Source organism: Oncorhynchus tshawytscha, linkage group LG25, assembly GCF_018296145.1.
Source record: "Oncorhynchus tshawytscha isolate Ot180627B linkage group LG25, Otsh_v2.0, whole genome shotgun sequence".
Taxonomy (NCBI): domain Eukaryota; kingdom Metazoa; phylum Chordata; class Actinopteri; order Salmoniformes; family Salmonidae; genus Oncorhynchus; species Oncorhynchus tshawytscha.
This window is the reverse complement of record NC_056453.1, coordinates 43,447,253-43,519,341: the sequence shown is the minus strand read 5'-3', so window position 1 is coordinate 43,519,341 and position 72,089 is coordinate 43,447,253. Positions and strand designations below refer to the sequence as shown.

General features: G+C 40.4%; 3 protein-coding genes across 3 annotated transcripts in view; all 3 read left to right on the top strand.

The window, feature by feature from the left end:
• Positions 1 to 33,769: 33,769 nt before the first annotated feature.
• Positions 33,770 to 41,649, top strand: LOC112224041 (RPE-retinal G protein-coupled receptor). The gene is made up of 7 exons (XM_024387327.2): positions 33,770 to 34,214; positions 34,685 to 34,844; positions 35,380 to 35,501; positions 35,606 to 35,759; positions 38,701 to 38,818; positions 39,262 to 39,375; positions 41,328 to 41,649. Exons 1-7 carry the CDS (start codon positions 34,139 to 34,141, stop codon positions 41,472 to 41,474), a joined length of 891 nt encoding a protein of 296 aa, XP_024243095.2. The 5' UTR covers positions 33,770 to 34,138; the 3' UTR covers positions 41,475 to 41,649.
• A 23,502-nt stretch (positions 41,650 to 65,151) lies between these two features.
• Positions 65,152 to 68,173, top strand: LOC112224040 (probable vesicular acetylcholine transporter-B). Its single transcript, XM_024387326.1, has one exon. It carries the CDS (start codon positions 65,772 to 65,774, stop codon positions 67,362 to 67,364), a length of 1,593 nt encoding a protein of 530 aa, XP_024243094.1. The 5' UTR covers positions 65,152 to 65,771; the 3' UTR covers positions 67,365 to 68,173.
• A 1,457-nt stretch (positions 68,174 to 69,630) lies between these two features.
• LOC121840769 (choline O-acetyltransferase-like) overlaps positions 69,631 to 72,089 on the top strand; it is a 41,967-nt gene continuing 39,508 nt past the window's right edge. Inside the window, exons 1-2 of the mRNA XM_042305855.1 lie at positions 69,631 to 69,768; positions 70,109 to 70,228. Of these exons, the coding sequence (XP_042161789.1) occupies positions 70,181 to 70,228 (48 nt within the window). The 5' untranslated portion in view covers positions 69,631 to 69,768; positions 70,109 to 70,180. The remainder of the gene's footprint in view (positions 69,769 to 70,108; positions 70,229 to 72,089) is intronic.

The window sequence follows — 72,089 nt, the reverse complement described above, 5'->3', positions numbered from 1 at the left end:
CAAACTACTGACCCTCCTGATACTTTATATCAAACTACTGACCCCTTCTGATACTTTATATCAAACTACTGACCCCTCCTCCTGACACTTTATATCAAACTACTGACCCCTCCTCTGATACTTTATATCAAACTAGTGACCCCTCCTCCTGATACTTTATATCAAACCACTGACCCCTTCTGATACTTTATATCAAACTACTGACCCCTCCTGATACTTTATATCAAACTACTGACCCCTCCTCATGGTTCTTTATATCAAACTACTGACCCTTCTGATACTTTATATCAAACTACTGACCCCTCCTCCTGATACTTTATATCAAACTACTGACCCTCATGTTGATACTTTATATCAAACTACTGACCCCTCCTGATACTTTATATCAAACTACAGACCCCCCCGATACTTTATATCAAACTAGTGACCCTCCTCCTGATACTTTATATCAAACTACTGACCCCTTCTGATACTTTATATCAAACTACTGACCCCTCCTCCTGATACTTTATATCAAACTACTGACCCCTCATCTTGATACTTTATATCAAACTAGTGACCCTCCTCCTGATACTTTATATCAAACTACTGACCCCTTCTGATACTTTATATCAAACTACTGACCCCTCCTCCTGATACTTTATATCAAACTACTGACCCTGATACTTTATATAAAACTACTGACCCCTCCTCCTGATACTTTATATCAAACTACTGACTCCTGATACTTTATATAAAACTACTGACCCCTCCTCTTGATACTTTATATCAAACTACTGACCCCTCCTGATACTTTATATCAAACTATTGACCCCTTCTGATACTTTATATCAAACTAAAGACCCCTCCTCCTGATACTTTATATCAAACTACTGACCCCTCCTGATACTTTATATCAAACTACTGACCCTCCTGATACTTTATATCAAACTACTGATCCCTCATTTTGATACTTTATATCAAACTACTGACCCTCCTCTGATACTTTATATCAAACTACTAACCCCTCATTTTGATACTTTATATCAAACTACTGACCCCTCCTCCTGATACTTTATATCAAACTACTGACCCCTCCTGATACTTTATATCAAACTACTGACCCTCCTGATACTTTATATCAAACTACTGACCCCTCATTTTGATACTTTATATCAAACTACTGACCCCTCCTCCTGATACTTTATATCAAACTACTGACCCCTTCTGATACTTTATATCAAACTGCACTGACCCCTCTGATACTTTATATCAAACTACTGACCCCTCCTGATACTTTATATCAAACTACTGACCCCCTTCTGATACTTTATATCAAACTACTGACCCTCCTCCTGATACTTTATATCAAACTACTGACCCCTCCTCTGATACTTTATATCAAACTACTGACCCCTCCTGATACTTTATATCAAACCACTGACCCCTTCTGATACTTTATATCAAACTACTGACCCTCCTGATACTTTATATCAAACTACTGATACTTTATATCAAACTACTGACCCCTTCTGATACTTTATATCAAACTACTGACCCCTCCTCCTGATACTTTATATCAAACGACTGACCCCTCATGTTGATACTTTATATCAAACTACTGACCCCTCCTGATACTTTATATCAAACTACAGACCCCCCCGGACACTTTATATCAAACTAGTGACCCTCCTCCTGATACTTTATATCAAACTACTGACCCCTTCTGATACTTATATCAAACTACTGACCCCTCCTCCTGACACTTTATATCAAACTACTGACCCCTCATCTTGATACTTTATATCAAACTAGTGACCCTCCTCCTGATACTTTATATCAAACTACTGACCCCTTCTGATACTTTATATCAGACTACTGACCCCTCCTCCTGATACTTTATATCAAACTACTGACTCCTGATACTTTATATAAAACTACTGACCCCTCCTACTGATACTTTATATCAAACTACTGACCCCTCCTCCTGGTACTTTATATCAAACTACTGACCCTCCTCTTGATACTTTATATCAAACTACTGACCCCTCCTGATACTTTATATCAAACTATTGACCCCTTCTGATACTTTATATCAAACTAAAGACCCCTCCTCCTGACTTTATATCAAACTACTGACCCCTCCTGATACTTTATATCAAACTACTGACCCCTCCTGATACTTTATATCAAACTACTGATCCCTCATTTTGATACTTTATATCAAACTACTGACCCTCCTCTTGATACTTTATATCAAACTACTGACCCCTCATTTTGATACTTTATATCAAACTACTGACCCTCCTCCTGATACTTTATATCAAACCACTGACCCCTTCTGATACTTTATATCAAACTACTGACCCCTCCTCCTGATACTTTATATCAAACGACTGACCCCTCATTTTGATACTTTATATCAAACTACTGACCCCTCCTCCTGATACTTTATATCAAACTACTGACCCCTTCTGATACTTTATATCAAACTACTGACCCCTCCTCCTGATACAAACCACTTTCTGATATCAAACTACTGACCCTCCTCTTGATACTTTATATCAAACTACTAACCCCTCATTTTGATACTTTATATCAAACTACTGACCCTCCTCCTGATACTTTATATCAAACCACTGACCCCTTCTGATACTTTATATCAAACTACTGACCCTCCTCCTGATACTTTATATCAAACTACTGACCCCTCATTTTGATACTTTATATCAAACTACTGACCCCTCCTGATACTTTATATCAAACTACAGACCCCCTCCCCGGACACTTTATATCAAACTAGTGACCCTCCTCCTGATACTTTATATCAAACTACTGACCCCTTCTGATACTTTACATCAAACTACTGACCCTCCTCCTGTAACTTTATATCAAACTACTGACCCTCCTCTTGATACTTTATATCAAACTAGTGACCCCCACTCCTGATACTTTATATCAGACTACTGACTCCTCCTCCTGATACTTTATATCAAACTACTGACCCATCCTGATACTTTATATCAAACTACTGACCCCTCCTCCTGGTACTTTATATCAAACTACTGACCCTCCTCTTGATACTTTATATCAAACTACTGACCCCTCCTCTTGATACTTTATATCAAACTACTGACCCCTCCTGATACTTTATATCAAACTATTGACCCCTTCTGATACTTTATATCAAACTAAAGACCCTCCTCCTGATACTTTATATCAAACTACTGACCCCTTCTGATACTTTATATCAAACTACTGACCCTCTTGATACTTTATATCAAACTACTGACCCCTCCTGATACTTTATATCAAACTACTGACCCCTTCTGATACTTTATATCAAACTACTGACCCTCCTCCTGACACTTTATATCAAACTACTGACCCTCCTCTTGATACTTTATATCAAACTAGTGACCCTCCTCCTGATACTTTATATCAAACTACTGACCCTCCTCCTGATACTTTATATCAAACTACTGACCCTCATTTTGATATCAAACTACTGACCCTCCTCCTGATACTTTATATCAAACTACTGACCCCTCCTGACACTTTATATCAAACTACAGACCCCCCCTCCCCAGACACTTTATATCAAACTAGTGACCCCTCCTCCTGATACTTTATATCAAACCACTGACCCCTTCTGATACTTTATATCAAACTACTGACACCTCCTCCTGACACTTTATATCAAACTACTGACCCCTCCTCTTGATACCTTATATAAAACTAGTGACCCCTCCTCCTGATACTTTATATCAAACTACTGACCCCTCATGTTGATACTTTATTTCAAACTACAGACCCCTAATCCTGATACTTTATATCAAACTACTGACCCCTCATTTTGATACTTTATATCAAACTAAACTTTATATCAAACTAGTGACCCCTCCTCCTGATACTTTATATCAAACTACTGACCCTAATTTTGATACTTTATATCAAACTACTGACCCTCCTCCTGATACTTTATATCAAACTACTGACCCCTCCTCCTGATACTTTATATCAAACTACTGACCCCTCCTGATACTTTATATCAAACTACTGACCCCCCTCCTGATACTTTATATCAAACTAGTGACCCTCCTCCTGATACTTTATATCAAACTACTGACCCCTTCTGATACTTTATATCAAACTACTGACCCCTCCTCCTGCCACTTTATATCAAACTACTGACCCTCTCTTGATACTTTATATCAAACTACTGACCCTCCTCCTGATACTTAATATCAAACTACTGACCCCTCCTCTTGATACTTTATATCAAACTACTGACCCCTCCTACTGATACTTTATATCAAACTACTGACCCCCCCTGACACTTTATATCAAACTACTGACCCCTCCTGATACTTTATATCAAACTACTGACCCCTCCTGATACTTTATATCAGACTACTGACTCCTCCTCCTGACACTTTATATCAAACTACTGACCCCTCCTCCTGATACTTTATATCAAACGACTGACTCCTCCTGATACTTTATATAAAACTACTGACCCCTCCTGATACTTTATATCAAACTACTGACCCCTCCTGACACTTTATATCAAACTACTGACCCTCCTGATACTTTATATCAAACTACTGACCCCTCCTCCTGATACTTTATATCAAACTACTGACCCCTCCTCCTGATACTTTATATCAAACTACTGACCCCTCCTCCTGATACTTTATATCAAACTACTGACCCCTCCTGATACTTTATATCAAACTACTGACCCTCCTACTGATACTTTATATCAAACTACTGACCCTCCTCCTGGTACTTTATATCAAACTACTGACCCCTCCTGATACTTTATATCAAACTACAGACCCCCGACACTTTATATCAAACTAGTGACCCTCCTCCTGATACTTTATATCAAACTACTGACCCCTTCTGATACTTTATATCAAACTACTGACCCTCCTCCTGCCACTTTATATCAAACTACTGACCCCTCCTCTTGATACTTTATATCAAACTACTGACCCCTCCTCCTGATACTTTATATCAAACTACTGACCCTCCTCCTGATACTTTATATCAAACTACTGACCCCTCCTCCTGATACTTTATATCAAACTAGTGACCCCTCCTCCTGATACTTTATATCAAACTACTGACCCCTCCTCCTGACACCTTATATCAAACTACTGACCCCTCCTGATACTTTATATCAAACTACTGACCCCTCCTCCTGATACTTTATATCAAACTACTGACCCTCCTCCTGATACTTTATATCAAACTACTGACCCCTCCTCCTGATACTTTATATCAAACTACTGACCCCTCCTCCTGATACTTTATATCAAACTACTGACCCCTCCTCTTGATACTTTATATCAAACTACTGACCCCTCCTGATACTTTATATCAAACTACTGACCCCTCCTCCTGATACTTTATATCAAACTACTGACCCCTCCTGATACTTTATATCAAACTACTGACCCCTCATTTTGATACTTTATATCAAACTACTGACCCCTCCTCCTGATACTTTATATCAAACTACTGACCCCTCATTTTGATACTTTATATCAAACGAATGACCCTCCTCCTGATACTTTATATCAAACTACTGACCCTTCTGATACTTTATATCAAACTACTGACCCCTCCTCCTGACACTTTATATCAAACTACTGACCCCTCCTGTTGATACTTTATATCAAACTAGTGACCTCCCCTCCTGATACTTTATATCAAACTACTGACCCTCCTGATACTTTATATAAAACTACTGACCCCTCCTACTGATACCTTATATCAAACTACTGACACCTCCTCCTGATACTTTATATCAAACTACTGACCCCTCCTCTTGATACTTTATATCAAACTACGGACCCCTCCTCCTGATACTTTATATCAAACTACTGACCCATTCAAATATCAAACTACTGACCCCGGACACTTCATATCAAACTAGTGACCCCTCCTGATACTTTATATCAAACTTCTGACCCCTTCTGATACTTTATATCAAACTACTGACCCCTCATTTTGATACTTTATATCAAACTACTGACCCCTCCTCCTGATACTTTATATCAAACTACTGACCCCTCCTCTTGATACTTTATATCAAACTAGTGACCCCTCCTCCTGATACTTTATATCAAACTACTGACCCTCATTTTGATACTTTATATCAGACTACTGACCCCTCCTCCTGATACTTTATATCAAACTACTGACCCCTCCTGATACTTTATATCAAACTACTGACCCCTCCTCCTGATACTTTATATCAAACTACTGACCCCTCATTTTGATACTTTATATCAAACTACTGACCCCTCCTCTTGATACTTTATATCAAACTAGTGACCCCTCCTCCTGATACTTTATATAAAACTACTGACCCCTCCTCCTGATACTTTATATCAAACTACTGACCCCTCATTTTGATACTTTATATCAAACTACTGACCCTCCTCCTGATACTTTATATCAAACTACTGACCCCTCCTGATACTTTATATCAAACTACAGACCCCCCTCCGGACACTTTATATCAAACTAGTGACCCCTCCTCCTGATACTTTATATCAAACCACTGACCCCTTCTGATACTTTATATCAAACTACTGACCCCTCCTCCTGATACTTTATATCAAACTACTGACCCCTCCTCCTGATACTTTATATCAAACCACTGACCCTTCTGATACTTTATATCAAACTACTGACCCCTCCTGATACTTTATATCAAACTACTGACCCCTTCTGATACTTTATATCAAACTACTGACCCCTCATTTTGATACTTTATATCAAACTACGGACCCCTCCTCCTGATACTTTATATCAAACTACTGACCCATTCCGATACTTTATATCAAACTACTGACCCCCCTGACACTTCATATCAAACTAGTGACCCCTCCTGATACTTTATATCAAACTTCTGACCCCTTCTGATACTTTATATCAAACCACTGACCCCTTCTGATACTTTATATCAAACTACTGACCCCTCCTGATACTTTATATCAAACTACTGACCCCTTCTGATACTTTATATCAAACTACTGACCCCTCCTCCTGACACTTTATATCAAACTACTGACCCCTCCTCTTGATACTTTATATCAAACTAGTGACCCTCCTCCTGATACTTTATATCAAACTACTGACCCTCCTCCTGATACTTTATATCAAACTACTGACCCCTCATTTTGATACTTTATATCAAACTACTGACCCCTCCTCCTGATACTTTATATCAAACTACTGACCCCTCCTGATACTTTATATCAAACTACAGACCCCCTCCCGGACACTTTATATCAAACTAGTGACCCTCCTCCTGATACTTTATATCAAACCACTGACCCTTTCTGATACTTTATATCAAACTACTGACCCTCCTCCTGATACTTTATATCAAACTACTGACCCTCCTCTCTGATACCTTATATAAAACTAGTGACCCCTCCTCCTGATACTTTATATCAAACTACTGACCCCTCATGTTGATACTTTATATAAACTACTGACCCCTCCTGATACTTTATATCAAACTACTGACCCCTCATCCTGATACTTTATATCAAACTACTGACCCCTCCTCTTGATACTTTATATCAAACTAGTGACCCTCCTCCTGATACTTTATATCAAACTACTGACCCCTAATTTTGATACTTGATATCAAACTACTGACCCCTCCTCCTGATACTTTATATCAAACTACTGACCCCTCCTCCTGATACTTTATATCAAACTACTGACCCCTCCTGATACTTTATATCAAACTACAGACCCCTCCCCGGACACTTTATATCAAACTAGTGACCCCTCCTCCTGATACTTTATATCAAGCTACTGACCCTTCTGATACTTTATATCAAACTACTGACCCTCCTCCTGCCACTTTATATCAAACTACTGACCCCTCCTCTTGATACTTTATATCAAACTACTGACCCCTCCTCCTGATACTTTATATCAAACTACTGTCCCTCCTCCTGATACTTTATATCAAACTACTGACCCCTCCTCCTGATACTTTATATCAAACTACTGACCCCTCCTCCTGATACTTTATATCAAACTACTGACCCCTCCTCCTGACACCTTATATCAAACTACTGACCCCTCCTGATACTTTATATCAAACTACTGACCCCTCCTCCTGACACTTTATATCAAACTACTGACCCTCCTCCTGATACTTTATATCAAACTACTGACCCCTCCTCCTGATACTTTATATCAAACTACTGACCCCTCCTGATACTTTATATCAAACTACTGACCCCTCCTCCTGATACTTTATATCAAACTACTGACCCCTCCTGATACTTTATATCAAACTACTGACCCCTCCTCCTGATACTTTATATCAAACTACTGACCCCTCCTCCTGATACTTTATATCAAACTACTGACCCTCATTTTGATACTTTATATCAAACTACTGACCCCTCCTGATACTTTATATCAAAATACTGACCCCTCCTGTTGATACTTTATATCAAAGTAGTGACCTCCTCCTATACTTCATATCAAACTACTGACCCCTTCTGATACTTTATATCAAACTACTGACCCCTCCTCCTGACACTTTATATCAAACTACTGACCCCTCCTGTTGATACTTTATATCAAAGTAGTGACCTCCTCCTGATACTTTATATCAAACTACTGACCCCTCCTGATACTTTATATAAAACTACTGACCCCTCCTACTGATACCTTATATCAAACTACTGACCCTCCTCCTGGTACTTTATATCAAACTACTGACCCTCCTCTTGATACTTTATATCAAACTACTGACCCCTCATTAATATACTTTATATCAAACTACGGACCCCTCCTCCTGATACTTTATATCAAACTACTGACCCCTTCCGATACTTTATATCAAACTACTGACCCCCCGGACACTTCATATCAAACTAGTGACCCCTCCTGATACTTTATATCAAACTTCTGACCCTTCTGATACTTTATATCAAACTACTGACCCCTCATTTTGATACTTTATATCAAACTACTGACCCCTCCTCTTGATACTTTATATCAAACTACTGACCCCTCCTCCTGATACTTTATATCAAACTACTGACCCCTCCTCTTGATACTTTATATCAAACTAGTGACCCCTCCTCCTGATACTTTATATCAAACTACTGACCCCTCATTTTGATACTTGATATCAAACTACTGACCCCTCCTCCTGATACTTTATATCAAACTACTGACCCCTCCTCCTGATACTTTATATCAAACTACTGACCCCTCCTGATACTTTATATCAAACTACAGACCCCCCTCTGACACTTTATATCAAACTAGTGACCCCTCCTCCTGATACTTTATATCAAGCTACTGACCCCTTCTGATACTTTATATCAAACTACTGACCCCTCCTCCTGCCACTTTATATCAAACTACTGACCCTCCTCTTGATACTTTATATCAAACTACTGACCCTCCTCCTGATACTTTATATCAAACTACTGACCCTCCTCCTGATACTTTATATCAAACTACTGACCCCTCATTTTGATACTTTATATCAAACTACTGACCCTCCTACTGATACTTTATATCAAAATACTGACCCCTCATTTTGATACTTTATATCAAACTAATGACCCCTCCTCCTGATACTTTGTATCAAACCTACTGACCCCTTCTGATACTTTATATCAAACTACTGACCCTCCTCCTGACACTTTATATCAAACTACTGACCCCTCCTCCTGACACTTTATATCAAACTACTGACCCCTCCTGTTGATACTTTATATCAAACTAGTGACCTCCCCTCCTGATACTTTATATAAAACTACTGACCCCTCCTACTGATACCTTATATCAAACTACTGACCCTCCTCCTGGTACTTTATATCAAACTACTGACCCCTCCTCTTGATACTTTATATCAAACTACTGACCCCTCATTAAGATACTTTATATCAAACTACGGACCCCTCCTCCTGATACTTTATATCAAACTACTGACCCCTTCCGATACTTTATATCAAACTACTGACCCCCCGGACACTTCATATCAAACTAGTGACCCCTCCTGATACTTTATATCAAACTTCTGACCCCTTCTGATACTTTATATCAAACTACTGACCCCTCATTTTGATACTTTATATCAAACTACTGACCCCTCCTCTTGATACTTTATATCAAACTACTGACCCCTTCTCCTGATACTTTATATCAAACTACTGACCCCTCCTCTTGATACTTTATATCAAACTAGTGACCCCTCCTCCTGATACTTTATATCAAACTACTGACCCCTCATTTTGATACTTGATATCAAACTACTGACCCCTCCTCCTGATACTTTATATCAAACTACTGACCCCTCCTGATACTTTATATCAAACTACAGACCCCCGGACACTTTATATCAAACTAGTGACCCCTCCTCCTGATACTTTATATCAAAACTACTGACCCCTTCTGATACTTTATATCAAACTACTGCCCCCTCCTCCTGCCACTTTATATCAAACTACTGACCCCTCCTCTTGATACTTTATATCAAACTACTGACCCTCCTCCTGATACTTTATATCAAACTACTGACCCCTCCTCCTGATACTTTATATCAAACTAATGACCCTCCTCCTGATACTTTATATCAAACTAGTGACCCCTCCTCCTGATACTTTATATCAAACTACTGACCCTCCTCCTGACACCTTATATCAAACTACTGACCCTCCTGATACTTTATATCAAACTACTGACCCTCCTCCTGACACTTTATATCAAACTACTGACCCCTCCTCCTGATACTTTATATCAAACTACTGACACCTCCTCCTGATAATTTATATCAAACTACTGACCCCTCCTGATACTTTATATCAAACTACTGACCCCTCCTCCTGATACTTTATATCAAACTACTGACCCATCCAGATACTTTATATCAAACTACTGACCCCTCCTCCTGATACTTTATATCAAACTACTGACCCCTCCTCCTGATACTTTATATCAAACTACTGACCCCTCATTTTGATACTTTATATCAAACTACTGACCCCTCCTACTGATACTTTATATCAAACTACTGACCCCTCATTTTGATACTTTATATCAAACTAATGACCCCTCCTCCTGATACTTTATATCAACCTACTGACCCCTTCTGATACTTTATATCAAACTACTGACCCTCCTCCTGACACTTTATATCAAACTACTGACCCCTCCTGTTGATACTTTATATCAAACTAGTGACCCCCACTCCTGATACTTTATATCAAACTACTGACCCCTTCTGATACTTTATATCAGACTACTGACCCCTCCTCCTGATACTTTATATCAAACTACTGACCCCTCCTGATACTTTATATAAAACTACTGACCCTCCTACTGATAATTATATCAAACTACTGACCCCCCTCTTGATACTTTATATCAAACTACTGACTCCTCATTTTGATACTTTATATCAAACTACTGACCCCTCCTCCTGATACTTTATATCAAACTACTGACCCCTTCCGATACTTTATATCAAACTACTGACCCCCCGGACACTTCATATCAAACTAGTGACCCCTCCTGATACTTTATATCAAACTTCTGACCCCTTCTGATACTTTATATCAAACTACTGACCCCTCATTTTGATACTTTATATCAAACTACTGACCCCTCCTCTTGATACTTTATATCAAACCACTGACCCCTCCTCCTGATACTTTATATCAAACTACTGACCCCCGGACACTTTATATCAAACTAGTGACCCCCTCCTGATACTTTATATCAAACTACTGACCCCTCCTGATACTTTATATAAAACTACTGGCCCCACCTACTGATACTTTATATCAAACTACTGACCCCTCCTGATACTTTATATCAAACTACTGACCCCTTCTGATACTATATATCAAACTAAAGACCCCTCCTCCTGATACTTTATATCAAACTACTGACCCCTCATGATACTTTATATCAAACTACTGACCCCTTCCGATACTTTATATCAAACTACTGACCCCCTCGGACACTTTATATCAAACTAGTGACCCTCCTCCTGATACTTTATATCAAACTAGTGACCCCTCCTGATACTTTATATCAAACTACTGACCCCTCCTGATACTTTATATAAAACTACTGACCCCTCCTACTGATACTTTATATCAAACTACTGACCCCTCCTCCTGGAACTTTATATCAAACTACTGACCCCTCCTCTTGATACTTTATATCAAACCACTGACCCCTCCTGATACTTTATATCAAACTACTGACCCTCCTCCTGACACTTTATATCAAACTACTGACCCCTCCTCCTGATACTTTATATAAACTACTGACCCTCCTACTGATACTTTATATCAAACTACTGACCCCTCCTCCTGAACTTTATATCAAACTACTGACCCCTCCTCTTGATACTTTATATCAAACCACTGACCCCTCCTGATACTTTATATCAAACTACTGACCCCTCCTCCTGACACTTTATATCAAACTACTGACCCCTCCTCCTGATACTTTATATCAAACTACTGACACCTCCTCCTGATACTTTATATCAAACTACTGACCCCTCCTCCTGATACTTTATATCAAACTACTGACCCTCCTGATACTTTATATCAAACTACTGACCCTCCTCCTGATACTTTATATCAAACTACTGACCCCTCCTCCTGATACTTTATATCAAACTACTGACCCCTCATTTTGATACTTTATATCAAACTACTGACCCCTCCTACTGATACTTTATATCAAACTACTGACCCCTCATTTTGATACTTTATATCAAACTAATGACCCCTCCTCCTGATACTTTATATCAACCTACTGACCCCTTCTGATACTTTATATCAAACTACTGACCCCTCCTCCTGACACTTTATATCAAACTACTGACCCCTCCTGTTGATACTTTATATCAAACTAGTGACCCCCCTCCTGATACTTTATATCAAACTACTGACCCCTTCTGATACTTTATATCAGACTACTGACCCCTCCTCCTGATACTTTATATCAAACTACTGACCCCTCCTGATACTTTATATAAAACTACTGACCCCTCCTACTGATAATTATATCAAACTACTGACCCTCCTCCTGGTACTTTATATCAAACTACTGACCCCTCCTCTTGATACTTTATATCAAACTACTGACTCCTCATTTTGATACTTTATATCAAACTACTGACCCCTCCTCCTGATACTTTATATCAAACTACTGACCCCTTCCGATACTTTATATCAAACTACTGACCCCCGGACACTTCATATCAAACTAGTGACCCCTCCTGATACTTTATATCAAACTTGACCCCTTCTGATACTTTATATCAAACTACTGACCCCTCCTCTTGATACTTTATATCAAACCACTGACCCCTCCTCCTGATACTTTATATCAAACTACTGACCCCCCTCCGGACACTTTATATCAAACTAGTGACCCCCTCCTGATACTTTATATCAAACTACTGACCCCTCCTGATACTTTATATAAAATTACTGACCCCTTCTGATACTATATATCAAACTAAAGACCCTCATCCTGATACTTTATATCAAACTACTGACCCCTCATGATACTTTATATCAAACTACTGACCCCTTCCGATACTTTATATCAAACTACTGACCCCCCCCGGACACGTTATATCAAACTAGTGACCCCTCCTCCTGATACTTTATATCAAACTAGTGACCCCCTCCTGATACTTTATATCAAACTACTGACCCCTCCTGATACTTTATATAAAACTACTGACCCCTCCTACTGATACTTTATATCAAACTACTGACCCTCCTCCTGGAACTTTATATCAAACTACTGACCCCTCCTCTTGATACTTTATATCAAACCACTGACCCCTCCTGATACTTTATATCAAACTACTGACCCCTTCTGATACTATATATCAAACTAAAGACCCCTCCTCCTGATACTTTATATCAAACTACTGACCCCTCATGATACTTTATATCAAACTACTGACCCCTTACGATACTTTATATCAAACTACTGACCCCTCCTCCTGGAACTTTATATCAAACTACTGACCCTCCTCTTGATACTTTATATCAAACCACTGACCCCTCCTGATACTTTATATCAAACTACTGACCCCTTCTGATACTTTATATCAAACTAAAGACCCCTCCTCCTGATAATTTATATCAAACTACTGACCCCTCCTGATACTTTATATCAAACTACTGACCCCTCCTGATACTTTATATCAAACTACTGACCCCTCATTTTGATACTTTATATCAAACTACTGACCCCTCCTCTTGATACTTTATATCAAACTACTGACCCCTCATTTTGATACTTTATATCAAACTACTGACCCCTCCTCTTGATACTATATATTAAACTACTGACCCCCCTCCCCCCGGACACTTTATATCAAACTAGTGACTCCTCCTGATACTTTATATCAAACTACTGACCCCTCCTGATACTTTATATAAAACTACTGACCCCTCCTACTGATACTTTATATCAAACTACTGACCCCTCCTCCTGGAACTTTATATCAAACTACTGACCCATCCTCCTGATACTTTATATCAAACTACTGACCCCTTCTGATACTTTATATCAAACTACTGACCCCTCCTGGTACTTTATATCAAACTACTGACCCCTCCTGATACTTTATATCAAACTACTGACCCCTTCTGATACTTTATATCAAACTACTGACCCCTCCTGGTACTTTATATCAAACTACTGACCCCTTCTGATACTTTATATCAAACTACTGACCCCTCCTCCTGATACTTTATATCAAACTACTGACCCCTCATTTTGATACTTTATATCAAACTACTGACCCCTCCTCTTGATACTATATATTAAACTACTGACCCCTCCCCCCGGACACTTTATATCAAACTAGTGACTCCTCCTGATACTTTATATCAAACTACTGACCCCTTCTGATATTTTATATCAAACTACTGACCCCTCCTCCTGACACTTTATATCAAACTACTGACCCTCCTCTTGATACTTTATATCAAACTAGTGACCCCTCCTCCTGATACTTTATATCAAACTACTGACCCCTCCTGATACTTAATATTAAACTACTGACCCCTCCTCCTGACACTTTATATCAAACGACTGACCCCTCATTTTGATACTTTATATCAAATGACTGACCCCTCATTTTGATACTTCATATCAAACTACTGACCCCTCCTGACACTTTATATCAAACTACTGACCCCTCCTGACACTTTATATCAAACTACTGACCCTCCTGACACTTTATATCAAACTACTGACCCTCCTCTTGATACTTTATATCAAACTAGTGACCCTCCTCCTGATACTTTATATCAAACTACTGACCCCTCATTTTGATACTTTATATCAAACTACTGACCCCTCCTCTTGATACTTTATATCAAACTAGTGACCCCTCCTCCTGATACTTTATATCAAACTACTGACCCCTCATTTTGATACTTGATATCAAACTACTGACCCCCTCCTCCTGATACTTTATATCAAACTACTGACCCCTCCTCCTGATACTTTATATCAAACTAGTGACCCCTCCTCCTGATACTTTATATCAAACTACTGACCCCTCATTTTGATACTTGATATCAAACTACTGACCCCTCCTCCTGATACTTTATATCAAACTACTGACCCCTCCTCCTGATACTTTATATCAAACTACTGACCCCTCCTGATACTTTATATCAAACTACAGACCCCCGGACACTTTATATCAAACTAGTGACCCCTCCTCCTGATACTTTATATCAAGCTACTGACCCCTTCTGATACTTTATATCAAACTACTGACCCCTCCTCCTGCCACTTTATATCAAACTACTGACCCCTCCTCTTGATACTTTATATCAAACTACTGACCCCTCCTCCTGATACTTTATATCAAACTACTGACCCCTCCTCCTGATACTTTATATCAAACTAATGACCCTTCTGATACTTTATATCAAACTACTGACCCCTCCTCCTGCCACTTTATATCAACCTACTGACCCCTTCTGATACTTTATATCAAACTACTGACCCTCCTCCTGACACTTTATATCAAACTACTGACCCCTCCTGTTGATACTTTATATCAAACTAGTGACCCCCACTCCTGATACTTTATATCAAACTACTGACCCTTCTGATACTTTATATCAGACTACTGACCCCTCCTCCTGATACTTTATATCAAACTACTGACCCCTCCTGATACTTTATATAAAACTACTGACCCTCCTACTGATAATTATATCAAACTACTGACCCCTCCTCTTGATACTTTATATCAAACTACTGACTCCTCATTTTGATACTTTATATCAAACTACTGACCCCTCCTCCTGATACTTTATATCAAACTACTGACCCCTTCCGATACTTTATATCAAACTACTGACCCCCGGACACTTCATATCAAACTAGTGACCCCTCCTGATACTTTATATCAAACTTCTGACCCCTTCTGATACTTTATATCAAACTAGTGACCCCTCCTCCTGATACTTTATATCAAACTACTGACCCTCATTTTGATACTTGATATCAAACTACTGACCCCTCCTCCTGATACTTTATATCAAACTACTGACCCTCCTCCTGATACTTTATATCAAACTAGTGACCCCTCCTCCTGATACTTTATATCAAACTACTGACCCCTCATTTTGATACTTGATATCAAACTACTGACCCCTCCTCCTGATACTTTATATCAAACTACTGACCCCTCCTCCTGATACTTTATATCAAACTACTGACCCCTCCTGATACTTTATATCAAACTACAGACCCCCGGACACTTTATATCAAACTAGTGACCCCTCCTCCTGATACTTTATATCAAACTACTGACCCCTTCTGATACTTTATATCAAACTACTGACCCCTCCTCCTGCCACTTTATATCAAACTACTGACCCCTCCTCTTGATACTTTATATCAAACTACTGACCCCTCCTCCTGATACTTTATATCAAACTACTGACCCCTCCTCCTGATACTTTATATCAAACTAATGACCCCTCCTCCTGATACTTTATATCAAACTAGTGACCCCTCCTCCTGATACTTTATATCAAACTACTGACCCCTCCTCCTGACACCTTATATCAAACTACTGACCCCTCCTGATACTTTATATCAAACTACTGACCCCTCCTCCTGACACTTTATATCAAACTACTGACCCCTCCTTCTGATACTTTATATCAAACTACTGACACCTCCTCCTGATAATTTATATCAAACTACTGACCCTCCTGATACCTTATATCAAACTACTGACCCCTCCTCCTGATACTTTATATAAAACTACTGACCCCTCCTGATACTTTATATCAAAATACTGACCCCTCCTCCTGATACTTTATATCAAACTACTGACCCCTCCTCCTGATACTTTATATCAAACTACTGACCCCTCATTTTGATACTTTATATCAAACTACTGACCCCTCCTACTGATACTTTATATCAAACTACTGACCCCTCATTTTGATACTTTATATCAAACTAATGACCCCTTCTGATACTTTATATCAAACTACTGACCCCTCCTGGTACTTTATATCAAACTACTGACCCCTTCTGATACTTTATATCAAACTACTGACCCCTCCTCCTGATACTTTATATCAAACCACTGACCCCTCCTGATACTTTATATCAAACTACTGACCCCTTCTGATACTTTATATCAAACTAAAGACCCCTCCTCCTGATAATTTATATCAAACTACTGACCCCTCATTTTGATACTTTATATCAAACTAATGACCCTTCTGATACTTTATATCAAACTACTGACCCCTCCTGGTACTTTATATCAAACTACTGACCCCTTCTGATACTTTATATCAAACTACTGACCCCTCCTCTTGATACTTTATATCAAACCACTGACCCCTCCTGATACTTTATATCAAACTACTGACCCCTTCTGATACTTTATATCAAACTAAAGACCCCTCCTCCTGATAATTTATATCAAACTACTGACCCCTCCTGATACTTTATATCAAACTACTGACCCCTCCTGATACTTTATATCAAACTACTGACCCCTCATTTTGATACTTTATATCAAACTACTGACCCTCCTCTTGATACTTTATATCAAACTACTGACCCCTCATTTTGAAACTTTATATCAAACTACTGACCCCTCCTCTTGATACTATATATTAAACTACTGACCCCCCCTGACACTTTATATCAAACTAGTGACTCCTCCTGATACTTTATATCAAACTACTGACCCCTCCTGATACTTTATATAAAACTACTGACCCTCCTACTGATACTTTATATCAAACTACTGACCCCTCCTCCTGGAACTTTATATCAAACTACTGACCCATCCTCCTGATACTTTATATCAAACTACTGACCCCTCCTGATACTTTATATCAAACTACTGACCCCTTCTGATACTTTATATCAAACTACTGACCCCTCCTGGTACTTTATATCAAACTACTGACCCCTTCTGATACTTTATATCAAACTACTGACCCCTCCTCCTGATACTTTATATCAAACTACTGACCCCTCATTTTGATACTTTATATCAAACTACTGACCCCTCCTCTTGATACTATATATTAAACTACTGACCCCTCCTTTTGATACACTTTATATCAAACTAGTGACTCCTCCTGATACTTTATATCAAACTACTGACCCCTTCTGATATTTTATATCAAACTACTGACCCCTCCTCCTGACACTTTATATCAAACTACTGACCCCTCCTCTTGATACTTTATATCAAACTAGTGACCCCTCCTCCTGATACTTTATATCAAACTACTGACCCCTCCTGATACTTAATATTAAACTACTGACCCCTCCTCCTGACACTTTATATCAAACGACTGACCCCTCATTTTGATACTTTATATCAAATGACTGACCCCTCATTTTGATACTTTATATCAAACTAATGACCCCTCCTCCTGATACTTTATATCAACCTACTGACCCCTTCTGATACTTTATATCAAACTACTGACCCCTCCTCCTGACACTTTATATCAAACTACTGACCCCTCCTGTTGATACTTTATATCAAACTAGTGACCCCCCTCCTGATACTTTATATCAAACTACTGACCCCTTCTGATACTTTATATCAGACTACTGACCCCTCCTCCTGATACTTTATATCAAACTACTGACCCCTCCTGATACTTTATATAAAACTACTGACCCCTCCTACTGATAATTATATCAAACTACTGACCCCTCCTCCTGGTACTTTATATCAAACTACTGACCCCTCCTCTTGATACTTTATATCAAACTACTGACTCCTCATTTTGATACTTTATATCAAACTACTGACCCCTCCTCCTGATACTTTATATCAAACTACTGACCCCTTCCGATACTTTATATCAAACTACTGACCCCCCGGACACTTCATATCAAACTAGTGACCCCTCCTGATACTTTATATCAAACTTCTGACCCCTTCTGATACTTTATATCAAACTACTGACCCCTCATTTTGATACTTTATATCAAACTACTGACCCCTCCTCTTGATACTTTATATCAAACCACTGACCCCTCCTCCTGATACTTTATATCAAACTACTGACCCCCGGACACTTTATATCAAACTAGTGACCCCCCTCCTGATACTTTATATCAAACTACTGACCCCTCCTGATACTTTATATAAAATTACTGACCCCTTCTGATACTATATATCAAACTAAAGACCCCTCCTCCTGATACTTTATATCAAACTACTGACCCCTCATGATACTTTATATCAAACTACTGACCCCTTCCGATACTTTATATCAAACTACTGACCCCCGGACACTTTATATCAAACTAGTGACCCCTCCTCCTGATACTTTATATCAAACTAGTGACCCCCCTCCTGATACTTTATATCAAACTACTGACCACTCCTGATACTTTATATAAAACTACTGACCCCTCCTACTGATACTTTATATCAAACTACTGACCCCTCCTCCTGGAACTTTATATCAAACTACTGACCCCTCCTCTTGATACTTTATATCAAACCACTGACCCCTCCTGATACTTTATATCAAACTACTGACCCCTTCTGATACTATATATCAAACTAAAGACCCCTCCTCCTGATACTTTATATCAAACTACTGACCCCTCATGATACTTTATATCAAACTACTGACCCCTTATACTTTATATCAAACTACTGACCCCTCCTGATACTTTATATCAAACTACTGACCCCTCATTTTGATACTTTATATCAAACTACTGACCCCTCCTCTTGATACTTTATATCAAACTACTGACCCCTCATTTTGATACTTTATATCAAACTACTGACCCCTCCTCTTGATACTATATATTAAACTACTGACCCCTCCGGACACTTTATATCAAACTAGTGACTCCTCCTGATACTTTATATCAAACTACTGACCCCTCCTGATACTTTATATAAAACTACTGACCCCTCCTACTGATACTTTATATCAAACTACTGACCCCTCCTCCTGGAACTTTATATCAAACTACTGACCCATCCTCCTGATACTTTATATCAAACTACTGACCCCTTCTGATACTTTATATCAAACTACTGACCCCTCCTGGTACTTTATATCAAACTACTGACCCCTCCTGATACTTTATATCAAACTACTGACCCCTTCTGATACTTTATATCAAACTACTGACCCCTCCTGGTACTTTATATCAAACTACTGACCCCTTCTGATACTTTATATCAAACTACTGACCCCTCCTCCTGATACTTTATATCAAACTACTGACCCCTCATTTTGATACTTTATATCAAACTACTGACCCCTCCTCTTGATACTATATATTAAACTACTGACCCCCCCCCGGACACTTTATATCAAACTAGTGACCCCTCCTCCTGATACTTTATATCAAACTACTGACCCCTCCTGATACTTAATATTAAACTACTGACCCCTCCTCCTGACACTTTATATCAAACGACTGACCCCTCATTTTGATACTTTATATCAAATGACTGACCCCTCATTTTGATACTTCATATCAAACTACTGACCCTCCTGACACTTTATATCAAACTACTGACCCCTCCTGACACTTTATATCAAACTACTGACCCTCCTGACACTTTATATCAAACTACTGACCCCTCCTCTTGATACTTTATATCAAACTAGTGACCCCTCCTCCTGATACTTTATATCAAACTACTGACCCCTCCTCCTGATAATTTATATCAAACTACTGACCCTCATTTTGATACTTTATATCAAACTACTGACCCCTCCTCCTGATACTTTATATCAAACTAGTGACCCCTCCTCCTGATACTTTATATCAAACTACTGACCCCTCATTTTGATACTTGATATCAAACTACTGACCCCTCCTCCTGATACTTTATATCAAACTACTGACCCCTCCTGATACTTTATATCAAACTACAGACCCCCGGACACTTTATATCAAACTAGTGACCCTCCTCCTGATACTTTATATCAAGCTACTGACCCCTTCTGATACTTTATATCAAACTACTGACCCCTCCTCCTGCCACTTTATATCAAACTACTGACCCCTCCTCTTGATACTTTATATCAAACTACTGACCCTCCTCCTGATACTTTATATCAAACTACTGACCCCTCCTCCTGATACTTTATATCAAACTAATGACCCTCCTCCTGATACTTTATATCAAACTAGTGACCCCTCCTCCACATACTTTATATCAAACTACTGCCCCTCCTCCTGACACCTTATATCAAACTACTGACCCCTCCTGATACTTTATATCAAACTACTGACCCCTCCTCCTGACACTTTATATCAAACTACTGACCCCTCCTCCTGATACTTTATATCAAACTACTGACACCTCCTCCTGATAATTTATATCAAACTACTGACCCCTCCTGATACTTTATATCAAACTACTGACCCCTCCTCCTGATACTTTATATCAAACTACTGACCCCTCCTGATACTTTATATCAAAATACTGACCCCTCCTCCTGATACTTTATATCAAACTACCTACCCCTCCTCCTGATACTTTATATCAAACTACTGACCCCTCATTTTGATACTTTATATCAAACTACTGACCCCTCCTACTGATACTTTATATCAAACTACTGACCCCTCATTTTGATACTTTATATCAAACTAATGACCCCTTCTGATACTTTATATCAAACTACTGACCCCTCCTGGTACTTTATATCAAACTACTGACCCCTTCTGATACTTTATATCAAACTACTGACCCCTCCTCCTGATACTTTATATCAAACTACTGACCCCTCATTTTGATACTTTATATCAAACTACTGACCCCTCCTCTTGATACTATATATTAAACTACTGACCCCCCCCGGACACTTTATATCAAACTAGTGACTCCTCCTGATACTTTATATCAAACTACTGACCCCTTCTGATACTTTATATCAAACTACTGACCCCTCCTCCTGATACTTTATATCAAACTACTGACCCCTCCTCTTGATACTTTATATCAAACTAGTGACCCCTCCTCCTGATACTTTATATCAAACTACTGACCCCTCCTGATACTTAATATTAAACTACTGACCCCTCCTCCTGACACTTTATATCAAACGACTGACCCCTCATTTTGATACTTTATATCAAATGACTGACCCCTCATTTTGATACTTCATATCAAACTACTGACCCCTCCTGACACTTTATATCAAACTACTGACCCCTCCTGACACTTTATATCAAACTACTGACCCTCCTGACACTTTATATCAAACTACTGACCCCTCCTCTTGATACTTTATATCAAACTAGTGACCCCTCCTCCTGATACTTTATATCAAACTACTGACCCCTTCTGATACTTTATATCAAACTACTGACCCTCCTCCTGCCACTTTATATCAAACTACTGACCCCTCCTCTTGATACTTTATATCAAACTACTGACCCCTCCTCCTGATACTTTATATCAAACTACTGACCCCTCCTCCTGATACTTTATATCAAACTAATGACCCCTCCTCCTGATACTTTATATCAAACTAGTGACCCCTCCTCCTGATACTTTATATCAAACTACTGACCCCTCCTCCTGACACCTTATATCAAACTACTGACCCCTCCTGATACTTTATATCAGACTACTGACTCCTCCTCCTGACACTTTATATCAAACTATTGACCCCTCCTCCTGATACTTTATATCAAACTACTGACTCCTCCTGATACTTTATATAAAACTACTGACCCCTCCTGATACTTTATATCAAACTACTGACCCCTCCTCCTGATACTTTATATCAAACTACTGACCCCTCCTGATACTTTATATCAAACTACTGACCCCTCCTCCTGATACTTTATATCAAACTACTGACCCCTCCTCCTGATACTTTATATCAAACTACTGACCCCTCATTTTGATACTTTATATCAAACTACTGACCCCTCCTACTGATACTTTATATCAAACTACTGACCCCTCATTTTGATACTTTATATCAAACTAATGACCCCTTCTGATACTTTATATCAAACTACTGACCCCTCCTGGTACTTTATATCAAACTACTGACCCCTTCTGATACTTTATATCAAACTACTGACCCCTCCTCCTGATACTTTATATCAAACTACTGACCCCTCATTTTGATACTTTATATCAAACTACTGACCCCTCCTCTTGATACTATATATTAAACTACTGACCCCCTCCCCCGGACACTTTATATCAAAGTAGTGACTCCTCCTGATACTTTATATCAAACTACTGACCCCTTCTGATACTTTATATCAAACTACTGACCCCTCCTCCTGATACTTTATATCAAACTACTGACCCCTCCTCTTGATACTTTATATCAAACTAGTGACCCCTCCTCCTGATACTTTATATCAAACTACTGACCCCTCCTGATACTTAATATTAAACTACTGACCCCTCCTCCTGACACTTTATATCAAACGACTGACCCCTCATTTTGATACTTTATATCAAATGATACATTTTGATACTTCATATCAAACTACTGACCCCTCCTGACACTTTATATCAAACTACTGACCCCTCCTGACACTTTATATCAAACTACTGACCCTCCTGACACTTTATATCAAACTACTGACCCCTCCTCTTGATACTTTATATCAAACTAGTGACCCCTCCTCCTGATACTTTATATCAAACTACTGACCCCTCCTCCTGATAATTTATATCAAACTAATGACCCCTTCTGATACTTTATATCAAACTACTGACCCCTCCTGGTACTTTATATCAAACTACTGACCCCTTCTGATACTTTATATCAAACTACTGACCCCTCATTTTGATACTTGATATCAAACTACTGACCCCTCCTCCTGATACTTTATATCAAACTACTGACCCCTCCTCCTGATACTTTATATCAAACTAGTGACCCCTCCTCCTGATACTTTATATCAAACTACTGACCCCTCATTTTGATACTTGATATCAAACTACTGACCCCTCCTCCTGATACTTTATATCAAACTACTGACCCCTCCTCCTGATACTTTATATCAAACTACTGACCCTTCCTGATACTTTATATCAAACTACAGACCCCCGGAGACTTTATATCAAACTAGTGACCCCTCCTCCTGATACTTTATATCAAGCTACTGACCCCTTCTGATACTTTATATCAAACTACTGACCCCTCCTCCTGCCACTTTATATCAAACTACTGACCCCTCATCTTGATACTTTATATCAAACTACTGACCCCTCCTCCTGATACTTTATATCAAACTAGTGACCCCTCCTCCTGATACTTTATATCAAACTACTGACCCTCATTTTGATACTTGATATCAAACTACTGACCCCTCCTCCTGATACTTTATATCAAACTACTGACCCCTCCTCCTGATACTTTATATCAAACTACTGACCCTTCCTGATACTTTATATCAAACTACAGACCACCCCCGGAGACTTTATATCAAACTAGTGACCCCTCCTCCTGATACTTTATATCAAGCTACTGACCCCTTCTGATACTTTATATCAAACTACTGACCCCTCCTCCTGCCACTTTATATCAAACTACTGACCCCTCATCTTGATACTTTATATCAAACTACTGACCCCTCCTGATACTTAATATTAAACTACTGACCCCTCCTCCTGACACTTTATATCAAACGACTGACCCCTCATTTTGATACTTTATATCAAATGACTGACCCTCATTTTGATACTTCATATCAAACTACTGACCCCTCCTGACACTTTATATCAAACTACTGACCCCTCCTGACACTTTATATCAAACTACTGACCCTCCTGACACTTTATATCAAACTACTGACCCCTCCTCTTGATACTTTATATCAAACTAGTGACCCCTCCTCCTGATACTTTATATCAAACTACTGACCCCTCCTCCTGATACTTTATATCAAACTACTGACCCCTCATTTTGATACTTTATATCAAACTACTGACCCCTCCTCCTGATACTTTATATCAAACTACTGACCCCTCCTCCTGATACTTTATATCAAACTACTGACACCTCCTCCTGATAATTTATATCAAACTACTGACCCTCCTGATACTTTATATCAAACTACTGACCCCTCCTCCTGATACTTTATATCAAACTACTGACCCCTCCTGATACTTTATATCAAACTACTGACCCCTCCTCCTGATACTTTATATCAAACTACTGACCCCTCCTCCTGATACTTTATATCAAACTACTGACCCCTCATTTTGATACTTTATATCAAACTACTGACCCCTCCTACTGATACTTTATATCAAACTACTGACCCCTCATTTTGATACTTTATATCAAACTAATGACCCCTTCTGATACTTTATATCAAACTACTGACCCCTCCTGGTACTTTATATCAAACTACTGACCCCTTCTGATACTTTATATCAAACTACTGACCCCTCCTCCTGATACTTTATATCAAACTACTGACCCCTCATTTTGATACTTTATATCAAACTACTGACCCCTCCTCTTGATACTATATATTAAACTACTGACCCCTCCCCCCGACACTTTATATCAAACTAGTGACTCCTCCTGATACTTTATATCAAACTACTGACCCCTTCTGATACTTTATATCAAACTACTGACCCCTCCTCCTGATACTTTATATCAAACTACTGACCCCTCCTCTTGATACTTTATATCAAACTAGTGACCCCTCCTCCTGATACTTTATATCAAACTACTGACCCCTCCTGATACTTAATATTAAACTACTGACCCCTCCTCCTGACACTTTATATCAAACTACTGACCCCTCATTTTGATACTTTATATCAAATGACTGACCCCTCATTTTGATACTTCATATCAAACTACTGACCCCTCCTGACACTTTATATCAAACTACTGACCCCTCCTGACACTTTATATCAAACTACTGACCCTCCTGACACTTTATATCAAACTACTGACCCCTCCTCTTGATACTTTATATCAAACTAGTGACCCCTCCTCCTGATACTTTATATCAAACTACTGACCCCTCCTCCTGATAATTTATATCAAACTAATGACCCCTTCTGATACTTTATATCAAACTACTGACCCCTCCTGGTACTTTATATCAAACTACTGACCCCTTCTGATACTTTATATCAAACTACTGACCCCTCATTTTGATACTTGATATCAAACTACTGACCCCTCCTCCTGATACTTTATATCAAACTACTGACCCCTCCTCCTGATACTTTATATCAAACTAGTGACCCCTCCTCCTGATACTTTATATCAAACTACTGACCCCTCATTTTGATACTTGATATCAAACTACTGACCCCTCCTCCTGATACTTTATATCAAACTACTGACCCCTCCTCCTGATACTTTATATCAAACTACTGACCCTTCCTGATACTTTATATCAAACTACAGACCCCTCCTGAGACTTTATATCAAACTAGTGACCCCTCCTCCTGATACTTTATATCAAGCTACTGACCCCTTCTGATACTTTATATCAAACTACTGACCCCTCCTGCCACTTTATATCAAACTACTGACCCCTCATCTTGATACTTTATATCAAACTACTGACCCCTCCTCCTGATACTTTATATCAAACTAGTGACCCCTCCTCCTGATACTTTATATCAAACTACTGACCCCTCATTTTGATACTTGATATCAAACTACTGACCCCTCCTCCTGATACTTTATATCAAACTACTGACCCCTCCTCCTGATACTTTATATCAAACTACTGACCCTTCCTGATACTTTATATCAAACTACAGACCCCCCGGAGACTTTATATCAAACTAGTGACCCCTCCTCCTGATACTTTATATCAAACTACTGACCCCTTCTGATACTTTATATCAAACTACTGACCCCTCCTCCTGCCACTTTATATCAAACTACTGACCCCTCATCTTGATACTTTATATCAAACTACTGACCCCTCCCTGATACTTAATATTAAACTACTGACCCCTCCTCCTGACACTTTATATCAAACTACTGACCCCTCATTTTGATACTTTATATCAAATGACTGACCCCTCATTTTGATACTTCATATCAAACTACTGACCCCTCCTGACACTTTATATCAAACTACTGACCCCTCCTGACACTTTATATCAAACTACTGACCCTCCTGACACTTTATATCAAACTACTGACCCCTCCTCTTGATACTTTATATCAAACTAGTGACCCCTCCTCCTGATACTTTATATCAAACTACTGACCCCTCCTCCTGATAATTTATATCAAACTACTGACCCCTCATTTTGATACTTTATATCAAACTACTGACCCCTCCTCTTGATACTTTATATCAAACTAGTGACCCCTCCTCCTGATACTTTATATCAAACTACTGACCCCTCATTTTGATACTTGATATCAAACTACTGACCCCTCCTCCTGATACTTTATATCAAACTACTGACCCCTCCTCCTGATACTTTATATCAAACTACTGACCCCTCCTCCTGATACTTTATATCAAACTACTGACCCCTCATTTTGATACTTGATATCAAACTACTGACCCCTCCTCCTGATACTTTATATCAAACTACTGACCCCTCCTGATACTTTATATCAAACTACTGACCCCTCCTGACACTTTATATCAAACTACTGACCCCTCCTGACACTTTATATCACACTACTGACCCCCCCTGATACTTTATTTCAAACTACTGACCCCTTCTGGTACTTTATATCAAACTACTGACCCCTCCTCTTGATACTTTATATCAAACTAGTGACCCCTCCTGATACTTTATATCAAACTACTGACCCCTCCTGATACTTTATGTCAAACTACTGACCCCCCTGATACTTTATATCAAACTACTGACCCCTCCTGATACTTTATATCAAACTACTGACCCCCTGATACTTTATATCAAACTACTGACCCCCTGATACTTTATATCAAACTACTGATCCCTCCTGAGACTTTATATCAAACTACTGACCCCTCCTCCTGATACTTTATATCAAACTACTGACCCCTCCTGACACTTTATATCAAACTACTGACCCCTCCTGATACTTTATATAAACTACTGACCCTCCTGATACTTAATATTAAACTACTGACCCCTCCTCTTGATACTTTATATCAAACTACTGACCCCTCCTACTGATACTTTATATCAAACTACTGACCCCTCCTGGTACTTTATATCAAACTACTGACCCCTTCTGGTACTTTATATCTGTGAGAGTGGTTTCAGTGTGAGTACACTCTCTATCCCAAAAGGCACCCTATTCCCTATGTAGTGCACTACTTTTGACCTGGGCCCATAGTACAGTAGTGCACCATTTAGGGGATATGGTTCCATTTGGGACAGGCCCATAAACAGACAGATGCTTTAAAGATTTTAAGCAGTTTGTGACCATGATGCAGATCCACACAACTACGTGTCTTTAAACCAGTCATCTAGCTATGTCTCTTACCATCTCAAATCAAACTAAATCTAATTGTATTAGTCACATGTGCCGAATACAACTGTGAAATGCTTACTTACAAGCCCTTAACCAACAATACAGCTGTTTAGAAGCCGCTTTGTCCTAGACTTGGCCCTCCGGTACCGCTTGCCGTGCAGTAGCAGAGAGAACAGTCTATGACTGGGGTGGCTGGAGTCTTAGTCTGTAGTGCCGTGCGGTAGCAGAGAGAACAGTCTATGACTAGGGTGGCTGGATTCTTTGACAATTGCTGTCCACTTTCATTCTGGAGGATTTTCTATGAAAATGTGTGTGTGTGTGTGCGTGTGTGTGTGTGTGTATGTGCGTGTGTGTGCGTGTGTGTGTGTGTGTGCGTGTGTGTGTGTGTGCGTGCATGCGTGTGTGTGTGTGTGCGTACGTGCGTGCGCGTGTGTGTGTGTGCTTGCGTGCGTGCGTGTGTGTGTGCTTGCGTGCGTGCGTGTGTGTGTGTGCGCGCGTGCGTGTGTGCGTGTGTGTGTGCGTGCGTATGTGCGTGCATGTGTGTGTGTATGTGTGTGTGTGTATGTGTGTGTGTGTATGTGCGTGTGTGTGTGTGTGTGTGTATGTGTGTGTGTGTGTGTGTGTGTGTGTGTGTGCGTGCGTGTGTGTGTGTGCATATGTGCGTGCATGTGTCTGTGTGTGTGTGTGTGTGTGTGTGTGTGTGTGTGTGTGTGTGTGTGTGTGTGTGTGTGTGTGTGTGTGCGTGTGTGTGTGTGCGTATGTGCGTGCATGTGTCTGTGTGTGTGTGTGTGTGTGTGTGTGTGTGTGTGTGTGTGTGTGTGTGTGTGTGTGTGTGTGTGTGTGTGTGTGTGTGTGTGTGTGTGTGTGTGTGTGTGTGTGTGTGTAGCCTAAATTCTATGAATCAACATTTGTAAAACAGGGCTTTGCTGCTTTAATAATAAACTACAAATGAAAGAATGAGTTTTTACATTGACATGACAAAAGGTTTTGGTGTAACTCCGTGTCTGAAGTCTGAACTCAGGAAGCTGGAGTGGCATCAACAGCGCAGCCTTTGTTTTCAGATTATGACGGTAGGTGAAATTAAATGTGTCCTAACTCACAGGCAACCCAGGCCCAATACACTAGCAGTAGAATTTATACAAAGCCATATTGCAACCTTTGGGAGCTGTTTCTCATGCCATAGAAGGCAGGGTCTTTGATTACAATGTAATATCACTCCTCCAGTTTATCTGGGATTCACATGGTATCCTGTTAACTGTATGTAATGCACTACTGGTCCTGGCCAAGGTCAAGGTTAGTGCACTACTGGTCCTGGCCAAGGTCAAGGTTAGTGCACTTCTGGTCCTGGTCAAGGTTAGTGCACTACTGGTCCTGGTCAAGGTTAGTGCACTTCTGGTCCTGGTCAAGGTTAGTGCACTACTGGTCCTGGTCAAGGTTAGTGCACTTCTGGTCCTGGTCAAGGTTAGTGCACTACTGGTCCTGGTCAAGGTTAGTGCACTACTGGTCCTGGTCAAAGTCAAGGTTAGTGCACTACTGGTCCTGGTCAAGGTTAGTGCACTACTGGTCCTGGTCAAGGTTAGTGCACTACTGGTCCTGGTCAAGGTTAGTGCACTACTGGTCCTGGTTAAGGTTAGTGCACTACTGGTCCTGGTCTGGTCAAGGTTAGTGCACTACTGGTCCTGGTTAAGGTTAGTGCACTACTGGTCCTGGTTAAGGTTAGTGCTCTACTGGTCCTGGTCAAGGTTAGTGCACTACTGGTCCTGGTTAAGGTTAGTGCACTACTGGTCCTGGTTACACTGGTCCTGGTCAAGGTTAGTGCACTACTGGTCCTGGTTAAGGTTAGTGCTCTACTGGTCCTGGTCAAGGTTAGTGCACTACTGGTCCTGGTCAAGGTGGTCAAGGTTAGTGCACTACTGGTCCTGGTCAAGGTTAGTGCACTACTGGTCCTGGTTCTGGTCAAGGTTAGTGCACTACTGGTCCTGGTCTGGTCAAGGTTAGTGCACTAATGGTTCTGGTCAAGGTTAGTGCTCTCTTGGTCCTGGCCCTGGTCAAGGTTAGTGCTCTACTGGTCCTGGTCAAGGTTAGTGCTCTACTGGTCAAGATTAGTGCACTTCTGGTACTGGTCCTGGTCAAGGTTAGTGCACTACTGGTCAAGGTTAGTGCACTACCGGTCCTGGTTCTGGTCAAGGTTAGTGCACTACTGGTCCTGGTCAAGGTTAGTGCTCTTCTGGTCCTGCTCAAGGTTAGTGCACTACTGGTCCTGGTCCTGTTCAAGGTTAGTGCACTACTGGTCACGGTTAGTGCACTACCGGTCCTGGTCCTGGTCAAGGTTAGTGCTCTACTGTTCCTTGTTAAGGTTAGTGCACTATTGGTCCTGGTCCCGATCAAGGTTAGTGCTCTACTGGTCCTGGTCAAGGTTAGTGCACTATTGGTCCTGGTGAAGGTTAGTGCTATACTGGTCCTGGTGAAGGTTAGTGCTCTATTGGTCCTGGTCAAGGTAAGTGTTCTACTGGTCATGGTCAAGGTTAGTGCACTACTGGTCAAGGTTAGTGCACTACTGGTCCTGGTCAAGGTTAGTGCACTACTGGTCCTGGTCAAGGTAAGTGTTCTACTGGTCCTGGTCAAGGTTAGTGCACTACTGGTCAAGGTTAGTGCACTACTGGTCCTGGTCAAGGTTAGTGCACTACTGGTTCTGGTCAAGGTTAATGCTCTACTGGTTCTGGTCAAGGTTAATGCTCTACTGGTCCTGGTCAAGGTTAGTGCTCTACTGGTCCTGGTCAAGGTAAGTGTTCTACTGGTCCTGGTCAAGGTTAGTGCACTACTGGTCAAGGTTAGTGCACTACTGGTCCTGGTCAAGGTTAGTGCACTACTGGTTCTGGTCAAGGTTAATGCTCTACTGGTTCTGGTCAAGGTTAATGCTCTACTGGTCCTGGTCAAGGTTAGTGCTCTACTGGTCCTGGTCAAGGTTAGTGCTCTACTGGTCCTGGTTAAGGTTAGTGCTCTACTGGTCCTGGTCAAGGTTAGTGCTCTACTGGTCCTGGTCAAGGTTAGTGCTCTACTGGTCCTGGTCAAGGTTAGTGCTCTACTGGTCCTGGTCAAGGTTAGTGCTCTACTGGTCCTGGTCAAGGTTAGTGCACTACTGGTCCTGGTTAAGGTTAGTGCTCTACTGGTCCTGGTCAAGGTTAGTGCACTACTGGTCCTGGTTAAGGTTAGTGCTCTACTGGTCCTGGTCAAGGTTAGTGCTCTACTGGTCCTGGTCAAGGTTAGTGCTCTACTGGTCCTGGTCAAGGTTAGTGCACTACTGGTCCTGGTTAAGGTTAGTGCTCTACTGGTCCTGGTCAAGGTTAGTGCACTACTGGTCCTGGTCAAGGTTAGTGTTCTACTGGTCCTGGTCAAGGTTAGTGCTCTACTGGTCCTGGTCAAGGTTAGTGCTCTACTGGTCCTGGTCAAGGTTAGTGCTCTACTGGTCCTGGTCAAGGTTAGTGCTCTACTGGTCCTGGTCAAGGTTAGTGCACTAAACAGGGAGCAAGCTCTAATGTTAATGTCTTGACATTACAGTCATTACAGTCATTACAGTCATTTAGAAGATGCTCTTATCCAGAGAAACTCCCAGGAGCAATTAGGGTCACGTGCCTTGCTCAAGGGCACATCGATAGATGTTTCACGTAGGGGATTCGAACCGGCAACCTTTCAGTTACTGGCCCAATGCTCTTGATCGCTAGGCTACCTGCCGCCCCCGGCTGGTTTTATGTTATGAAAATACCCTTTTTTGTGTTTGTTTTTTTAGGAACTTTAGTCTCAATTTACTGTTAAAATTTAGAGTAGTAGAATACATAAAAGGTGTGAGTTTGAAATTTGGTTGTGCATCAGCAGTTTTTCTCTGGTTTTGTCAGTCACTGACAGTCTCTCAATTAGCCATGTTAGCTAGCTATTTTTTTTAGATTGGTAAGTTAGTCTAGCCAGTTATCTAAACTTGTAGTAATCATGGCTGAATACCAACATGGCACGCAGGGCACGTGCCCAGGGGCCCTGACCTGCAGAGGGTCTGCATTGATATCATTAACATGGCATAAGTCATGGCAAAACGTGTAGAATTTCAGAAAATTTCCTTTAAAACTGCAAAAATTAATTTTTGCCGCACGGCTAAATGACTAGAATTGCATGAATTTTTTAAAATAAAATTGCACAAACAAAATCGCCGCCCCAATGTCAAAACCTGTAGAACAAACAGAAAACCTGCTTTAAAACTGCAACGTTTGGGATCTATGGATTAAGAATGAACCTGAACTAATGGTGTTGACTGGGATTTGTCATGGGCTGGAGCTCCCTGTATGACATTGCTGTCGTGTCGACTGTGTTTGTTGTGTCTGTTCAGATTTCTGGTGTTATTTTTTATTTTTTGTGTTGTGTGGTGTGAAAAAATTTATGAAATGATTAGGTGACTTTGGGACATCACTAACAATGCTACGTTCTTGGAACTAAGGTCTGCTTTCACCCACCAACATTTAGCCAGATTAAAGGATTGCTACATTTAAACTTGTTGCATTGTTAAACCAATAATTCACTGGACAAGGGTCTCTCAGTCCATTCACTATGCAGTGTCAGCTTCCAACTGACACGTACAGTTACTTATGATGTCATGGATGGTTGAGGCAGCAGGTAGGTCCTACCTATCGAAGTAAGAGAGAGATCCTTCATCTTCACACGGCATATAATGTTTAGCGTACTAAGTGTACTAAGGATAAAGTATGACCTGTGGGTTTAGAGTTCAGTGATAATATAAAGTCTGTTATTGGTCATTAAGAGCCAACAATTTGAGAAAGTCGGTTTCCCTGTCAGTTATGTGCTTGCAAAATTGGTGCGCAGAAACCACTTCAATGAACACGACCGTTTAGGGATTTATTTATTTTTCATCGGGAAAATAAGAAATAGCTGTTGCCCAGTGTGTGTCAAACTCTTCTGCTATTGCGCCACTTTGTTAGTACATTCTTGTAGGGATTGGTAAGGGTTTTACATCAGATAAGTCTTTGCATGCCTTTTCACGTGAAAGAGCCTTTATAAGGAGTTCAGTCAAAACTCTGGCACTTTCAGACGCGAGAATAAACGTTGAGGAACTATCTGTCCGACAATAATAGTGGCCATCAAAAATGGCAGCATACACATTACCGGAGGGATTCTCCGATTTTGACATGTTTGCATTCGGTTCAGCTCTTCTTGTTGGGGGTAAGTGAAATATTTTATGCTTAAAAATTTGAAAGAAAAGCTGTTATTTGCGTTAGCGAAATGGCATCCAGATGGAGCGACGTGGGATTTTAAAGAGATCTTAAAGAGACAGGTCTACTGATTTTAAAGAGATCTTAAAGGGACAGGTCTACTGATTTTAAAGAGATCTTAAAGGGACAGGTCTACTGATTTTAAAGAGATCTTAAAGGGACAGGTCTCCTGATTTTAAATCATGCCAAGATTGTCACTGGAAGATGTGAATAATCAGCAAGGATTTGAAGATGCGGTTCTGTAAGGTTGACATGTAAAATAGTCAAATAAAAGTCTGTGTAGTTAAAATTCAACGATTTCTGACATTATCATATCCTATTCACATGTAGGCTATATAACTTAACTGAAATGTTAAACGTCCATTTTTAGTCTTTGTCTCCCCCCCATGATGATTTCTCTTCTTTCCATGTGCCTTTTAGGTCTTGTCGGATTCTTCCTGAACGCCGTTTCAATATTGGCCTATATTAGCGTAAAGCAAATGCGAACTCCCAGTAATTTCCTCGTCTTTAACCTCGCCGTGGCTGACATTATGCTCAATACAACCGGCCTGATCGCTGCATACGCCAGCTTATCGTACAGGTATAAATAATTATCCTTTGACACTGCATTAACGCCCGTGGAGGTTTCCTGACTTATGTGTACAATAGTTGTTGTTAAAGCGCTCTCATGCGTTTGATCGAATATTGGTTTGCAGACAGGACATCAGGACAAATCGTTCTAGTGAGGCACATTTTTTTCATGTATATCTGAATAGCTATGATGGATAGATCCTTTTCTACACAAAGCTGTAATGTTAGTGTGTGTGATCATGACTTTATAGTTCAACTGAATAGAACCACAAGTCAAAGTAGGTGTATTTGGTATAACAATTAGCTGCAAAATGAGTCATCATGTTTATGTAGGAATGTAGCCATTCTGAAACCGGTTTATGCCTGATTGGATTAGAAACACTGAGGCTGCGTTTACACAGGCAGCCCAGTTCTGATCTTTGGCCAATAATTGGCCTTTTGTTCCAATCAGATCAGATCTCTTGCCAATAATCGGACAAAAGATCAGAATTGGGCTGCCTGTGTAAACGCAGCCTAAATGCGCTCCTCTCTTCTCGTCACCCTAGACACTGGCCCTGGGGTCAAGACGGATGTAGCTACCACGCCGTCATAGGGATGACAGCAGTTCTGGCCTCCATCAGTTTCCTGGCTACCATCGCCTGGGACAGATATCACCAATATGTCACCAGTGAGTAGTATCCTATATTATAGCTTTATCTATATACATCTACAAAGCTACAAACATATTCTTGGAAAATGTTAAATAAATATAACAACGTTATTTTGTTCCAGATCAGAAGCTGTTTTGGAGCACGGCCTGGACTTTTTCTATCATTATCTGGGGGTTGGCCATCTTCTGGGCGGCCGTACCTCTGACTGGATGGGGAGTGTATGACTTTGAGCCAATGAGGACGTGCTGCACTCTAGACTACACCAAAGGAGACAAGTAGGCTACATTTTAAAGTGGAACTGACAAGCGTTTCATAATAATCATAATATCAGTCAAAAAAATGATCATACGCCCAGTTTATCCAACTTTATAAGAGGTTTGAAAAAAAGGTTCTATTCGACTCAACGTTCACGTTCACACTAAGGCTGTTGGGGAAATCCATGGATGCAGGTCAATGCAGGGTAGCCTAGTGGTTAGAGTGTAGAGGTGGTAGGGTAGCCTAGTGGTTAGAGTGTAGAGGCGGCAGGGTAGCCTAGTGGTTAGAGTATAGAGGCGGCAGGGTAGCCTAGTGGTTAGAGTGTAGAGGCGGCAGGGTAGCCTAGTGGTTAGAGTGTAGAGGCGGCAGGGTAGCCTAGTGGTTAGAGCGTTGGACTAGTAACCGAAAGGTTGCAAGTTCAAATCCCCGAGCTGACAAGGTACAACTCTGTCGTTCTGCCCCTGAACAGGCAGTTCCTAGGCCGTCATTGAAAATAAGAATTTGTTCTGAACTGACTTGCCTAGTAAAATAAAAAAATTGAATTCACCAATACCGTTCTTGCTATTCCCCAAAAATATTGCTATCAGGTTGTAAAATCCCATCTTGTACATTGTTTGCTGCCTGCATTCGGGATGCACTGTTTCAGTTTCCATGACTAAATATTTTGGCTAGCATTAGTTGTTGATCTTTATTGTTGTTGATGTAAATAGCTGAGGGAGGGAGAGCCTACATTTTCATGGTTGTTTGATCAATCGGACTGTAAAGTTCCCAAATGTAAGAGGACTCCCATTGTATTGTCATATTTGCAGAAATTTATTCAGGTGTATTTTGTGTGCCTTTTGGATAATGCTTTCTAATGATCTAAAGTCGTGCTGTTGTTACTGTCTGTAATACAGTCCAGTTCAAAAGTGAATGATGACAGGCCCTACTGCCTGTAAACACACAGTCCAATTCAAAGGGAATGATGGCAGGCCCTACTGCCTGTAAACACACAGTCCAGTTCATAGTGAATGATGGCAGGCCTTTGTGGCAAATGTACCTCTGATTGGCTTTGGTGCACCGGTCTGCATAGACTCCGGTCTTCGACAATGGTTTTATTTACTGCAGTGTCTACTAATTGTCCAAACGCATGGACGCTTTTCCACTCGATATTGCTATAGAATTTTCACAAATGCCTTAATATACGTAATTCCTAAACATTCTAAGAATTTAGGAAAATGTGAAAATTACCATATCTAATTGCTCACTTCACAGATTTTTTAAAAGTGTCATGTTCTTCCTGTTGGTGTATGTGAACAAATTGCAATAAGATTTCATGTTGCTAAAATGCTGTCAATTCCACTATAAATTCACGTTTATATTTTGGTAATTTATCCAGAGCGACATAGTCAGAAATTATACATCATGTTCTCTCTCATCTGTGGTTCAGGGAATTACACCATCATGTTCTGTCTTGTCTGTGGTTCAGGGAATTACACCATCATGTTCTGTCTTGTCTGTGGTTCAGGGAATTACACCATCATGTTCTGTCTTGTCTGTGGTTCAGGGAATTACACCATCATGTTCTGTCTTGTCTGTGTTTCAGGGAATTACACCATCATGTTCTGTTTTGTCTGTGGTTCAGGGAATTACACCATCATGTTCTGTCTTGTCTGTGTTTCAGGGAATTACAGACCTCTAAAGGTCATTTTATTGTAGCTCAGCATCTCCCCCACACACTGTCTTGTCTGTGGTTCAGGGAATTACAGACCTCTAAAGGTCATTTTATTGTAGCTCAGCATCTCCCCCACGCACTGTCTTGTCTGTGGTTAAGGGAATTACAGACCTCTAAAGGTCATTTTATTGTAGCTCAGCATCTCCCCACTCATCTTGTTCAGGTTCAGGGAATTACAGACCTCTAAAGGTCATTTTATTGTATCATCTTCACTGTCTTGTCTGTGGTTCAGGGAATTCAGCCCTCTAAAGGTCATTTTATTGTAGCATCATCTTCTGTCTTGTCTGTGGTTCAGGGAATTACACCATCATGTTCTGTCTTGTCTGTGGTTCAGGGAATTACAGACCAAAGGTCATTTTATTGTAGCTCAGCATCTCCCCCACTCACTGTCTTGTCTGTGGTTCAGGGAATTACAGACATCATTTTATTGTTCTGTCTTGTCTGTGGTTCAGGGAATTACAGCCCTCTAAAGGTCATTTTATTGTAGCTCAGCATCTCCCCCACTGTTACCTCGGCACATTTGTCGTTGATGTGTCACAAGATTTTTTTTAAAAGACAGTTTTGAAGAAAAGAAAGCAGACTTCCAAAACTCTGAAATATCCGTCTGTTTCAACCAGCTGTTGACATCACTGATTTGACTTTGTAAAATGCAAACAGTGGAATACAGAATCAGGGCTTTAAAACAATCAAACAGATTACTTCAAAAGTAAGCTCTTTTACTTAGTTGAAAACATGCAGCATTTCACAGAGAGAGAGAGAGAGAGAGAGAGAGAGAGAGAGAGACAGAGAGAGAGAGAGAGAGAGAGACAGAGAGAGAGAGAGAGAGAGAGAGAGAGAGACAGAGAGAGAGAGAGAGAGAGAGAGAGAGAGAGAGAGAGACAGAGAGAGAGAGAGAGAGAGAGAGAGAGAGAGAGAGAGAGAGAGAGAGAGAGAGAGAGAGAGAGAGAGAGAGCACTGCTAAAAATCTTTAATGGATTGAGATGATTCATTTCAGACAATAAAACAAAAGCTCTCTAGCAATGTCTCCCACAGACTAGGGTTCCAAAATTCTGGTAACACAATTCCCAGGTGTTCCAGAACTCCCTTACGATTCCGTATTTCCTGCTAATTCCCTCCTTATTCCGGGAATCCTCCAACCAGAATTGAGCAACCCTAGACATGTGAGAATTCCCCATTCATAGAGATGCACGGGATAATACAGTATGTCTTATGTCATTCTATCGTCCGTGTTCATCTCCATTCAACAGAGACTACATTACCTATATGGGGGCCCTGACGGTCTTCTACCTTATCTTCCCTGCTTATGTCATGAAGTCCAACTACGATGCCATTTACGCATACTTCAAGAAGATCCACAAGCACAGGGTAAACCTTGGAACATTCTACCGTTAGAATGTTTGGAAAGTGTTCTTTGGAACGTTGCAACACATTTTAACAACACCAGTAATATTTGGCCTTTGGGGGGGAGGGGGAAAAAAACAACATACTTCTCATTATATTTACAATGTGATAAGCGTGTTAAATCCTAGTATGTGAACATCGGGAAAGTTGTTCCGTGAACTTCAGATTACAAGACTTCTCAGCAAGATAATCCCGTAGACAATGTTTGCTATAATTATTTCACTTTGCAATTATTTAAAGTAAGTCTAAATGTTGTATGTGTGTAGATAACAGTAATTATGTTCTGCTCTTTTATACATTTATATTATGCTGATATGTTGACTCTATGTTATTGTTGTCATAGTGTAACTCAAAAGTCACATTTCATTCAATTCAATACAACTTTATTGACTGTCTTTGTTTTCCAGTGGAACACCAGCGTACCACTAAGGGTTCTGTTGTTCTGCTGGGGACCCTACGAAGTCATGTGTATCTACGCCTGCTTTGGCAACGCCAAACTGGTCTCTCCAAAGCTGAGAATGGTGAGCGGCGCTGCTTCTTCTTCTTCTTCTTTTGAGATTTTCTTATTATTATTATTTTGAGAGCTTCTTCTTCTTCTTCTTTTGAGAGCTTCTTCTTCTTCTTTTGAGAGCTTCTTCTTCTTCTTCTTTTGAGAGCTTCTTCTACTTTTGAGAGCTTCTTCTTCTTCTTCTTTTGAGAGCTTCTTCTACTTTTGAGAGCTTCTTCTTCTTCTTCTTTTGAGAGCTTCTTCTTCTTCTTCTTTTGAGAGCTTCTTCTACTTTTGAGAGCTTCTTCTTCTTCTTCTTTTGAGAGCTTCTTCTACTTTTGAGAGCTTCTTCTTCTTCTTTTGAGAGCTTCTTCTACTTTTGAGAACTTCTTCTTCTACTTTTGAGAGCTTCTTCTTCTTTTGAGAGCTTCTTCTTCTACTTTTGAGAGCTTCTTCTTCTTCTTTTGAGAGCTTCTTCTTCTTTTGAGAGCTTCTTCTTCTTCTTTTGAGAGCTTCTTCTTCTTTTTTGAGAGCTTCTTCTTCTTTTTTGAGAGCTTCTTCTTCTTCTTTTGAGAGCTTCTTCTTCTTCTTTTGAGAGCTTCTTCTTCTTTTGAGAGCTTCTTCTTCTTTTTTGAGAGCTTCTTCTTCTTTTTGAGAGCTTCTTCTTCTTTTGAGAGCTTCTTCTTCTTTTGAGAGCTTCTTCTTCTTCTTTTGAGAGCTTCTTCTTCTTTTGAGAGCTTCTTCTTCTTTTGAGAGCTTCTTCTTCTTTTGAGAGCTTCTTCTTCTTTTTTGAGAGCTTCTTCTTCTTCTTTTGAGAGCTTCTTCTTCTTTTGAGAGCTTCTTCTTCTTTTTTGAGAGCTTCTTCTTCTTCTTTTGAGAGCTTCTTCTTCTTTTTTGAGAGCTTCTTCTTCTTCTTTTGAGAGCTTCTTCTTCTTTTGAGAGCTTCTTCTTCTTTTGAGAGCTTCTTCTTCTTGAGAGCTTCTTCTTCTTCTTTTGAGAGCTTCTTCTTCTTCTTTTGAGAGCTTCTTCTTCTTCTTTTGAGAGCTTCTTCTTCTTTTGAGAGCTTCTTCTTCTTCTTTTGAGAGCTTCTTCTTCTTTTTTGAGAGCTTCTTCTTCTTCTTCTTTTGAGAGCTTCTTCTTCTTCTTTTGAGAGCTTCTTCTTCTTTTGAGAGCTTCTTCTTCTTCTTTTGAGAGCTTCTTCTTCTTTTTTGAGAGCTTCTTCTTCTTCTTTTGAGAGCTTCTTCTTCTTTTGAGAGCTTCTTCTTCTTCTTTTGAGAGCTTCTTCTTCTTTTGAGAGCTTCTTCTTCTTTTGAGAGCTTCTTCTTCTTTTGAGAGCTTCTTCTTCTTCTTTTGAGAGCTTCTTCTTCTTTTGAGAGCTTCTTCTTCTTTTGAGAGCTTCTTCTTCTTTTGAGAGCTTCTTCTTCTTCTTTTGAGAGCTTCTTCTTCTTGAGAGCTTCTTCTTCTTTTGAGAGCTTCTTCTTCTTGAGAGCTTCTTCTTCTTCTTTTGAGAGCTTCTTCTTCTTCTTGAGAGCTTCTTCTTCTTCTTTTGAGAGCTTCTTCTTCTTTTGAGAGCTTCTTCTTCTTTTGAGAGCTTCTTCTTCTTGAGAGCTTCTTCTTCTTCTTTTGAGAGCTTCTTCTTCTTCTTTTGAGAGCTTCTTCTTCTTTTGAGAGCTTCTTCTTCTTTTGAGAGCTTCTTCTTCTTTTGAGAGCTTCTTCTTCTTTTGAGAGCTTCTTCTTCTTGAGAGCTTCTTCTTCTTCTTTTGAGAGCTTCTTCTTCTTGAGAGCTTCTTCTTCTTTTGAGAGCTTCTTCTTCTTTTGAGAGCTTCTTCTTCTTTTGAGAGCTTCTTCTTCTTCTTTTGAGAGCTTCTTCCTTTTTTAATTGATTTTTCCTCTTTCTGTGCTTGATAATGCTTTAGCTAAATAACATGTCAATGGAGAGGTTTGATTTAAATCATTTTAACGAGAACATGTTTATTCATTTCGTAGTTGCTTCCTGTTTTGGCGAAAATGAACCCTATTTTCAATGCTTGGCTCTATTCCTTTGGGAACGAGTTCTACAGAGGAGGGGTGTGGCAGTTCCTGACTGGCCAGAAGTTTACAGAGCCCGTCGTTGTGAAGTTAAAAGGAAGATAAAGGAAGTTATTGTTAGTTACAGTCATATAAATAGAACGGTCAGAGTTTCTATTCCCATTTTACTCTTTCGAATTCTATGGTTACAGTACCATACATAGAATTAGAATGTTCCATGTTCCATTCAACCATTCTAATTCTATGGTTACAGTACCATACATAGAATTAGAATGTTCCATGTTCCATTCAACCATTCTAATTCTATGGTTACAGTACCATACATAGAATTAGAATGTTCCATGTTCCATTCAACCATTCTAATTCTATGGTTACAGTACCATACATAGAATTAGAATGTTCCATGTTCCATTCAACCATTCTAATTCTATGGTTACAGTACCATACATAGAATTAGAATGTTCCATGTTCCATTCTACTCATTCTAATTCTATGGTTACAGTACCATACATAGAATTAGAATGTTCCATGTTCCATTCTACTCATTCTAATTCTATGGTTACAGTACCATACATAGAATTAGAATGTTCCATGTTCCATTCAACCATTCTAATTCTATGGTTACAGTACCATACATAGAATTAGAATGTTCCATGTTCCATTCTACTCATTCTAATTCTATGGTTACAGTACCATACAGGCCATAGAATTAGAATGTTCCATGTTCCATTCAACCATTCGAATTCTATGGTTACAGTACCGTACATAGAATTAGAATGTTCCATGTTCCATTCTACTCATTCTAATTCTATGGTTACAGTACCATACATAGAATTAGAATGTTCCATGTTCCATTCTACTCATTCTAATTCTATGGTTACAGTACCATACATAGAATTAGAATGTTCCATGTTCCATTCTACTCATTCTAATTCTATGGTTACAGTACCATACAGGCCATAGAATTAGAATGTTCCATGTTCCATTCTACTCATTCTAATTCTATGGTTACAGTAACATACATAGAATTAGAATGTTCCATGTTCCAATCTAGTCATTCTAATTCTATGGTTACAGTACCATACAGGCCATAGAATTAGAATGTTCCATGTTCCCATTCAACCATTATAATTCTATGGTTACAGTACCATACATAGAATTAGAATGTTCCATGTTCCATTCTACTCATTCTAATTCTATGGTTACAGTACCATACAGGCCATAGAATTAGAATGTTCCATGTTCCATTCTACTCATTCTAATTCTATGGTTACAGTAACATACATAGAATTAGAATGTTCCATGTTCCATTCTACTCATTCTAATTCTATGGTTACAGTACCATACAGGCCATAGAATTAGAATGTTCCATGTTCCATTCTACTCATTCTAATTCTATGGTTACAGTAACATACATAGAATTAGAATGTTCCATGTTCCATTCTACTCATTCTAATTCTATGGTTACAGTACCATACAGGCCATAGAATTAGAATGTTCCATGTTCCATTCAACCATTCGAATTCTATGCTAAAGACCATATTCAAACAACAAATCATCATCATACACTCTCATTGCAGTAGGTTTCACATTGGAAGAATGCTATCTGTACAAGGTTGTAAAGTAGATATGAATTGTTTATTTAGTTGGTTTGGGATACCATATGCCAATGTAGCTTGACAATAGCGATATGGTGATTGTCCATTCAAATAGACTGTGGGGAGAGGCACCTGTTCTTAGGTTGAATGATGTATCATGATTTACTAGAGATGAATGGCTAGACATGATTGACTAGACACTCATTGACCTATGTTTTAGTAGAAATACCACAGTGCTCTTAAAATGACATGTTCATGTTGAGTGATTTTTTGAAGGAAGTAAAAACCAGTGTAATCAACTTAAAGTGGATGAGACTGAATGTTAGTGGAGTCATGATAATGTAAAACATATTTTATATCCAATAGCTTTACTTCTAGAACTTTCCCTGATGTCCTCCTCTGATCACTGTCAATAAACGCAGCGAGGTATGCTGCCATGTGCTGCTCTTCAATCTGACTCAACTGTCCATGGAAATGGTGGGATGCTCAACACGCCAATTTACTGTACAGCTGTAAATGATGAGTGACTTAGTCTTCAGACTACAAAAAGAGCCATAGCTGCCGGACCTGGGTTCAAATATCAGACTCCAAAAAGAGCTATAGCTGCCGGACCTGGGTTCAAATATCAGTCTTCAAAAAGAGCTATAGCTGCCAGACCTGGGTTCAAATATCAGACTACAAAAAGAGCCATAGCTGCCGGACCTGGGTTCAAATATCAGACTACAAAAAGAGCTATAGCTGCCGGACCTGGGTTCAAATATCAGACTACAAAAAGAGCCATAGCTGCCGGACCTGGGTTCAAATATCAGACTCCAAAAAGAGCTATAGCTGCCAGACCTGGGTTCAAATATCAGACTCCAAAAAGAGCTATAGCTGCCGGACCTGGGTTCAAATATCAGACTCCAAAAAGAGCTATAGCTGCCAGACCTGAGTTCAAATATCAGTCTTCAAAAAGAGCTATAGCTGCCAGACCTGGGTTCAAATATCAGTCTTCAAAAAGAGCTATAGCTGCCAGACCTGAGTTCAAATATCAGTCTTCAAAAAGAGCTATAGCTGCCAGACCTGGGTTCAAATATCAGACTCCAAAAAGAGCTATAGCTGCCAGACCTGCGTTCAAATACCATTTAAAATATTTAAAGTACCTTAAGCATTTACTTTAGCCTGCCCGGAGTGCCAGATGAGCGAGGTTTACTTTAGACTGCCCGGAGTGCCAGATGAGCGAGGTTTACTTTTATGCTACTATTTTATTGGTTCCATTGTGCCAGGCAAGCTCAATCAAGCCCGGCTAATTAGTATTTGACATGAAATATTATCTGAAGCCAGTTCTGATTTATTAAGCAAGCCATTTCATGCTATGGTGGTGGTTGTCTACTTGGGTCACCTGGACCCTGTGGAGTTTTATGGTTGTGTCTCAAATGGCATCTTATTCCCTATGGGCCCTAGCCAAAAGTAGTGCACTATATAGGGAATAGGGCTCTTCCAAAAGTAGTGCACTATATAGGACATATGGTTCCATTGGGGACAACTGAAACCCCTGACTGTACAGTGCCTTCAGAGAGTATTCACACCCCGTGACTTTTTCCACATTTTGTTGTGTTACAGCCTTGAATTAAAATAGATTAAATGTAGGTTTTTGTCGCTGGCCCACACAATACCCCATTATGTCAAAGTGGAATTATGTTTTTTGAAAATGTTTACAAATTAATAAAAATGAAAAGATGAACTGTCTTGAGTCAGTAAGTATACAACCCCTTTGTGATGGCAAGCCTAAATAAGTTCAGGAGTAAAAATAAAATGTGCTTAACAAGTCACGTACTAAGTTGTATGGACAATAATAGTGTTTTTGAACGACTACCCTCATCTTTGCACCCCACACATGCAATTATCTGCTTCAGTCGAGCAGTGAATTTCAAACAAAGATTCAACCACCAGGGAGGGTTTCCAATGCCTCTCAAAGAGAGGCACCTATTGGTAGATGGATAAAAATAGAAAACAAGCAGACATTGGAGCATGGTGAAGTTGTTACTTACACTTTGGAAGGTGTATCAATACAGTGCTTTGCAACAGTATTCATCCCCCTTGGCATTTTTCCTATTTTGTTGCATTACAACCTATAATTTAAATGTATTTTTATTTGAATTTCATGTAATGGACATACACAAAATAGTTCAAATTGGTGAAGTGAAATGAAAAAAGTAACTTGTTTCAAAAGATTCTAAAAAAAGAAAAAATGTAAAAGTGGTGTGTGTGTATGTATTCACCTCCTCTGCTATGACGCCCCTAAATAAGATCTGGTGCAACCAATTTCCTTCAGAAGTCATATAATTAGTTAGATTGCACACAAGTGGACTTTATTTAAGTGTCACATGATCTCAGTATATCTACACCTGTTCTGAAAGGCTCCAGAGTCTGCAACACCACTAAGCAAGGGGCACCACCAAGCAAGTGGTACCATAAAGACCAAGGAGCTCTCCAAACAGGTCAGGGACAAAGTTGTGGAGAAGTACCGATCAGGGTTGGGTTATAAAAAAATATCTGAAACTTTGAAAATCCCACGGAGCAACATTAAATCCACTATTAAAAAATGGAAAGAATATGGCACCACAACAAACCTGCCGCCCACCAACACTCACAGACCAGGCAAGGAGAGCATTAATCAGAGAGGCAACAAAGAGACCAAAGATAACCCTGAAGGAGCTACAAAGCTCCACAGCGGAGATTGGAGTATCTGTCCATAGGACCACTTTAAACCATACACTCCACAGAGCTGGGCTTTACGTAAAAGTGGCCAGAAAAAAATAAGCAAACATGTTTGGTGTTTGCCAAAAGGCATGTGGGAGACTCCCCAAACATACGGAGGAAGGAACTCTGGTCAGACGAGACTAAAATGAAGCTTTTTGGCCATCAACGAAAACTGTGTCTGGCGCAAACCCACACCTCTCATCACCCCGAGAATACCATCCCCACAGTGAAGCATGGTGGTGGCAGCATCATGCTGTGGGGATGTTTTCATCAGCAGGGACTGGGAAACTGGTCAGAATTGAAGGAATGATGAATGGTGCTAAATATAGGGAAATTCTTGAGGAAAACCTGTTTCAGTCTCCTAGAGATTTGAGACTGGGATGGAGGTTCACCTTCCAGCAGGACAATGACCCTAAGCATATTGCTAAAGCAACACTTGAGTGGTTTAAGGGGAAACATTTAAATGTCTTGGAATGGTCTAGTCAAAGCCCAGACATCAATCCAATTGAAAATCTGTGGTATGACTTAAAGATTGCTGTACACCAGCGGAACCCATCCAACTTGAAGGAGCTGGAGCAGTTTTGCCTTGAAAGAATGGGCAAAAATCCCAGTCACTACAAAGATAAAGGCATCATTCCTTACTCAGTTCCCGGAGAGGAAGGAAACCGCTCAGGGATTTCACTATGAGGCCTATGGTGACTTTAAAACAGTTACAGAGTGATAGGAGAAAACTGAGGATGGATCAACAACATTGTAGTTACTCCACAATACTAACCTAATTGACAGAGGGAAAATAAGGAAGCTTGTACAGACTACAAAGCATGCATCCTGTTTGCAACAAGGAACTAAAATAATACTTTAAAAAATGTTTCAAGCAATTCACTTTTTGTCCTGAATACAAAGTGTTGTGTTGTATTTGATTTGCCACAATTATATTACCACAGTACCACACTCCATTTTTTTCAAGCATAGTGGTAGCTGCATCATGTTATGGGTATGCTTGTAAACTTTAAGGACAGGAGAGTTTTTCAGGATAAAAAAGAAAGGGAATTGAGCTAAGCACAGGCAAAATCCTAGAGGAAAAGCTGATTCAGGCTGCTTTCCACCAGACACTGGGAGATTAATTCACCTTTCAGCAGAACAATAACCTAAAACACAAGGACAAATCTACACTGGAGATGCTTACCAAGAAGACAGTCAATGTGAGTGGCCAAGTTACAGTTTTGACTTACAATTACTTGAACATCTTTGGCAAGACCTGAAAATGGTTGACTAGCAATGAACTAGCAATCAATTTAACACAGCTTGATACATTTTTAAAAGAACAATGGGCAAAGATTATTGGCAAACCATTATTAATTCCGGCTGTAACACAACAAAATGTGGAATAAGTCAAGGGATAGGAACACTTTCTGAAGGCACTGAATGTAGCAGTGTCTTTCTGTGGAGAAGTATTCTCTAAGTACTTTAGTGTGGAGAAGTATTCTCTAAGTACTTTAGTGTGGGGAAGTATTCTCTAAGTACTTTAGTGTTTATTTTATTTATTTTACTAGGCAAGTCAGTTAAGAACAAATTCTTATTTTCAATGACGGCCTAGGAACAGTGGGTTAACTGCCTGTTCAGGGGCAGAACGACCGATTTGTACCTTGTCAGCTCGGGGATTTGAACTTGCAACCTTTCGGTTACTAGCCCAACGCTCTAACCACTAAGCTACCCTGCCGCCCCATGTGTGGAGAAGTATTCTCTAAGTACTTTAGTGTGGAGAATTATTCTCTAAGTACTTTAGTGTGGAGAAGCATGATCATCCTTGAAGGAAATGGAGAAAACCACTGACGGAGGAAGTTTGTGAATGACCAACGCTCCCCGATACAGCAACAGGGAATAAGTCAAGGTACTTAGTCTTACAATGTGTTACACAAGTTGCCCCTATGTATTCTGGAGTAAATGGCTCACTTCAGTCGAAGAACCGAGCTAGATTAAACCTAATAATAATGTTTGGTGTTATTGAATGTGTTTTTGTTCTAATATTTAATAATAAATAACATTTAGCAGATAGTTTTGTCCAAAGCGACTGACAGTCATAAACGTTTGACCTTATGTAAAATACAGTACATCTACTCTATGGCAGTAGTTGACAATATTATGTTTCTCGGTTTGGACGGGTTTCTTTTCTACTCACAATAATGTGTTCTGGTGCCAGGTGATGTAAGGCTAAGTAAGCAGGTCAGACAGACATCAACACGGTGGTGTAATGGCCTAGCGCCTGTCACTGTGTCGTCTGAGCTGCTCAACACGGAGTCTCCAGTCCTGAAATAAACTATGGGAGTGGAGTGGACTACTGCAGCTCTTAAGTCCCTGTCACAGCAGCCCTGTGTGGCATAGCACCAGGGCATGTCAGAGCCACTTCATCCAGTCATCAGGGTTGTGTCACAAATGGCAAGCTGTTCCCTTTGTAGTGCACTACTTTTGACGAGTGGTGCACTATAAAGGGGAAAGGGATCCCATTTGAGACACAGCCTGCAAATAGACAAGAGCTTTCCTCTTTTGGGGGCTTTCTCCTAACTCGTCTGAATGTTAGTGTGGCAGGTTCAGAGAAACCTGTTGACCAATGAAAAGGAAGCGCTCAAAGTACTCTGAGAAAGTATGCTGACTCCACACGGACGTTACAGGATGTTGCAGGTTGACAGATTGATGCAACCAACCATTCCGTGGGGAAATAAATCATGCGTGACCATCTTTTAATACATTAAGTCAACCATCTGTTCCTTGCAGTTTTTTTTGGCATTTACATTGTCTTAGAATTATAAATTTTTTAGCATTTTTAGCATTATCCAAATTATCCGAGCATTATGTCCAAATGTTTAACAGGACAACAATAACATTATTGTACCTTGTTATACAAATTGGGCAACTTCTGGCATACAAAATACAGTTCTGAGATTAATTTTGTTGAGAGCATGACTGGTGGTAATGACAGAATGCCAACTAGATTAGCTAGTAATAATCCGGATAAATCAAAAAACGGATTTAATTCATCTCAAAATGTTTTTTTATTTATTTTTAATACAGCCACACACATGTTCCCCAGACCTTTCACGTTTCAGTTTGATTGTGTAGCGTAGTTACATGGTCGATAGCTGTAATCTACTCAACGGATGAGCTGGAACGTCATACGTCATACAATATGTGTCCCAAATGACCCTACTGAATTCCTGGTCACAAGAAAAAAAAACTCAAACAGGAAGTACCAGTGACGCGCTCAATACAGAAGTGGTTGCTGCCTTCAGAAAGTATTCACACCCTTTGACTTTTTCTACATTTTGTTGTGTTACAGCCTGAATTTAAAATGGATTAAATATATTTTTATTTTTGTGCCACTGGCCTACACACAATACCCCATAATGTCAAAGAGAAATGATGTTAAATTCATAAAACATTAAATGTCTTGAGTCAATAAGTAAATGAAATCAAATCAAATCAAATTTTATTTGTCACATACACATGGTTAGCAGATGTTAATGCGAGTGTAGCGAAATGCTTGTGCTTCTAGTTCCGACAATGCAGTAATAACCAACAAGTAACTAACAATTCCAAAACTACTGTCTTATACACAGTGTAAGGGGATAAAGAATATGTACATAAGGATATATGAATGAGTGATGGTACAGAGGAGCATAGGCAAGATACAGTAGATGGTATCGAGTACAGTATATACATATGAGATGAGTATGTAAACAAAGTGGCATAGTTAAAGTGGCTAGTGATACATGTATTACATAAAGATGCAGTCGATGATATAGAGTACAGTATATACGTATGCATATGAGATGAATAATGTAGGGTAAGTAACATTATATAAGGTAGCATTGTTTAAAGTGGCTAGTGATATATTTACATTTCCCATCAATTCCCATTATTAAAGTGGCTGGAGTTGAGTCAGTGTCCGTGACAGTGTGTTGGCAGCAGCCACTCAATGTTAGTGGTGGCTGTTTAACAGTCTGATGGCCTTGAGATAGAAGCTGTTTTTCAGTCTCTCGGTCCCAGCTTTGATGCACCTGTACTGACCTCGCCTTCTGGATGACAGCGGGGTGAACAGGCAGTGGCTCGGGTGGATGTTGTCCTTGATGATCTTTATGGCCTTCCTGTAACATCGGGTGGTGTAGGTGTCCTGGAGGGCAAGTATTCAACCCCTTTGCTATGGTAAGCCTAAATACAGTAAGTTAAGGGCTTAAAATATACTCAAAAGTCACATAATAAATTACATGGACTCTCTGTGCAATAATTAACGTGATTTTTTTAAATGACCACCTCATCTCTGTACCCCACACATACACATATACTATCTGTAAGGTCCCTCAGTCAAGCAGTGAATTTCAAACACAGATTCTGCCACAAAGACCAGGGAGGTTTTCCAATGACTTACAAAGGGCACCTATTGGTAGATGGGAAGAAATAAGCATGGTAAATGATTAAACTTTGGATGGTGTATCAATACACCCAGTCACTACAAAGATACAGGTGTTCTTCCTAACTCAGTTGCAGGAGAGGAAGGAAACCGCTCAGGGATTTCACCATGAGGCCAATGGGGACTTTAAAACAGTTACAAAGTTTAATGACTGTGATAGAAGAAAACTAAGGATGGATTAACAACATTGTAGTTATTCCACAATACTAACCTAAATGACAGAGTAAAAAGAAGGAAGCCTGTACAGAATAAAAATATTATGTTGCCGACTTTTAAACAGGTTACAATTCACATAGACGCAGGGCCAGGCAGATTACCAGGATGTGTACTCAGAGCATGTGCTGACCAGCTTGCAAGTGTCCCTGACATTTTCAACCTCTCCCTGACCCAGTCTGTAATACCTACATGTTTCAAGCAGACCACCATAATCTCTGTGCTCAAGAACACCAAGGTAACCTGTCTATCGCCCTGTAGCACTCACATGAAATGCTTTGAAAGGCTGGTCATGGCTTTACCATGGTCACATCAAAACCATCATCCCAGACACACTGGACCCACTTCAATTCTCATACCGCCCCAACAGATCCAAAGATGACACAGTCTCTTTTCCACTCCACACTGCCTTTTTCCACTTGGACAAAAGGAACACCTATGTGCGAATGCGGTTCATTGATTACAGCTCAGTGTTCAACACCATAGTGTCCTCAAAGCTCATCACTAAGCTAAGGACCCTGGGACTAAACACCTCCCTCTGCAACTGGATCCTGGATATCCTGACGGGCCATCCCCAGGTGGTGAGGGTACGCAACAACACATCCACCACGCTGATCCTCAACACAGGGGCCCCTCAGGGGTGCGTGCTTAGTCCCCTCCTGTACTCCCTGTTCACCCACGACTACGTGGCCGCGCACAATTCCAACACCATCAGTAAGTTAGGCCTGATCACTGGCAACGATAAGACAATAATTGTAATTCCATTTTGTTCATTTGTTTCTGTGAGTTCGATGTGCAGTTTCTATGGAGATAAATCAGACCCAGTCTGAACTGTTTGATGTAGTAGGGAGTTGTAGTTTCTGTAGAGATATATCAGATCCAGTCTGAACTGTTTGATGTAGTAGGGAGTTGTAGTTTCTGTAGAGATATATCAGATCCAGTCTGAACTGTGTGATGTAGTAGGGAGTTGTAGTTTCCAACAGTGTGAGTGTGCAAAGCTGTAATCAAGGCAAAGGGTGGCTACATTGAAGAATCTCAAATATAAAATAGATTTTGATTTGTTTAACAGTTTATTGGTTACTACATGATTCCATATGTGCTATTTCATAGTTTTGAAGTCTTCACTATTATTATACAATGTAGAAAACAGTAAAAATAATAATAAAAACACCTTGAATGAGTAGGTGTGTCCAAACTTTTGGCTGGTGCTGTACACCCCCCCCACACACACACACACACATGCATATTGACACCACACACACACAAAATAAATGCAAACTTGGAGTGTATTCAAGGTGTAAAAAGGATTCTAAAGTTTGTATTTCCCACTTTAAAATGTCAGACTTCATTTGCCCTAACTAAAAATGTATCAAACCCTCCAAAAATGTCAATTTATTATAATCCACACATGAATTCACATTTCCAGTTGCTGCATTGTTATTTTCCTGCTGTGAGAAACTGGTCAAATTAAGATCCTACATCTGTTCCTGGTACATAATGGTAACTACCTGTTACCCAAAGATGCCTAGTGGAGCTTTTTAAAGAATCCCAAAGAAACAAATATGTCATTTATAGGTCAGTACTGTGAAATGACCCTTTTAGCGTGCCACTTCTTAGTCAATACCTTGTTACAACTACATAACTACACATAACTACATACTGTTATAACTACACACGGTTATGACTACATACGGTTATAACTACATACTGTTATAACTACATACTGTTATAACTACATACTGTTATAACTACATACGGTTATAACTACATACGGTTATGACTACATACTGTTATAACTACATACGGTTATAACTACATACTGTTATAACTACATACTGTTATAACTACATACTGTTATAACTACATACTGTTATAACTACATACGGTTATAACTACATACTGTTATAACTACATACTGTTATAACTACATACTATTATAACTACATACTGTTATAACTACATACGGTTATAACTACATACGGTTATGACTACATACTGTTATAACTACATACGGTTATAACTACATACTGTTATAACTACATACTGTTATAACTACATACGGTTATAACTACATACGGTTATAACTACATACTGTTATAACTACATACGGTTATAACTACATACGGTTATGACTACATACTGTTATAACTACATACTGTTATAACTACATACTGTTATAACTACATACTGTTATAACTACATACGGTTATAACTACATACTGTTATAACTACATACTGTTATAACTACATACTGTTATAACTACATACGGTTATAACTACATACTGTTATAACTACATACGGTTATGACTACATACGGTTATAACTACATACGGTTATAACTACATACTGTTATAACTACATACGGTTATGACTACATACGGTTATAACTACATACTGTTATAACTACATACGGTTATGACTACATACGGTTATAACTACATACTGTTATAACTACATACGGTTATGACTACATACGGTTATAACTACATACTGTTATAACTACATACTGTTATAACTACATACGGTTATGACTACATACTGTTATAACTACATACTGTTATAACTACATACTGTTATAACTACATACTGTTATAACTACATACGGTTATAACTACATACTGTTATAACTACATACTGTTATAACTACATACTGTTATAACTACATACGGTTATAACTACATACGGTTATAACTACATACTGTTATAACTACATACTGTTACAACTACATACTGTTATAACTACATACTGTTATAACTACATACGGTTATGACTACATACGGTTATAACTACATACTGTTATAACTACATACTGTTATAACTACATACTGTTATAACTACATACTGTTATAACTACATACTGTATCCACACATCTACCTAACTGTGCTGTGCTACATTTACCTGGAGTCATGCTAGGGCATGCTAAGGCATGCTAGGGCATGCTAGGGCATGCTAAGGCATGCTAGGGCATGCTAGGGCATGCTAAGGCTTGCTGAGGTGGGGTTTAAATCAGGCGGATTAACAGGCACTTCTTAGAAACAGACCTTAAATTGTGAGCAGGGAAGTTAACGCAAAACACTGTCAGACTAAATACAGAACTGTCTACTGGCTGAGGTGTGGACTACTCGTCTAAGTCCATTGGCAGACCCTATTCACTGTGCACTGACTAAACTCAGAGGCCAGAAGGGTCTGTATGGGCTCTGGTCAAATGCAAATGCATTTTGTGCAATGCACCCAGCACCTGTCAGAGCCTATAGGGGTCTGGTCAAAAGAAACGCACTATACAAGGAAATAGAGTGTTATTTTGAGTCTTCACATTGAATGGAACCTTTCACATAGCACTATAGTTAGATGATAAGACCTGCCTCTTAGCAGACACGTACAGTACTTTAGAGTTAAACCTTGGCAATACCAGAGCTAGATTATCACCCGCTGAGCCACACAGACAGGAGCAGATCTTCACATACACATGGTACATTCTACAACCAGATGACTGCTTGACTTGTTTATTCTGGTGAGTTGGAACCCTCTGCAACCAAATGGGGACGACCAGCTGTCAACTCAATGGGGTCAAAGTGGACCAGCTGTCAACTCAATGGGGTCAAAGACGACCAGCTGTCAACTCAATGGGGTCAAAGAGGACCAGCTGTCAACTCAATGGGGTCAAAATAACTACTACAACAGAACACACACACACACACACAGATGAGAGATAGCACATTAATTAATATCTGGTATATTAATTAGATTAAATATAATATACATATATAATGGACTCATAAACCAATAGGAAATGTGGACATTTTAAAAGAGGCTTTATACAGAGACGTTGACGTGGCCTGTGTCATCAATGGCAACTGATTCCCATTATGTGCATTGCATATATTTGGTACAGTCGGCATGCATAAGACCTTGGTCAACACATATACAGTAGTCCTATTTATAACCCAGTAGTCCTATTTATAACCCAGTAGTCCTATTTATAACTCAGTAGTCCTATTTATAACTTAGTAGTCCTATTTATAACCCAGTAGTCATATTTATAACTCAGTAGTCCTATTTATAACTCAGTAGTCCTATTTATAACCCAGTAGTCCTATTTATAACTTAGTAGTCCTATTTATAACCCAGTAGAACTATTTATAACCCAGTAGTCCTATTTATAACTCAGTAGTCCTATTTATAACTCAGTAGCCCCATTTATAACTCAGTAGTTCTATTTATAACTCAGTAGTCCCATTTATAACTCAGTAGTCCTATTTATAATATAATTTACCTGGAGTCATCAATCCTATGTGTCTCTAGGATGTGTCTAGTATGTGTCTCTAGGATGTGTCTAGGATGTGTCTCTAGGATGTGTCTAGGATGTGTCTCTAGGATGTGTCTCTAAGATGTGTCTCTAGGATGTGTCTCTAGGATGTGTCTAGGATGTGTCTCTAGGATGTGTCTAGGATGTGTCTAGGATGTGTCTCTAGGATGTGTCTAGGATGTGTCTCTAGGATGTGTCTCTAGGATGTGTCTCTAGGATGTGTCTCTAGGATGTGTCTAGGATGTCTCTAGGATGTGTCTAGGATGTGTCTCTAGGATGTGTCTAGGATGTGTCTCTAGGATGTGTCTCTTGGATGTGTCTAGGATATGTCTCTAGGATGTGTCTAGGATGTGTCTAGGATGTGTCTCTAGGATGTGTCTCTAGGATGTGTCTCTAGGATGTGTCTCTAGGATGTGTCTAGGATGTGTCTCTAGGATGTGTCTAGGATGTGTCTCTAGGATGTGTCTAGGATGTGTCTCTAGGATGTGTCTAGGATGTGTCTCTAGGATGTGTCTAGGATGTGTCTCTAGGATGTGTCTCTAGGATGTGTCTAGGATGTGTCTCTAGGATGTGTCTCTTGGATGTGTCTCTAGGATGTGTCTAGGATGTGTCTCTAGGATGTGTCTATAGGATGTGTCTATAGGATGTGTCTAGGATGTGTCTCTAGGATGTCTCTAGGATGTGTCTAGGATGTGTCTAAGATGTGTCTCTAGGATGTGTCTATCATGTGACTCTAGAATGTGTCTAGGATGATGTGTCTAGGATGTGTCTCTAGGATGTGTCTCTAGGATGTGTCTAGGATGTGTCTCTAGGATGTGTCTAGGATGTGTCTCTAGGATGTGTCTCTAGGATGTGTCTAGGATGTGTCTAGGATGTGTCTCTAGGATGTGTCTAGGATGTGTCTCTAGGATGTGTCTAGGATGTGTCTATGATGTGTCTATGATGTGACTCTAGGATGTGTCTAGGATGTGTCTCTAGGATGTGTCTCTAGGATGTGTCTAGGATGTGTCTCTAGGATATCTCTAGGATGTGTCTCTAGGATGTGTCTAGGATGTGACTCTAGGATGTGTCTAGGATGTGTCTCTAGGATGTGTCTAGGATGAGTCTCTAGGATGTGTCAAGGATGTGTCTCTAGGATATGTCTAGGATGTTCTCTAGGATGTGTCTAGGATGTGTCTAGGATGTGTCTAGAATGTCTTTAGGATGTGTCTCTAGGATGTGTCTAGAATGTGTCTAGGATGTGTCTAGAATGTGTCTAGGATGTGTCTCTAGGATGTGTCTAGAATGTGTCTAAGATGTGTCTAGGATGTGTCTAGGATGTGTCTAGGATGTGTCTCTAGGATGTGTCTCTAGGATGTGTAGGATGTCTCTAGGATGTGTCTAAGATGTGTCTAGGATGTGTCTCTAGGATGTGTCTAGGATGTGTCTAGGATGTCTCTATGATGTGTCTAGGATGTCTCTAGGATGTTTCTCTAGGATGTGTCTAGGATGTGTGTCTAGGATGTGTCTCTAGGATGTGTCTAGGATGTCTCTAGGATGTTTCTCTAGGATGTGTGTCTAGGATGTGTCTCTAGGATGTGTCTAGGATGTCTCTAGGATGTTTCTCTAGGATGTGTGTCTAGGATGTGTCTCTAGGATGTGTCTAGGATGTCTCTAGGATGTCTCTAGGATGTCTCTAGGATGTGTCTAGGATGTCTCTAGGATGTGTCTAGGATGTGTCTAGGATGTTTCTCTAGGATGTGTGTCTAGGATGTGTCTCTAGGATGTGTCTAGGATGTCTCTAGGATGTCTCTAGGATGTGTCTAGGATGTCTCTAGGATGTGTCTAGGATGTTTCTCTAGGATGTGTCTAGGATGTCTCTAGGATGTCTCTAGGATGTGTCTAGGATGTCTCTAGGATGTGTCTAGGATGTCTCTAGGATGTGTCTAGGATGTCTCTAGGACGTGTCTCTAGGATGTGTGTCTCCCGCAGGACCAACGATGCTGCTTATAATCCGATGCCAAAGATCAACCTTAATCCACCTTTAAACATCCCGGTCCTCAGTTTCAACTGGGTTCACAGTGACAGGAGACAGATTGCTGAAAGTCTTTCAGTACAGTAGTGTTGTCGTAGGGATGTATCCCAAATGGCACCCTAGTGCACTATCTAGTGAATGGTGAGTCAGGAATAGGCCTTCAGGAGATGTACCATTTGAATTACGCCCTGATCCACACAGAGATAACGGCCGTGTCCCGTACCGACGTTCTGAATAATTAGCATTTTTTGATATGCGAAATAATAAAGCTTTATAGGTTGTGAAATTTCTCATGTTTCGTATTCTTTAAAATGCTAGCATGTCATACAAATTTTTGGCTTTTAATCTAGTAGAATTCGCTGCACACTATTGAGGAAGACAATCATATTTGGGGACTCACGTGTGTCTGACTACAGCTGATTTTATTGGTTTGATTGAAATCCACCCTATGGTAGGCTACACTGCATTACCACAGTATTGTATATCAGTTTATAAAATAACTAACTTTAAAACCTCTTGGGGCTAGGGGGCAGTGTTCAGAAGTTCGGATAAATAACGTGCCCAAAGTAAACTGCCTGTTACTCAGGCCCAGAAGCCAGGATATGCATATAATTGGTAGCATTAGAATAGAAAACACTCTGAACATTTCTAAAACTGTTAAAATAATGTCTGTGAGTACACAGAACTGATATTGCAGGTGAAAAACAGTATTGTACATCAGTTTATAATATATATAAACTAACTTTTACATGGAATCATACAGCAATATATACACAAACAAAACCTGTGTTAAAGAAGTGACTCAATAACCTTTTTTAAGATATACTCTTTTTTTTGCAGATTAAGGATGGAGTATAATCTGGATTAGGTCATATTTGCGTCACTAGGATTTTAGAGAGTCTCCTGCTCTAATTCATTAAACCACTCTCTCTCTCTCACACATACACACACACACACACACACACACACACACACACACACACACACACACACACACACACACACACACAGACACACAGACGCACGCACGCACACACACACACACACGCACGCATGCGCCTCCACACAATCTCGAATTCTTTCACTCAATCACTATTTTATTTTCTTCAGATAGAGAGAGATTGGAGGATGACAGTGGGGTCAAGTACACAGAGATGTTGCATCAAAGGACAGCAGGCCGATAGATTCCAACCTATGCCAACACAGTCTACATGTGTGCCAAAGGCTGTGGCATTATTGCTACCAGGGGGCAGGTAATCTAGCGGTTAGAGAGAAGAGCCACCAACCTGAGTCTGACAGGAGAAATCTAGCGGGGTAGTGAGCCGGTAACTGGATGTTTGCTGGTATCAAATCGTAGATGTCATTGCCTGCCGTTGTGCCCTTGAGCAAGGCACTTCACCACCCACAACAACTGCTCCACAGCACCCAGTGTGGCAGTCTCCTGCTCCAACCTCTCCAGCTTTTTCCCCGTCAAGAGACTGAAAAGGTTTGTAATGGGTCCCCAGATCCTCAAAAATGTTCTACAGCTGCACCATCGAGAACATCCTGACCGGTTGCATTACCGCCTGGTCTGGCAACTGCTTGGCGCTACAGAGGGTAGTGCGTATAGCCCAGCACATCACTGGGGCCGAGCTCCCTGCCATCCAGGACCTATATACTAGGCGTGTCAGAGAAGGGCCCAAACAACGGTCAAAGACTCCAGTCACCCAAGTTGTAGACTGTTCTCTCTGCACTGCAAGCGGTACCGGAGCGCCAGGTCCAAAAAGCTCCTTAACAGCTTCTACCCCAAAGCCATAAGACTGCTAAACAATTAATCAAATGGCCACCTGGACAATTTGCATTGACACCGCCCCTCCCACCTTTGTTTTTACACTGCTGCTACTCTCTGTTTATTATCTACGCATAGTCACTTCACCACTACCTACATGTACAAATGACCTCGACTAACCTGCACCCCCGCACATTGACTCTGTACCGGTACCCCCTGTATATAGCCTCCACATTGACTCTGTACCGGTACCCCCTGTATATAGCCTCCACATTGACTCTGTACTGTAACACCCTGTATATAGCCTCCACATTGACTCGGTACCGGTACCCCCTGTATATAGTCTCCACATTGACTCTGTACCGTAATACCCTGTATATAGCCTCCACATTGACTCGGTACTGGTACCCCCTGTATATAGTCTCCACATTGACTCTGTACCGTAATACCCTGTATATAGCCTCGTTGTTGTTATTTCATCAATATTTTTTATATTATTGAATTTTTTTACTTCAGTTTATTTTGTAAATAACTCTATTTTCTTAAAAATGCATTGTTGGTTAAGGGCTTGTAAGTAAGCCTTTCCCGATAAATTCCACAGCTGTTGTATTCAGCGCATTGTGACAAATAAAATTGGATTTGATATGTATGTGTGTCTTTCGGAGGGATTGGGATGAAGCGGAAGTCAAAGTTCAGTTGGACCTTGTGTACAATTGAGGAATAAAGGGATCCTAATCTTAATCCTACACCAGCCAGGCCACTGTCATTCAGTCACCACATCTCAGCCCTGAGAACACATGTAACACCGGGGATTACCCTGACTGACTCAGTGTGTTCTCACAGGGGAATACCCTGACTGACTCAGTGTGTCCTCATCTAACACTGGGGACTACCCTGACTGACTCAGTGTGTCCTCGTCTAACACTGGGGATAACCCTGACTGACTCAGTGTGTTCTCACAGGGGAATACCCTGACTGACTCAGTGTGTTCTCACAGGGGAATACCCTGACTGACTCAGTGTGTCCTCGTCTAACACTGGGGATGACCCTGACTGACTCAGTGTGTTCTCACAGGGGAATACCCTGACTGACTCAGTGTGTCCTCGTCTAACACTGGGGATGACCCTGACTGACTCAGTGTGTTCTCACAGGGGAATACCCTGACTGACTCAGTGTGTCCTCGTCTAACACTGGGGATTACCCTGACTGACTCAGTGTGTCCTCACAGAATGCTCTCCCTCCAGGAGACGATAGTATAGCCTACAGTAACAGCCTTGTCACAAAATAAGGGCATTAGTGGCACCCTAGAAAAACATATTTTTTCATTAACGGGAGTGGCTGGCTAGGGCACATTGCCCGTGCACTTGCTAGATGAATAAGGAGGACAGTTTTCACATGTTCACACTTGGCAACTTTACCATCTGGGTCTGAGTCTCAAATAGCACTCTATCCCCATGTAGTAGACACCTTTATAGTAGACACCTTTATTCCCTACATAGTGCTCTACTTTGTCTGTCATCCTGAGCCCTATGGGTCCTGGTCATAAGTAGTGCAATCTGTAGTGAATAGGGTATAATTTGGGACTCAAACCTCAGAAAGGTGCGGCATGGTGTCTGTATCCTGAGCCCTATGGGTCCTGGTCATAAGTAGTGCACTCTGTAGTGAATAGGGTGCCATTTGGGACGAAAACGATCCTCTTTATTCATTTAGCAAGTGCACGGCCCGTGTCCCCTAGCCAGCCACTCCCGTTGATGAAGAATGATGTTTTTCTAGGGTGCCAATAATACCCTTATTTGTTAACAGGTAATTTAGTCACAAGGATTAAATCATAACTATCTATTCAGTGTTCTTTTAGATCAACCAACAGCGTAATATTTTTTTTAAACAAAGGAGATGATCGTGAACTTCAGTGAACCCCCCCGCCCGCCCTATCCACATCGACGGGACAGTAGTGGAGAGGGTAGTAAGTCTCGGCGTACACATCACGGACAACCTGAATTGGTCCACTCACACAGACAGCATCGTGAGGAAGGCGCAGCAGCGCCTCGTTCAACCTCAGGAGGCTGAAGAAATTCGGCTTGTCACCAAAAGCACTCAAAAACTTCTACAGATGCACAATCGAGAGCATCCTGTCGGGCTGTATCACCGCCTGGTATGGCAACTGCTCCGCCCACAACCGTAAGGCTCTCCAGAGGGTAGTGAGGTCTGCACAATGCATCACCGGAGGCAAACTACCTGCCCTCCAGGACACCGACACCACCCGATGTCACATGAAGGCCATAAAGATCATCAAGGACAACAACCACCCGAGCCACTGCCTGTTCACCCCGCTATCATCCAGAAGGCGAGGTCAGTACAGGTGCATCAAAGCTGGGACCGAGAGACTGAAAAACAGCTTCTATCTCAAGGCCATCAGACTGTTAAACAGCCACCACTAACATTGAGTGGCTGCTGCCAACACACTGACTTAACTCCAGCCACTTTAATAATGAAAAAATTGATGTAAAAATGTAGCCACTTTAGCCACTTTAAACAATGCCCCTTAATATAATGTTTACATACCCTACATTACTCATCTCATATGTATATACTGTACTCTATACCATCTACTGTATCTTGCCTATGCTGCTCTGTACCATCACTCATTCATATATCCTTATGTACATATTCTTTATCCCCTTACACTGTGTATAAGACAGTAGTTTTTTGGAATTGTTAGTTAGATTACTTGTTCGTTATTACTGCATTGTCGGAACTAGAAGCACAAGCATTTCGCTACACTCGCATTAACATCTGCTAACCATGTGTATGTGACACATGGTTCTGTAACTTTCCCTAAAATTCCCAGGTTTTCTAGAACTCTTGGTTGAAAGATTCTTGGAATCGGAAGGGAAATCTGGAAACTTCCAACCAGGATTTTCAGAAAACCTGCAAATTTGACTAAAACATATTTTTGTTTTTATGATTCATGGCTTAAATATTTATGTTAACAACAGTGAGTGGTTTTGAATGGATTAATAATAGTCATGTTCACATGATTATTGATAGCATGGTAATATCCTTGATTTTGCATCCTATCAATCAGGCCTGGGTACTATCACCACGTGTGTAGCGCCATCTAGTGGACACATATGATAAGACTACGCCACAGGCAAACTAGGAACAGTTGAGACTGCTATAATAGGGCTGCATGAAATCCCAAGTTTTCCAGAAATCCTGGTTGTTAGATTCCTGGAATCAGGACGGAAAAAGTTTTTAAAAAACAAATTCTCCATCCAGGATTTCTGGAAAGTTCTGGAAAGTTACTGAAAAAAGACGATTGTCAATAACAATTGCATTTATAAAGACCTCTAAAACATGCTTGATCAAAAGGGTTAACTGCGGAGCATCTAGCCCGCCTGTTTGAAATATTGCCGGGAGCTCTCTACTCCGTTCTGAGACTGAAACTCTAGTCCATTACCAATGGCTGCACCATGACACATCGGGTACGAGTGCTAAAGAGTGTGCTTACAATCACATCAAGGCTTACATCCTGTACATGAGACATAATAGAACTGTAGTCTTTTTAGTGACCACTAGATTGCACCATTGTCTTGTATATGTGTATAGTAAGTAAGTGCCTACTCCTGAAGCCTGCTCCCTTTTAGAAACAGGCTATTTAGTTACTATGCAATCTCAACGCTCTATGGCAGAGAAAAATACTCGCTTTGTGTGCATGAATGACGTAACATTCTGGGATTTCCTGCCTGGCGTGGGATAATAAATCGTTTAACCTGAGAATGTTTGAAATAACTGTCAGTTAGTGTAGGTTAAGTCGTTTAATTCGGGTGCGTTTTAAATTCTACTTCATATCAATCTGGAGAGAATGTGACGCTGTGTAGAGAAATATGCTACTGATTTGATCACTTTACAGGTCCAAATGCGGAGCCCGTCTGGCTGCTCACTGGAAGGGAGCTGTTCACTCCGCCGTGGTGCTGAAACGTTTGGGACGCCGCTCATCCGGGCGCCAAAGCCACTATCATCCCAGAGCAAGCACAAGATACGTGGCATGGAGGGTAACGATGAGACAGGGCTTCATTTTAATTAAATGACACGATACAAAGCCATTTCTCTGTAACTCAACCTGGTCTCAGAGCGTTACATATTATTATGTACGTAAATCCGTGACACCTCATTTAGTATGATATGTTTCTTTTTTTTTACCCCTTTTTCTCCCCAATTTCGTGGTATCCAATTGTTTTTAGTAGCTACTATCTTGTCTCATCGCTACAACTCCCGTACGGGCTCGGGAGAGACGAAGGTTGAAAGTCATGCATCCTCCGATACACAACCCAACCAAGCCGCACTGCTTCTTAACACAGCACGCAGCCAACCCGTAAGCCAGCCGCACCAATGTATCGGAGGAAACACTGTCCACCTGGCAACCTTGGTTAGCGCGCACTGCGCCCGGCCCGCTACAGGAGTCGCTGGTGCGCGATGAGACAAGGACATCCCTACCGACCAAGCCCTCCCTAACCCGAACGACGCTGGGCCAATTGTGCGTCGCCCCATGGACCTCCCGGTCGCGGCCGGTTACGACAGCTGTGCCAAAGTCTCTGATGGCACAGCTGGCGCTGCAGTACAGCGCCCTTAACCACTGCGCCACCCGGGAGGCCCATGATATGTTTCTTATGGTATGTATACATTTGTGGATGTCCATCACCAATTTCGTGTGATACGATACGAATTACAATTTGTATTATATGTTACGAATTTGCTAAATATACCATGGCTAGGGGCTTGGGGTTAAGGTTAGGGTTAAATTTAGGAGTTAGGTTAAAGGGTTATTAAGTTTAGAGTTATGGGACGGGTTAAGTTTAGGGTTATGGGACAGGTTAAGTTTAGGGTTATGGGAAGCGTTAGCTAACATGCTAAGTAGTTTAGTTGCAAAGTAGCAAGTAGTTGAAAAGTTGCTAATTAGCTAAAGTTGTCCATGATGAGATTTGAACTCCCAACCTTTGGGTTGCTAGACATTCTTATTCTACACCTACCCATCCACCCCGAACAACCCCCCTCCTTTCGTTTTTGGCCTTAAGTAACCATCTGTCTTATGAACCATACCAAACATAATCATGTTAAGTGGGGTGTCTCGGATTTACATACCGAATAATACGAAATGCTCTGAGACCAGGTTGTGTAACTAGTAGGTGTACATCTGCAACTACTTAACAAACTATCCAAACACAAGAAAGAACCGGTGAAGCTGCGTATTATTTACTGTTTATTCGGAAAGTATTCAGACCCTTTTCCTTTCCCTTTCCCCACATTTTGTTACATTACAGCCTTAATTCTAAAATGGATTATAAATACACATTTTTTTCCCCTCATCAATCTACACACAATAACCCACAATGACAAAGTGAAAACATCCAAACAACAGGTTGGATGGGGAGCGTTGCTGCACAGCTATTTACAGGTCTCTCAAGAGATGTTTTAAGGGGAGTTTCTCCCATTCTTCTCTGTAGATCCTCTCAAGCTCTGTCAGGTTGGATGGGGAGCGTTGCTGCACAGCTATTTACAGGTCTCTTCAGAGATGTTTTTGGGGAGTTTCTCCCATTCTTCTCTGCAGATCCTCTCAAGCTCTGTCAGGTTGGATGGGGAGCGTTGCTGCACAGCTATTTACAGGTCTCTCCAGAGATGTTTTTGGGGAGTTTCTCCCATTCTTCTCTGCAGATCCTCTCAAGCTCTGTCAGGTTGGATGGGTAGCGTTGCTGCACAGCTATTTACAGGTCTCTTCAGAGATGTTTTTGGGGAGTTTCTCCCATTCTTCTCTGCAGATCCTCTCAAGCTCTGTCAGGTTGGATGGGGAGCGTTGCTGCACAGCTATTTACAGGTCTCTCCAGAGATGTTTTTGGGGAGTTTCTCCCATTCTTCTCTGCAGATCCTCTCAAGCTCTGTCAGGTTGGATGGGGAGCGTTGCTGCACAGCTATTTACAGGTCTCTTCAGAGATGTTTTTGGGGAGTTTCTCCCATTCTTCTCTGCAGATCCTCTCAAGCTCTGTCAGGTTGGATGGGGAGCGTTGCTGCACAGCTATTTACAGGTCCAGTATTATGTTGTTACATTCATGTTTAATATATGGCAATATTATATATTATTATATCATGATAATATAAGCGGACAATAGGCTATGATTGCCTGTATGGGACATAAAGTATACACGTCAGGTAGTAAATATTTTACATTTAAAAAAATGGCTGCAGGTATCAATATTTATTTAGGATGTTTTAGGTTATATTGGAACGATTGCTGTGACTGGATCAATGAATAGTTTTTCAACAAAGCCAAATCCACAAACTAAGGTTAGTCTTCTCGATTTGAAATAACGATACCCATAGGCCTAATTAGACATATATTAGTTATTTTCCAGATATCCTCTATATTGCCAGTATATTAATCTATGGTGATTAAAGAATTGTAAAGAAACAGTGACACGTTCAATCATTGATATTAGGCTTACAATGTAGGCCTAAACATATGGAATGTTACGGAATATACGTTTAAGTACTTCAGGAAACTCAAGGGTTAAGCAGTGTGCACTGCTGGGAGGGCTTTCCTGCGCTCGTGTATGGAGGAGTCGTGATGACGCTCACTAGTGCAATTTTCTGAATTAGCATAAAGGACGCAACTGGCAAAGGATCCACTTGGGGCCAAGTTGGTGATGCGTCACAGCCCTTGGTGAAATTGAGGGAGAGGGGAAAAAAATAAACAAAAAAAATATCGACAGACCTGCGAGTCAATGCGTAAGTACCAATGGCAACGAAGCCATTCCTGATCTCAGAACGGAACACACACGTGCTACAGGTGATACAGTAGGAGATATGAGCATTGGAATCGGACATATAGGGTCCCAAGTTCCATAAACAACTTCTAAAAACGTTTCCATAGAAACTTGACATGGAGTATTAGAGGTTGAAGTCTTTACACCGTGTAGAGAAGAGCACAAAATATTTCACCACTTCACTACTCCGGACCATGAAACAGCGCCTAATGTGAGCGCAAGGGGGGTGAAACAAGACCAACCACCGATGAAGCCCGCAGCATCGCGCGCTGTCAGAAAATCACACGGAGGAAAGTTCCAAGCCTGCTACCCCTTTGTCTTTCGCACCGCGTAAGTGAACCAAGAAACAGCTACGTAAATGTTCCAGGATAGTATTATCTGTAGTGCTGAGATTTCTGTATAAGAGAGCAGAGACGAGAGAGGAGAAGAAAACAACACTGCCGTTTTGTATTGACAACAACAACAGCAGATCATCATGGATACAGGGGGGTCCTCCGGGCTGGCCAAATCAGCCGCTGTAAAACTGTCCGAGATGGGAGAAAAAACCAAACAGTTTGGCAACAAAATGAAAGCCCCCGACCACCAAAGACGGATTATTTTAGTCATTGTCTGCGTGGCTCTCCTTCTAGACAATATGCTCTATATGGTTATAGTCCCGATTATTCCCGACTACCTTGCTGATTTAGAGCTTGAGCAAGCAGAGCACGTCCACCTAGTTATACATCAGAATTATTCAATCAACACCACAATGAGCTCAGCCCAAGCTAAAAACAACAGGGACAATTTAGATGTTCAAATAGGAGTACTGTTTGCATCGAAGGCTATCCTGCAGCTTTTAGTGAACCCGTTGTCAGGAACTTTCATAGATCGTGTTGGATACGATATCCCCCTCCTAATCGGACTAACCGTGATGTTCTTCTCTACGTGTATATTTGCTTTTGCTGAGAACTACGCGACGCTGTTTTTCGCCCGTAGTTTACAAGGTCTGGGCTCAGCTTTCGCGGACACCTCAGGAATTGCCATGATAGCAGATAAATACACCGAAGAATCGGAGAGAACTAAAGCCCTCGGTATCGCCCTGGCGTTCATCTCTTTTGGGAGCCTGGTAGCGCCACCCTTTGGGGGTATCCTGTACGAGTTTGCAGGTAAAAGAGTACCGTTTATCGTTCTCGCCGTGGTTTGCCTTATAGACGGGATTCTGCTCTTGACAGTGATCAAGCCGTTCTCGAACAGGACTAGAGACAATATGCCGGTGGGCACCCCCATCTACAAACTAATGGTTGACCCCTACATAGCTGTTGTGGCAGGTGCCCTGACAGTGTGTAATATCCCGCTGGCCTTTCTGGAGCCCACCATAGCCAACTGGATGGAGAGCACCATGCATTCAACTAAGTGGGAAATGGGATTATGTTGGCTGCCTGCTTTCTTCCCGCATGTTCTGGGTGTGTACATGACCGTCAAACTGGCTGCTAAGTACCCCAACCTGCAGTGGTTCTATGGAGCCTTAGGTATGGTCATTATCGGGGCCAGCTCGTGCACCATTCCAGCATGCAAAACATTCGGCCAGTTAATCGCCCCGTTGTGCGGCATATGTTTCGGCATCGCTCTCGTGGACACCGCCCTGTTGCCAACTCTTGCCTTTCTGGTCGACGTGCGTCACGTGTCCGTGTACGGCAGCGTCTACGCTTTAGCTGACATCTCCTATTCTGTCGCCTATGCCATGGGTCCTATCGTGGCGGGAAATATAGTGCACAACTATGGGTTTGTCCAACTCAACCTGGGCATGGGCCTCGTCAACGTCCTGTACGCTCCGGCCCTTCTGTTCCTCCGCAACGTGTGCCAAATGAAACCGTCCTACTCTGAGAGAGATAACCTGTTGGTGGACGATGATGAACCCGAGGGTCTGTGTGATACCATGAAAATGGAGGAGCGGAGAGGCAAGAAGAAGGGTTATAGTTCAGCAGGGGACTGCTTGCCTGTGGTGGTGGATGAGAATGGAGGGTTCGACCCGTTTAGAGCACAAACACTCGCCTCTGTAGATGAATTCTCTGGTCCAGAGTACAGTTAGAATATTCAGACTACATCTAGAATACTGTAGCAATACTTAGAACGTCCCCGAATCCATTACCGAGAGTTCGAGAATTTGTACACATTCCGTTCGGATTTAAGTACCTGCCAAAAGAGTGGGTTAGACAGTCACTTCACTCTGTAATGTAGGGCTACTGGTGTACAATATACACATACCAAATCACCTAATCATGATGATGTGACCCGTTTCCAAAGGGGATTTTATTTTGACTGTAATGTCATGGTCTTTGAACACGTCTTCTATGTACGTAATATGTTTCTTCTGGCCGTCTAATCTGAAAGGTCTAATACAATACACTGTGTGCGCATAACTACTGCAGAGTATTGTAAAAAGGTAAATAGATAAATGTATGTCAAATGTTATATTGATATGATAAATACACGACCAACTATCAACGCATCACAAAAAATAACTCGTTTTTAGGTTTGTCAACCTATGATTGCATTTATAATTTCGTTGACATATTGACAATCATTTTAATTAACATTTTTGTTAATTGGGGTTTTTCTTTTCCATATCTAATTTCGAAACGTAATTGTGACATCTGTATTTTTCATTGAAGTTATGTTTTCCTGAAAATGTAGTGTATTATATTGGAATGCGTTTTGTACATATGTGAATATTTACATAGTAAATTATTAAATTGTATGTGTGCCTATGCATATTTGAGCGTATGCGTGATGTATGCGTGTATCGTCAAAGCATAAGTATCCGTAATAGCTCAATAACAACTTCCTATATCCTGAGTAGACATATTAACATATGTTAATTTATCGACTATAGTTATAATAAATTGTATTTAAATATAAACGTGTTTTGTGTGTGTCATAATTATTTATAGTGAGATGATTAAACCATATTTTAATCAAACGAAGGTCATAATATTACCAAATAAACAAGTTGATATGAATCCTTATGTAAACTTGCAATCCCCATGTTGAATAGAAGAGATCCACTGGGCACAGACGTCAGTTTAACGTCTTTTGATTTACATTTGGTTGAGTTGTCAAATAATGTGAATTCGACGTTAAATCAAAAGCAAAGTTCACCGTGTCGTTGGATTGAATGTTAAAAAGTTGAGTAAAAAAAAAAGAGACGAAATTCCTTTTCCTTTTTCAAATCCAGTCAGTTTTCCGAGATGATTCAACGTCATCACGTTGAATGTTCTTGTTGAAATTACATGGAAACAACGTTGATTCAAACAGTTTTTGCCCCATTTGGGACGTTGAAGATAATACACAATATTTGTATCCCGACGGACCCTGAGGTAATTTAATTAACAATTTAGTTAGTTAACAATTTAGTCATCTCTGCTACAAACATTATTGGCACAATATGGCACAATATCTGTGAGTAATTTGGACTTTCGAGTAAACGCTTTGCAGTCAGAGATGTGTGAGAAAATTACACTTACAGGGGTAGATTGTTATTCAACCCATACTGTAAAGATAATCAACGAATTGTTTTGAAGTACGGGTGTTGAATATGATACTTCAACCAACTAATCGTTTCACTGTGGATTTGTATTGATTACATAATTTTGTTCAGTGCAATTACGCACGAGAGCCAGAGAGCGAGAGTGCGTGTGTTGTGAGTGTGTGAATGAGTGAGAGGGGAGAAAGAGCGAGCAGCGACAGTATGCGAATCACATTCTTATTATTTAGGAATGATGTAGCTCATATATCGTAATGTAAACGTATACTTGGTTGTGCGTAAAGACGTAGTGCAACAAGCTGGCTCTCAGCACTGTCCATTGTTCTGAAAGTTGACATTGTTGCTCTGTGAAAACGCTTCGCAGCTGACGCCTACACGGAGAACGGTTCTAACAATATTGTTCACTCAACAACCAAGTATAGGTAGTCAAGTTATTCTTTGATTTTCAGCTCTCAAACTCGGAAAGCCACCTTATTTCCGAGATCCGACACACTCGATAAAGTCCTACCGGCTACCCTGCTAGTAACAACTACTATTTCAAGATAATTTTCCTACTTTGTCAGAGGTGGTCAGGGGCAAGGCAAGCTGTCAAATAATATGTTCCACAAATAGATTTCGATGGGAGGAGTTTGCTGCCTGCGGGGGTAAGTACCCACTGGGCACAAACTGGTTGAATAAACGTTGTTTCCACGTCATTTCAATGAAATCACGTTGAACCAACGTGGAATAGACGTTGAATTGACGTCTGTGCCCAGTGGCTAGAGACAAACCCCACCTAGAGCATCTTTACTAAGCCTTGCAATGGGTCTGAAGTAGGCGTGGATATCTTGGAGACAGAGAGGTGAAAGAACATTCCTTCGCGTCAAAGGAGTTCTATGAACACGGATCCGGAACACTGTCATCTAGTTGCAAACATTTTTGACCTCTTCAGGAGAAAAGGATTGCTCAGGTAAGCGGAAATCATTTTCCTTATCCTCATTATTCACAAATATGGCTAGTTCAGCAAGTTAACTGATGCATGAAGTGCTTTGTTTGGATGACTTGGAAGGAGACAGCTCGTCGATTAATACTTGTGGAAAGATTGTGTTGGTGGTTATGTAGCCTGTGTTTATACAATAATGTATTATATTTAACAGAGATTCATATTGGCACTAAGGATTTTAGTTTTTAAATCTCACTGATAATTATAACTTCACAGTTACAGTTCTAAGATATAGTCTAATCAATTTCACCGTAATCCCCCTTTTTTCTTCCCTTTGAATGATTTGGATGTACTGGATTCGTTCAAGAGGTTGAACTTAAACCAACTCTTGAGGGTTTTCAAATTACTTTCACCTGACTGATCCAGACCGGGCAACAGCATGCCTATCGTGGAGAGAGAGCCGCCGAAAGGCCGCAGGGAAAGCTATGTAAGAAACGCTTTTCGTTACATTCGATTTTGTTTCATACTGAGTGTAATGAAGGATAGTCCTTGGTATTTTACCATCAGTTATTCCTTAATATCCTTTATCTCTGCCGGTATATTAAAATGAAGGCTTTATCTGCTTATAAGGTCAGAGACAAATATGTTATTCAGGTGGGTTGCAAAAGCAATAGCTTAATCGATATTCATTTATTGATTTAGAATCCAGCATGTAGAATCACGTTGCTTTGCTTTACTTCATTATTTTCATACTGTTGCTGTTTTGTAACATGGTTATTTGTGACTGGCAACATACCATTGCTGAAAGGCTATTTTAGGGAGTTCGTTTTGTATAGCAATAGTATAGACTACAAAATTATGTATTTATTGTTACAAATTCGGCTTGCTCTTTTTAATATATTTTTTTATACATTTAGTGAGAAGGGATTTTCATAAGTGGATTACAGAACTAACGCACTGACTTTATCATTGGAAAAAGTATGGAGCAACAACCTTGTCAACCACTGCTAGTTTAACAGATACAGGCGCTGTCCGTGGTGCTGAAAAGAGGATGGTTTTGAAACGCGAATATTTCTACTGTGTCCTCGTGACCACTAGGGGCAAAAACTAGAGAATTGACAGGCTGGAAGTACTACACTTGTATTATCCCAAATGGAAACTATCAAAAAAAGTGATGCAGAATCAAATTACACTATGTCACACTACCTACCAAAAGGAAAGAGTTGTAAACCGTGATAGGCCTACAATGCACTCAAATTACTTTTCAAATTCTAAACCTATTACATGTAAAGGCCAATTTATCCAGGCTGTTTTGTAGGAAGATACCAACTAAATCACCAAAGAAGATGCAGTCCCCGTGCATAATTGTAGCAACAGGGATACACATTCTGCGAATTGTGAGAAATCCCGTGGTGAAGTAATCCGGGAAGTCAAAAGGGTTCTCAACAATGAACTTTTACGTTGCCCGAGCAGTTCAGCCTATGCTACCAGAAAGTACCTAGCAACATTGGTTTAGGTTATGATGAATATGAACGAAGCACGTGCCCGCGGAGTGAAACTTCAGTTGCCGACTGGGGATTAATTAAGTAAGCCTAAATTCAATTGAATTCAGAACGATACGATTGTAATGTATCTCCCCGAGAATGGCCATTTTCTTGGAGCAAATTTCGAGTTATAACATTACCAACCTATGCGTTCAATCATACCTGATTCACATTTGATGTAGGTAACCCACTCTCACAAATTACATTGACCACAATGACAGACGGATTCCAACACATCGGACCCAACGAACAAATTATTAATCAACACACTAACTCCGTAAAAATTTAATTAGCATTTTATTCAATATAAAATAACCTTAGCTGTTTCGATCAAAGGCATAATTTTCGTTTCCCACAGGACGCTGTAAAATTCATTCTTAACGTGGCTTCAAGCGGTTTGAATTAATAATTTACTCAGGTTCTAAGAATGCAAGCTTTAAAGATACACTTCAGGAAGCAAATACGAGCTGTAATGCTCCGACTAATGAATAAATGCCTACAGACAGGACAACAGCTTCCTTACACTGATGAACACATGTTGTCCTTTTGGGTGCAGCCTCAATGAGTCCAATGTTTATCCCAGTCATTACAATAGCTGCCTGCCCTTTGGGGTATAGGCTTGGTTAATGTACAGTAACACACATTTGTTGCCACTTACTGATGTAAAAAGAGCTTTATGAATAAATTGGATAGATTGATTAATTGCTTGATAGATGAGAGAGAAGAGAGGAGAGAGAGAGATTATTTTACTTTATATATTCACTTTATATATTATCTACCTCACTTGCTTTGGCAATGTTAACA

Bases quoted from the DNA above. Each gene is read 5' to 3' on its own strand.
- LOC112224041 (XM_024387327.2), top strand. From the start codon at position 34,139: ATGGCAGCATACACATTACCGGAGGGATTCTCCGATTTTGACATGTTT. The intron at 35,502-35,605 runs GTGAGTAGTATC...ATTTTGTTCCAG, and splicing joins ATATCACCAATATGTCACCA to ATCAGAAGCTGTTTTGGAGC. The intron at 38,819-39,261 runs GTAAACCTTGGA...TTTGTTTTCCAG, and splicing joins AGAAGATCCACAAGCACAGG to TGGAACACCAGCGTACCACT.
- LOC112224040 (XM_024387326.1), top strand. From the start codon at position 65,772: ATGGATACAGGGGGGTCCTCCGGGCTGGCCAAATCAGCCGCTGTAAAA.